Here is a 61,145-nt window from a genome sequence, read left to right on the forward strand (position 1 = left end):
CTTTGGCAATTTTAAAATCTTTAGGAACAGTACCAGTTTGCTGTGACCAGTTCTCTTTCAAGCACAGTAGAGGCGACGTAATGCAAGCTTTGCTTACCCACGATGGTGAAGATGGCAGCCTACAATAACTCTGCCTCAAACTTGAGAAAACATTGTAGAGGTAAGATAACTAGCTAGCTATGAATGACAAAAACTGTGTTTCATGGATGGCTTTGGCAGCTGGCTATCTAATAGTCTAACTTATGTAAGTTAGCGTTAGCCTAGTTGTCAAGAATACTAAAGTTAGCAAGCTATCCTTGCAGCCAGATGCGCAACTTTGGTTTTAGAAGTGGGGGGGGACATAATAGTTTTTTTATCCAGTCGGATAAACACTCGAAACAGCCTACCCGACCGCTCAGAGGTGTCCGTGTGGCCCTAAAGCAGACCGTTGCCTCGTTTTGTAACACATTACAATTACAAAACTAGGGGGGTGCAATTTCATAATGTGGGGGGACATGTCTCCCCCGTCCCCAGTGAAAGTTGCGCCCATGCTTGCAGCTAAGTTAGCTGGCTAGCTACATGGCTAACCAACACTTGATGATGATAGCCATTATGGCTAGCACTTCAATGTCCCTATGTGTGGCACCCATGGCTATCCAACTCAATGGATTCTCCATTCACTGAGCAGACAGGACATTGGATTCAGGGAAATTGAAAGGGGGAGGGGTTTGCCTCTTCCTCAACAGCACATGGTGTGCTGACACTGGCGCAGTGGAAGTTTCGACCCATTGTTCACCCATCTTGGAATACTTGATAGTCAAATGCAGACCCTTCTACCTCCCGAGAGTTTTCATCTTTTATCGTGACTGCTGTATATATTCCACCTCAGGACAATAAAAACAACAAGCTGGCACTTAACAAACTCTACGAGGCTATAAACAAGCAGCAAACCGTGCACCCGGAGGCTGCTTTGCCAGTGATTTCAATTCTGCGTCATTAAGACACATATTGCCCAACTTCAATCAACACTTCTCCTTCGCCACCAGGGGCAATAAAGTCCTAGACCACTGTTACTCTACCCAAAAGCAAGCATACAAGGCCCTCCCTCGTCCCCCCTTCGGGCAAATCAGATCATGACTCTAAATCAAATCAAATTTTATTTGTCACATACACATGGTTAGCAGATGTTAATGCGAGTGTAGCGAAATGCTTGTGCTTCTAGTTCCGACAATGCAGTAATAACCAACAAGTAATCTAACCTAACAATTCCACAACTACTACCTTATACACACAAGTGTAAAGGGATAAAGAATATGTACATAAAGATATATGAATGAGTGATGGTACAGAACGGCATAGGCAAGATGCAGTAGATGGTATAGTGTACAGTCTATACATATGAGATGAGTAATGTAGGGTATGTAAACATAAAGTGGCATAGTTTAAAGTGGCTAGTGATACATGTATTACATAAAGATGGCAAGATGCAGTGGATGATATACAGTACAGTATATACATATACATATGAGATGAGTAATGTAGGGTATGTAAACATTATATTAAGTGGCATTGTTTAAAGTGGCTAGTGATACATTTTTACATAATTTCCATCAATTCCCATTATTAAAGTGGCTGGAGTTGAGTCAGTATGTTGGCAGCGGCCACTAAATGTTAGTGGTGGCTGTTTAACAGTCTGATGGCCTTGAGATAGAAGCTGTTTTTCAGTCTCTCGGTCCCTGCTTTGATGCACCTGTACTGACCTCGCCTTCTGGATGATAGCGGGGTGAACAGGCAGTGGCTCTGGTGGTTGTTGTCCTTGATGATCTTTATGGCCTTCCTGTGACATCGGGTGGTGTAGGTGTCCTGGAGGGCAGGTAGTTTGCCCCCGGTGATGCGTTGTGCAGACCTCACTACCCTCTGGAGAGCCTTACGGTTGTGGGCGGAGCAGTTGCCGTACCAGGCGGTGATACAGCCCGACAGGATGCTCTCGATTGTGCATCTGTAGAAGTTTGTGAGTGCTTTTGGTGACAAGCCGAATTTCTTCAGCCTCCTGAGGTTGAAGAGGCGCTGCTGCGCCTTCTTCACAACGCTGTCTGTGTGGGTGGACCAATTCAGTTTGTCCGTGATGTGTACACCGAGGAACTTAAAACTTTCCACCTTCTCCACTACTGCCCCGTCGATGTGGATAGGGGGGTGCTCCCTCTGCTGTTTCCTGAAGTCCACAATCATCTCCTTTGTTTTGTTGACGTTGAGTGTGAGGTTATTTTCCTGACACCACACTCCGAGGGCCCTCACCTCCTCCCTGTAGGCCGTCTCGTCGTTGTTGGTAATCAAGCCTACCACTGTAGTGTCGTCCGCAAACTTGATGATTGAGTTGGAGGCGTGCATGGCCACGCAGTCGTGGGTGAACAGGGAGTACAGGAGAGGGCTCAGAACGCACCCTTGTGGGGCCCCAGTGTTGAGGATCAGCGGGGTGGAGATGTTGTTACCTACCCTCACCACCTGGGGGTGGCCCGTCAGGAAGTCCAGGACCCAGTTGCACAGGGCGGGGTCGAGACCCAGGGTCTCGAGCTTGATGACGAGTTTGGAGGGTACTATAGTGTTAAATGCTGAGCTGTAGTCGATGAACAGCATTCTCACATAGGTATTCCTCTTGTCCAGATGGGTTAGGGCAGTGTGCAGTGTGGTTGCGATTGCGTCGTCTGTGGACCTATTGGGTCGGTAAGCAAATTGGAGTGGGTCTAGGGTGTCAGATAGGGTGGAGGTGATATGGTCCTTGACTAGTCTCTCAAAGCACTTCATGATGACGGAAGTGAGTGCTACGGGGCGGTAGTCGTTTAGCTCAGTTACCTTAGCTTTCTTGGGAACAGGAACAATGGTGGCCCTCTTGAAGCATGTGAGAACAGCAGACTGGGATAAGGATTGATTGAATATGTCCTTAAACACACCAGCCAGCTGGTCTGCGCATGCTCTGAGGACGCGGCTGGGAATGCCGTCTGGGCCTGCAGCCTTGCGAGGGTTAACACGTTTAAATGTTTTACTCACCTCGGCTGCAGTGAAGGAGAGCCCGCAGGTTTTGGTAGCGGGCCGTGTCAGTGGCACTGTATTGTCCTCAAAGCGAGCAAAAAAGTTATTTAGTCTGTCTGGGAGCAAGACATCCTGGTCCGCGACGGGGCTGGTTTTCTTTTTGTAATCCGTGATTGACTGTAGACCCTGCCACATACCTCTTGTGTCTGAGCTGTTGAATTGCGACTCTACTTTGTCTCTCTACTGGGACTTAGCTTGTTTGATTGCCTTGCGGAGGGAATAGCTACACTGTTTGTATTCGGTCATGTTTCCGGTCACCTTGCCCTGGTTAAAAGCAGTGGTTCGCGCTTTCAGTTTCACGCGAATGCTGCCATCAATCCACGGTTTCTGGTTTGGGAATGTTTTAATCGTTGCTGTGGGTACGACATCGTCAATGCACTTTCTAATGAACTCGCTCACCGAATCAGCATATTCGTCAATGTTGTTGTTGGACGCAATGCCGAACATATCCCAATCCACGTGATCGAAGCAGTCTTGAAGCGTGGAATCAGATTGGTCGGACCAGCGTTGAACAGACCTGAGCGTGGGAGCTTGCTGTTTTAGTTTCTGTTTGTAGGCTGGAAGCAACAAAATGGAGTCGTGGTCAGCTTTTCCGAAAGGAGGGCGGGGGAAAGCCTTATATGCGTCGCGGAAGTTAGTATAACAATGATCCAAGGTTTCACCAGCCCTGGTAGCACAATCGATATGCTGATAGAATTTAGGGAGTTTTGTTTTCAGATTAGCCTTGTTAAAACCTTTTGTCAATAGGGGGGCGCTGTTTTCACTTTGTAAAAAATCGTTCCCAAATTAAACTGCCTCGTACTCAATTCTTGCTTGTACAATATGCATATTATTATTACTATTGGATAGAAAACACTCTCTAGTTTCTAAAACCGTTTGAATTATATCTGTGAGTAAAACAGAACTCATTTTGCAGCAAACTTCCTGTTAGGAAGTGAAAAATCTGAACTCGGGGGCTCTGTTCCAGGGCCATCCTAATAATTTGCCTGAAATCTATGGATCTACATGCACTGCATACGCCTTCCACTAGATGTCAATAGGCAGTGAGAGGTGGAATGGGGTGTATAGCTTGATCTGAGGCCGAACAAGACCTCTTGGAATGACGTGACCACTTTTTCCTTTGTTCAGCAAGGCGCGAGAAGGAACCCTGGATTGCGTTCTGAAAAGCTTTCGTTATAGACGTTAGATATCTCCGGCTCTGATTTTATTTGATATATGTGTTAAAAACATCATAAAGTAGTTATTTTAAACCGAGTTATATCAGTTTATATCAGTTTATTGCGATTTTCGGCATTTTCTTTTCTCTGCGTTATGGTGAAGTTGGACACTCCTGCGCCACATGGCTAGCTTTGGTTGCTAATTCGACAGATGAAGAGGACATTCTACAACCAAACAACGATTATTCTGGACAAAGGACCCCTTGTACAAGATTCTGATGGAAGCTCATCAAAAGTAGGAACCATTTATGATGTTATTTCGTATTTCTGTCGAAAATGTGTAGTCGTATTTTTCGCCCTGATTTTGGGCGCTGTCTCGCTATAACGTAAGCTGTATGTCGTACTAAAGTTATTTTTTTAAATCTAACACAGCGGTTGCATTAAGAACTAGTGTATCTTTCATTTGCTGTCCAACATGTATTTTTTAGTAAAGTTTATGATTAGTTATTTGATTAGATTAGGTGCCTCTCCAAGATTTCTCCGGACAATTTTTTTGCATTTTGACTACGTATTCACATTGTAAAACCACGATTTGTGCCGCTAAATATGCACATTTTCGAACAAACCATATATGTATTGTGTAATATGATGTTATAGGACTGTCATCTGATGAAGATTGTGAAGGTTAGTGAATAAATTTATATCTTTTGCTGTTTTTTTCGCTATCGCTACCGTTGCGTTGAATGAATGCTGTTGTGTGGTTGGCTATTGTAGTAAGCTAATATAATGCTATATTGTGTTTTCGCTGTAAAACACTTAAAAAATCTGAAATATTGGCTGGATTCGCAAGATGTTTGTCTTTCATTTGCTGTACACCATGTATTTTTCATAAATGTTTTATGATGAGTATTTGGGTATTTCACGTTGGTCTCTGTAGTTATTCTAGCTGCTTTGGTGAGATTTGTGATGGTGGCTGCAATGTAAAACTATGATTTATACCTGAAATATGCACATTTTTCGAACAAAACATATGCTATACAATAAATCTGTTATAAGACTGTCATCTGATGAAGTTGTTTCTTGGTTAGTGACTATTTATATCTTTATTTGGTCGAATTTGTGATAGCTACCTATGCGGTAAAAAAATTGTGAAAATATGCGGTCGAGTCTTTTGCTATCGTGGTTAGCTAATAGAAATACATATTGTGTTTTCGCTGTAAAACATTTTAAAAATCGGAAATGATGGCTGGATTCACAAGATGTGTATCTTTCATCTGGTGTCTTGGACTTGTGATTTCATGATATTTAGATGCTAGTATTCACTTGTGGCGCTATGCTAGGCTATGCTAGTCAGCTTTTTTACTGATGAGGGTGCTCCCGGATCCGGGATGGTGACTCGTGAGAAGTTAAAATCCCCAGCTACGATGAATGCAGCCTCAGGGTGTGTGGTTTCCAGTTTACAAAGAGTCAGATAAAGTTCGTTCAGGGCCATCGATGTGTCTGCTTGGGGGGGAATATATACGGCTGTGATTATAATCGAAGAGAATTCCCTTGGTAGATAATGCGGTCGACATTTGATTGTGAGGAATTCTAAATCTGGTGAACAGAATGACTTGAGTTCCTGTATGTTGTTATGATCACACCACGTCTCGTTGATCATAAGGCATACACCCCCGCCCCTCTTCTTACCAGAAAGATGTTTGTTTCTGTCGGCGCGATGCGTGAAGAAACCAGCTGGCTGCACCGACTCCGTTAGCGTCTCTCCAGTGAGCCATGTTTCCGTGAAGCAGAGAACGTTACAATCCCTGATGTCTCTCTGGAATGTTACCCGTGCTCGGATTTCATCAACCTTATTGTCAAGAGACTGGACATTGGCGAGTAGTATGCTAGGGAGTGGAGCGCGATGTGCCCGTCTCCGAAGCCTGACCAGGAGACCGCCTCGTTTGCCCCTTTTTCGGCGTCGTTGTTTAGGGTCACCGGCTGGGATCAGATCCATTGTATTGGGTGGAAGGCAAAACACCAGATCCGCTTCGGGAGAGTCATATTCCTGGTTGTAACGATGGTGAGTTGACGTTGCTCTTATATTCAGTAGTTCCTCCCGACTGTATGTAATGAAACCTAAGATTACCTGGGGTACCAATGTAAGGAATAACACATAAAACAACAAAATACTGCATAGTTTCCTAGGAACGCGAAGCGAGGCGGCCATCTCAGTCAGCGCCGGCATGTGTCTATACTCCTGCTTCCTGTTTACAAGTAGAAGCTCAAACAGTGATGCGCTCCATTGAGAAATGGTCCTCCGTTTTGGAGGCTATGCTACAAGACTGCTTTGCTGATTCTCTCCGAGGCCAAAGTAAGGTATACATTTTATTGTGTATTTTACCCCCTTTTTCGATCTTGTCTCAACCCTGAAACTCCCCAAAGGGCTCAGGAGGTGATGGTCGAGTCATGCGTCCTCAAAAACATGACCCGCAAAACCGCACTTCTTAACCTACTAGCGCTAGGGGTCAGAATTGTTTTCATCTTAAAATAACATTCCCAAGGTAAACGGACATTTTCTCTGGCCCAGATCGTAGAATATGCATATCATTTACAGATTAGGAAAGAAAACACTCCAAAGTTTCCAAAACTGTCAAAATAAATCACTAAATACTTAAAATGGTCCAAACACATGCAAAGAGTCGTGACGAAGGCACGACAGCGACCTCTTCCCCCTCAGGAGGTTGAAAAGATTTGGCATGGGCCCTCAAATCCTCAAAAACTTCTACAGCTGTACCATTGACAGCATCTTGACTGGCTGCATCACTGCTTGGTATGGCAACTGCACCACCCCGATGGCATGGAGCTACAGAGGGTGGTGCGGACAGCCCAGTACATCACTGGAGCTGAGCTCCCTGCCATCCAGCACCTCTACAGTGCATTTGGAAAGTATTCAGACAACTTCCCTTTTAAAAAATAATTGGGAAAGGCACACAATGAGAACTTGTTCTCAACTAGCCTACCTGGTTAAATAAAGGTGAAATATAAAATAAAACACACCTGTCTATACAGTGCACTCAGAAAGTATTCCAACTGGTGCGAAGGTTCACCTTCTAACAGAACAACGACCTTAAGCATACAGTCAAGACAACGCAGGAGTGGCTTCGTGATAAGTTTCTGAATGTCCTTGAGTAGCCCAGCCAGAGCCAGGACTTGAACCCGATTGAACATCTCTGGAGACCTGAAAATAGCTGTGCAGCAACGCTTCCCATCCACCCTGACAGAGCTTTAAAGGATATCCAGAGAAGAATTGGAGGGTTATACAATTGCACAAATTGCACAAATTTCTAAAAGCCTGTTTTTGATTTGTCATTATGGGGTATTGTGTGTAGATTGATGCGGATAAAATCTATTTAATCAATTTTAGAATAAAGCTGTAAAGTAACCAAATGTGGAAACAGTCAAGGGGTCTGAATACTTTCAGAATGCATTGTATATCAAGCGGTGTGAAAGGAAGACCCAGACAATTGTTAAAGACTCCAGCCACCCAAGCCATAGGCTGTTCTCTCTGCTTCCGCACAGAAAGCAGTACCGGAGCATCAAGTCTGACACCAACAGGTTCCTGAACAGCTTCTATACCGAAGCCATAAGACTGCTAAATAGATAACAAAATGGCTACACAGACTATCTGCATTGACCCTTCTATTTTATATTTGCAGTATCTCTATGCACACTCACTCTATGCACATTCTACACCCTCACTCACACTCCAACACAAACACACATTTCATTTGCTCACACACACACACACACACACACACACACACACACACACACACACACACACACACACACACACACACATGCAACTCTGTTTATCATATATCTTGATGCCTAGTCATCTTACTCTATACATATCTAACCCTACCACTCCAGTATCCCTACACATTGTAAAGATGGTACTGGAACTGACCCTGGACCCCCCCCCCCCCCATATAGCTCACTTAATTTGTGTTCTTCTTTTTTCTATTTCTTGTGTGTTTTGTTGTACTTGACTTTTTAATTACATTTTTTTATAGTACTACTGCATTGTTGGGAAAGAGTAAGCAAAAAGGCATTTCACTTTTTTAGTGCACGTGACAATAGAAACTTGAAACTTGTTGGACTGCTTTTCACTGCAAAGCAAGCCAGGATAAACTCGATTCACTTTGAAAATCAGCGCCTGCTGAAACTGAACAGCAAGTTCTGAGAAGTGAAGGCGTTTGAACAGAACTCCTTTGTTTTTGCTCAAGAAACACTACATAACCTAATGTACTCTGTACATGTTTATCAATCTAATGCATCATCTATAGCCCTTTTTCTATTTTAGGTGGGTTTGCACATTCATTTTGTGTTTCCATGATGTTCACAGTACTTCTACTTGAGTCGGATAGTAGTTTCCACCCCTGCCCATATGTATGAAGAGCCTCAGAGCGTTGATACACGATCATTTTCACCTTTCATAAAGAATAATAATATATGCACAGGGGGATCTGATCCTATATCTGCACTTCAACTCTGAGACGTTTCTTGAACACGGGCCCTGTTCTCAGATCAGAAAAGACAACAGCAGAACATCTCTCTTAACTTTCTATGACTAACCATCCTCTTATCACAATTCTGCTCTTTGGTTTTCTCAAGGTCATATCGTGTGTTCACTAGTATTCATAATAGGAATAGTAACCATTTCTGAGTGCTTGGGGAGACTAACACTTATGCATGTGTTATTGTGTTGAGTTATTAGTGTGACTGAGGGAGTCCATATACCATGTTAGAGAGATTATATGAGATACAGTGATAGTGAGGGGATTGGTACTGACTGAGGCATCTCGAGATAGACAATAATGAATGAGGACACAGGGAAATAACATTGCTTCACCGTATAATAACCCCTGGTCTGTTTCACACTTACCACATCAACTTTAATATCACATCTTTAATGGAGTGCTTACTTGCGAAGCTCTCAGTCAGACAGAATGTGGGGGAAAAACTTTGTGAACTTCATAACTCATAATCAATTGCTTGCAAATCCTTCTTTCCTGGAAGGTCCTCAGTGAAATTGGATCCAGTCTTAAAATTGGCTTTTTAACCAAAACATCTCAGATTGGCTGTCGCGCCTCGTTCACACCCACACCGAAGCTGAACGGGGAGAGGCTCCAAGTTCCACCGCCTGTGTGTGTGTGTGTGTCTGTGTGAAGACGCTTTTCAGCTGCGCTGCTGTACTTCCCATCTTATTCCTCCATGTTAAACCAATCTCCCACACAGCTCCCAGCACAGATAGGATACAAGTACCAGCCTATTTAAAAGTACCAACCTATTAAACTGTTTGGCAGGGAGAAACCTACATTGGCAATGGTAGTGAATGACATCACCTGGCAGGGTAAATGAGAGGGCTGGCCAATGCTTAGAAAGATTGACATCATAAAGACAAAGGCATTTTTATAAAGTTACAGGCAAAATATGATAATATTCTGTGTGTTGTTTATGCACCTTCAATATGAGTGGTGCAGCGGTCTAAGGCACTGCATCTCAGTGCTAGAGGCGTCACTACAGACCCTGGTTCAATTCCAGGCTGTATCACAACCGGCCGTGATTGGGAGTCTCATAGGGCGGCGAACAATTGGCCCAGCGTCATCAGGGTTAGGGTTTGGCCGGGGTAGGCCGTCATTGTAAATAATATTTTTTTCTTAACTGGCTTGCCTAGTTAAATAAAGGTTACATTTAAATACAAATAATAATATTAAGATGATAATTAGGGGCAATCTGATAACCCCCTACAACAAATCTTCAAGAAGGCAATTTGGCTCAAAAATGTACCATCCATCTTTATGTTAAAAGGCGATTTCTCCTTTTTACATTCTACAAGCATATGTAACCTTTATTTAACTAGGCAAGTCAGTTAAAAACAAATTCTTATTTACAATGACGGCCTACACCAACTAGACATAGCTAGCCTCTTTTTTTATTGTAAATTCTCCCTGTAACATTGTACCAATAAATAACACTTGAAAAGTATAGTATGTGATTCAAGAGTGAACAAAGAGGTTGGAGTTTCAATTTGGAGCACAAAAAGGACAGTTCATTCCTGTAAAAAGACTAACATTTCACTCTTTCAAAGTCTCTCTATTCAAGACCACTGAATAGGCAAACTAGATGACTGAGATAAATTACACCCATGCTTATTAAAACACGTTTTATACATCTTTTAAATCAACATTATATATGCACAATATCCTTTCAAATCTCATGGATATGGAACACAACATAGAATGGGACTAGTGGTCACGACTACCATAAATCTGAATAATAACCTTATACCACATACTGTAATTGCTATAGAGGTCACACTCTATATACTTAACATTTCCTAATATTCACCTGTCCACACAGATTTAGCAAATTTACATAACATTTAGATTTTGGTGTGGGCATGAGTACAATTTCTGTAATTACTACATTATTTAAACAGTAAACAATATTAAAGTAGCATTGTTTATGCAAATATGATAATAGAAATGTTTGAGTACTTAAAAGGTGACATTTTAAATATTTAATTGTTGTCCAACACCACTTCACAACTTCTCTAAAATGAAAGAGCAAAGTAAGCTGTTTTTCATTTCATATTTTCCTAATCACTCAAACAAAATATCAAAACTATTTCAAAAACAGGTGGGTTATAGTTAACCCTGAAAAATGAATGTTACAAAACATTTTACACATTCCCTGCCTAGAAAAACAGCACTCTTCAGGGAGCGGTCAAAATGTACACAATTGTTACTGTACCTAAAGGGTCATACTTAATCAATTTCACTCAGGGGGAGGGTTTAGTATTATTCTTTTTTTAGTCCAGGGCAGGGTCTTGTAATCTGTAACTGATTGTCATATTGCTCAGAATTGTCGTATTGCTGAGAATTAGTTGCTTATTATAGTATCTCGATGTGTGCCCCTCATCCCTGATTCTCTGCTGGGTGAGCAATATCAAGTGTGCCTAGTGTGGTCTCAATCAAATGATCCATAGCCTATACAACAGGCAATAGGCTATATGAAGAGCATGCTGGGAGAAGCAAATGGCAAAGTTATATTCCTAAGAAAATGTTCTTCCTTCCCAAATCTTTTGTGCTGCTGGGATGGTGTATATAAAACTAGGCTACACCCTGGCCTGCCCTGCTCTTGCTGATGTAAACCTTTTTGTGCTGCCTAACCAATGACTGTGCTGTGTACGGTGGCACTTCAGGAGGTGAGTCAAAGGCTTCTTCAAACAATACAAAAAATATTTGTCAAAAGAATGAAATATCTGTGAGCGCGGACTAGGCCTACTGATGTCCTGTCCAGTTGTTAAAGGGACAGCGTGAAAATGGGAAGGAGGACAGGAGGTAAGCTTGCTACTGCTATAATTGATTTTAATAAACAATATGTTTCGTTGCCCATAATGAAGCTACTTATCAGAGTTATTGACCTCACAATAAGCCACATTCTAGTCATTTACATAACTGACATTACTATGAAGCGACAACTGCAGAGATGGACAGCGTATGGGTCAACAGTCAACACAAATGTATTTTGTAACAACAATATCATGGAATAAAATACATTTGAAAATTATAGTTTCCCAAATTCAAAACAGTTACAAGTGTATGTAGACCTACCTGATGATATGCGGCTGCTGTGTTAAACAACAAATGGCTTTTTCTCGAATTCAATGATGATCAGATGCTTCAGTTGTAACTGGTTCTGTTGGGCTACATTTTTACAGTTGATAGACAACTTCAGCACTGTTCCAAACTTTGACTATCCTCTTTTTTAACAATAGCCTGTAAAAAAATCTAAACGTCTCCGGTGTTGCTCTGTTGTGGTATTAAAAAAGATTCTGTTGTCTACAGTCATGTGAAATTATGTAGAATTGCATGAAATGCAGTCAGAAAATGCTAGTTTTTCACAGACCGTAAATAAGATGATAGATTCATGCACTGCTTTTATTAAAATTGATATTTTTTCAACCCTACTCTCGCAGTAGTCTGCGAATCCACAACTTTCTGGCTACTTTGCCATGTAATGCTTACAAAATGAAGAACAGTTTCTAAAATTGCATATCTAAGGCTCTGGTCTGTCTTAGGAGTGAGGGTAAACATTAGGCATGTTCTCCACTCTCTACTTTATGTTTCAATTATTATTTTGGGTATAGGGGAGGGTCACGGTTTGTTTCAAGCGTTCATGGAGGGTAGGGTAAAAATATATTTCTCTGAAGCGAGGTCCGATTTTCTTCAGCTATTCCTCATTATAAATAATGTAGTCCCTTAAAAGGCAGAATACTTTACAAAACATGAACCATTTGACAGTCCTAAAAGCAGTCATTTATTTGGTATCTATACTAAGTGAGTTTTGCAACCCTTTAGTCCAACTAAAGAGAGCTGGACCCAGAAGAGACCGGTGAGAGAAAATCAGGCCAGAGCCAGGTCAGTTCTGCAGTACGTAGTGGAATATGGGTAAGAGCTCGTTAACAGATTTTTTTTGTAATCACACTCTCGCACTCTCTCTCTTATGCTCTGTTACTCACATTTTCAACAGAAAAACTAAAGTATGGCAGTGTATAGAACCAGGAACCAGGTCAATGGGGTTTGTTAGAGAGAGCAGAACACTCAGAGCAGGAGGGCAGGATGACCCCAATGATCAAGAACTGCCTGCCTCCTGGCTAGGTGACATCAGAGGAAATTAAAGGAAACTGAACAAATGGTGTGAAAGCTCCTTCATACAATGCCTTTGTAAATTTTTGAGTTTCAACTCTGACTGGCACAGGAGTCTATCTAGAAAACAAACTCTCAATAACCGGTGTTAGGCAGAAAGTAGACAGATACTTTTTTAAATTCCAATAGACATGGAATCTGATTTTCAGTGTTCCTGTACAACAAATATCTACAAAAGTTTTGACATTGGAGTCTGGCATGACAAACCTCCAGCCTGCACATCCTGAGACCAACTTCTGTCTACTTCCTGCCAACACATCACCGCTGTTCACACAATAAACCCGAGAGGTCGCCTTTTAGGAAAAATTCCCCCAAAACCACATTCTTATAATTTACAGTGTTACATAACACTAATATTTGAAAATAATATTTCTGTGAACAAATGTTATAATAAGGTTGGTAGCAACATGTGAAAATTGTTGTGGAAATCAGTTGCAGCTCAAGTCGACCACAAATCCACAATGCAATGCTCTCTCTATGGGCTGGCTGGTTGGCTGGCTCACTAGCTAGGTAGCTAACTAGCAAACAAGGCTACACACAATAATACCAAAGTCAATATCAGCATGTGAACTAGTTAGCTGTCAAATCGCCAATCCCACCATTTTCAACCTGCAGATCGATGTTCCTGGAGACTGACATTCGCAACACCACCACGCAATGCACCATGGACTGAAGAGGCAGACAAATAGGAATACGTTAGACCCTCTGTTAAATCACAAATTTCTCTAGGTAGGAATATCTCAAAAATATTATCAATGGCTGTCATTTGAGAGAAGACAACCTCCCGCGTTATGACATCAGCCAGTATTTAAATCTGACATGTATGATAGATGTTTTGGCGATCTAAATGGCGTATCCCTATTAACTTCCAGTGTAGTGAGAGCGGCTTTATCTTAATGCTACGTCATGCCAGACAAATTTCTGCCTGCTTCAACGGCATGAAAACATGAAAGGACCCAGGGAATTGATAGAACATTGCTCAGAGATGCACAAAAATAACATAACATTCAAAATTGGTGAATCTTTACTTTAAGACATCTGATCAATGTTTCCCCTTCCTTAACCTCTACCGCATGCGTCCCCAACAACCGGATATCCCAGTTTTCAGGGGAAATGTAAAGAGCCTATGGATGTTTTGGACGTTAACAAGGCGACACTCCATCTTAACTCCTCCTCCACATTTACTGGATTGGTTGAACAGTGTGGAAGAGGACCTCCCCTGACAGTTTTTTTTCTTCTCGTCAAGACCAGTATGTAGGGGATCTAGTTTCAGGCGATTCTTTGACTCCTGCTACGTTAGGTTACCCCTTCCTCAACATAAATCTACCATGACCATGGAACCATAAAAGACAAAGACTCTGCCTCCCTCGGCCCCTAGAAAACGGGGTCAGCAGTAGTCCAAAAAAATAGTCTCCGGACTATGTATGGCCCCAGTTGGTTGGAATTATGCAACTTTATAATCAGTAGCTCCCTCTATCCATCTATCCCCCTCCAACCCTTCATGCCTATCTAGGAGTAAACCAATTCTAAAGAGGGAGAATCAAACTTATTTCAGTGTTTATTAGTAAGAGAGTTTATTTAGTAGAAATCACTTTAGCATCATCAGTGGGTCAGATGGTCAGAGTCACAACAACATGGCTGAAAGTAACACAGTAACAGAGTATGGAAATGTATGCACTCACTACTGTAAGTCGCTCTGGATAAGAGTGTCTGCTAAATGACTAAAATGTAAATGTAACATTCAGTGGTCCATCCTGTCCTGTTTTAGATATTATGAAGCTGATATTATGAGAAAGTATCAATGTTTTTACACTTGTTCATGACACCAGGGAATATTCCACACCTGAGAGGCACTTCACTGTTTTATCCATTCATCTCTCATAAAGGCTGAATAGGGAGAAATTACTGTGTAGCACAGCTCTGAGACCATACAAGACATGATTCATCCTGTCCCAATTGTCAAGAGCAATTGTATTTCCATTACCAATACACACATGAAACTTAAGAGGAAAAAGGTCAGAAATCACCAGATGAGGGGCATGATTCAATTAATGACATCATACAAACAGATATTCTGTGAGTCATAATAAATCAGTCTGAATAAATATAAAATTACACAGTTGGAGAGAGAGTAGACTACACCCCTACGGTATATCTCTATTCTAATGTGTTCTGGTCCTTAATATATTAGAAAAAGACAGAGGGGGTCAGAGAAAGAGAGGTAGATGTTGAAAACAGTATTTCTCTCCATCCATCATTCCATCTCTACTCGCATCGTTTCCTCCTACAGTGCGTGCCCCCCTCCCTCCTCACACTACTAGTTGGATGGTGGTGGCTGCTGTTGAGCTACAGAAAATGTAGAAGTTACCCTTAGTGCAGGTCTTGGACCAGGTTTGTTGTTGTAACCCCTAGTGGTTAAGGTTAGGATTGTGATATGAAGCACTGATCCTAGACCAGCGCTAGGGCGGTAACCTCTGCCTCACCCCAGGTTCTACCTCACAGCTTGGCTTTGCCTGGCTGCAGCTGCAGACTCTGGAGCTTCATGGCCATTCCCATGTTCCCTGTGATCTTCAGCTTGCCCTGGAAGAACGCCTGAGGATCAGAAGAGAGAGTCAGTCATTAGAACCAGAACAGAGAGAGAGGGAGAAACTTGTCCTGACAGTAAATCTCTAAGACAAAAATAATGGTGTTCCAAAAAAGGTCCAGTTGTCAGGACCACAAATACAAATTCCATTTAGACACCGTTGCCCTCGAGCAGAGAAAAAAACTATACAGTGCATTCAGAAAGTATTCAGACCCCTTAACTTTTTCACATTTTGTAACGTTACATCCTTATTCTAAAACAGATCAAATAGTTTTTCCCCCCTCATCAATACACACACAATACTCATAATGACAAAGCAAAAACAGGTTGAGACATTTTTGCAAATGTATAAAAAAAAACTGAAATATGACATTTACATAAGGATTCAGACCCTTTTTTCAGTAATTTGTTGAAGCACCAGTATGATGGCGATTGCATCGTCTGTGGACCTGTTGGGGCGGTATGCAAACTGAAGTGGGTCTAGGGTGGTGGGTAAGGTCGGGGTGATATGATCCTTGGAGTCTCTCAAAGCACTTCATGATGATAGAAGTGAGTGCTACGGGGCGGTAGTCATTTAGTTCAGTTATCTTTGCCTTCTTGGGTACAGGAACAATGGTAGCCATCTTGAAGCATTGGGGACAACAGACTGGAATAGGGAGCGATTGAATATGTGTGTAAACACACCAGTCAGCTGGTCTGCGCATACTCTTAGGACACGGCTAGGGATGCTGTCTGGGCCAGCAGCCTTGCGTGGGTTAACGCATTTAAATGTCTTACGTCGGCCACGGAGAAGGAGAGGCCGCAGTCCTTGTTAGCGGACTGCGACGGTGGCACTGTATTATCCTCAAAGCGGGCAAAGAAGGTGTTTAGTTTGTCTGGAAGCATCGGTGACCGTGACGTGGCTGGTTATCTTTTTGTAGTCTGTGATTTCCTGTAGACCCTGACAAATGTATCAGAAATACAGCACATACATTGTTAATGTTGCAAATGACAATTGCAGCTGGAAACGGCTGATTTTTAATGGAATATCTACATAGGCGTACAGAGGCCCATTATTAGGAACCATCACTCCTGTGTTCCAATGGCATGTTGTGTTAGCTAATCCAATTTTATAATTTTAAAAGGCTAATTGATCATTAGAAAACCCTTTTGCAATGATGTTAGCACAGCTGAAAACTGTTGTTCTGATTTAAGAAGCAATAAAACTGTCCTTCTTTAGAGTAGTTGAGTATCTGGAGCATCAGCATTTGTGGGTTCGATTACAGGCTCAAAATGGCCAGAAACAAAGGACTTTCTTCTGAAACTCATCAGTCTATTCTTGTTCTGAGAAACTGAACAACGCTGTGTACTACTCCCTTCACAGAACAGCGCAAACTGGTTCTAACCAGAATAGAAACAGGAGTGGGAGGACCCGGTGCTCAACTAGTCTAAAGAAGGGCAGTTTTATTGCTTCTTTAATCAGAACTACAGTTTTCAGCTGTGTCGGCCTTCCGCATCTGCCCATGTCGGCCTTCCGCATCTGCCCATGTCGGCCTTCCGCATCTGCCCATGTCGGCCTTCCGCATCTGCCCATGTCGGCCTTCCGCATCTGCCCATGTCGGCCTTCCGCATCTGCCCATGTCGGCCTTCCGCATCTGCCCATGTCGGCCTTCCGCATCTGCCCATGTCGGCCTTCCGCATCTGCCCATGTCGGCCTTCCGCATCTGCCCATGTCGGCCTTCCGCATCTGCCCATGTCGGCCTTCCGCATCTGCCCATGTCGGCCTTCCGCATCTGCCCATGTCGGCCTTCTGCATCTGCGGTGGAAGGTGACTGAGCTACAGCGGTGTTTATCAGATCATGAGACATCCTGAAAATCGGTCTTCTCACAGAAATGTCTGTAGAGTCCGAACGGTTTGGCTTACAAACTAATATGAACACAATGGAAAGTTGACTCTCACAAGTGTCACGGGACTCGTCTGATGGTAACCCATACAAATTCATGGAAATACGGAGGTAGTTTTGTGGCAACAAAAATATGCGGTTAAATGTGTCCAAAAAAACACATATTTCCTGAGCTTTCTTAAATCTCCTACATATAGGACAGACACTTCAAAACATTAATGATTTATTTTAATACTGTCTTTTTTTGCCATTTATGAATGTGGTATTCAATGCATTTCTATGGGAACTTAAATACTTAAAAATATATATATATATATATATATATACACACACACAGTACCAGTCAAAATTTTAGACACACTTACTCATTCAAGGGTTTCTTTATTTTTACTATTTTCTACATTGTAGAATAATAGTGAGGACATAACTATCAAATAACATATATGTAATCATGTAGTAACCAAAAAAAAAGAGTTAAACAAATCAAAATATATTTTATATTTGAGATTCTTCAAAGTAGCCAACCTTTGCCTTGATAACAGCTTTGCATTCTCTCAACCCGCTTCATGAGGTAGTCACCTGGAATGCTTATCCAACAGTCTTGAAGGACTACCCACATATGCTGAGCACTTGTTGGCTGCTTTTCCTTCACTCTGCGGTCCAACTCATCCCAAACCATCTCAATTGGGTTGAGGTCGGGTGATTGTGGAGGCCAGGTCATCTGATGCAGCACCATCACCCTCCTTCTTGGTCAAATAGCCCTTACACAGGCTGGAGGTGTGTTTTGGGTCATTGTCCTGCTGAAAAACAAATGATAGTCCCACTAAGCGCAAACCAGATGGGGTGGCGTATCGCTGAAGAATGCTGTGGTAGGCATGCTGATTAAGTGTGCCTTGAATTCTAAATAAATCACAGTGTTACCAGCAAAGCGCCCCCACACCATCACACTTCCTCCTCCTCCATGCTTCACGGTGGGAACCACACATACGGAGATCATCCGTTCACCTACTCTGCGTCTCACAAAGACACAGCGGTTGGAACTAAAAATCTCAAATTTGGACTCATCAGACCAAAGGACAGATTTTCATCGGTCTAATGTCCATTGCTCGTGTTTCTTGGCCCAAGCCAGTCTCTTCTTCTTATTGATGTCCTTTAATAGTGGTTTCTTTGCAGCAATTCGACCATGAAGGCCTGATTCACGCAGTCTCTGAAAAGTTGTTGAGACATGTCTGTTACTTGAACTCTGTGAAGCATTTATTTGGGCTGGATTCTAGGGTAAAGTTAACTCTAATGAACAATTCCTCTGCAGCAGAGGTAACTCTGGGACTTCCATTCCTGTGGCGGTCCTCATGAGAGCCAGTTTCATCATAGCGCTTGATGGTTTTTGCGACTGCACTTGGAGAAACTTTCAAAGTTATTGAAATTTTCCAGATTGACTGACCTTCATGTCTTAAAGTAATGAGGGACTGTTGTTTCTCTGCTTATTTGAGCTGTTCTTGCCATAATATGGACTTGGTCTATTACCAAATAGGGCTATCTTCTGTATACCACCTCTACCTTGTCACAACACAACTGACTAGCTTAAACACATTAAGAAGGAAAGAGATTCCAGAAAATTAACTTTTAACAAGGCACACCTGTTAATTGAAATGCATTCCAGGTGACTACCTCATGAAGCTGGTTGAGAGAATGCCAAGAGAGTGCAACGGTGTCGTCAAGGCAAAAAGTGGCTATATTGAAGAATCTCAATTATAAAATATATTTTGGTTTGTTTAACACTTTTGGTTACTACAAGATTCCTATTGCATTATTTCATAGTTTTATGTCTTCACTATTATTCTACAATGTAGAAAACAGTCAAAAATAAAGAAAAACTCTGGAATGAATAGGTGTGTCCAAATGTTTGACTGGTACTGTATATGTTATACCTAAAGGGGTTATAATATTCTAAATCAATTAGCTAAATGATCCAGGGTATGAACATTTAAAACAATTCCATATGTTAGCTTAGTAGCACTCCCCCAACGACTTACACAGAAAAAAATATATATAGTTGAAGTCGGAAGTTTACATACACCTTAGCCAAATACATTTAAACGCAGTTTTTCACAATTCCTGACATTTAATCCTAGTAAAAATTCCGTTTTAGGTCAATTAGAATCACCACTAAATTTTAAGTATGTGAAATGTCAGAATAATAGTAGAGAGAATTATTTCAGCTTTTATTTCTTTCATCACATCCTCAGTGGGTCAGAAGTTTAAATACACTCAATTAGTAGTTGGTAGCATTGCCTTTAAATTGTTTAACTTGGGTCAAACATTTCAGGTAGCCTTCCACAAGCTTCCCACAATAAGTTGGGTGAAATTTGGCCCATCCCTCCTGACAGAGCTGGTGTAACTGAGTCAGGTTTGTAGGCCTCCTTGCTCGCACACGCTTTTTCAGTTCTGCCCACACATTTTCTATGTGTTTGAGATCAGGGCTTTGTGATGGCCACTCTAATACCTTGACTTTGTTGTCCTTAAGCCATTTTGCCACAACTTTGGAAGTATGCTTGGGGTCATTGTCCATTTGGAAGACCCATTTGCGACCAAGCTTTAACTTCCTGACTGATGTCTTTAGATGTTGCTTCAATATATCCACATAATTTTCCATCCTCATGATGCCATCTATTTTGTGAAGTGCACCAGTCCCTCCTGCAGCAAAGCACCCAAACAACATGATGCTGCCACCCCCATGCTTCACGGTTGGGATGGTGTTCTTCGGCTTGCAAGCCTCCCCCTTTTTCCTCCTAACATAATGACGGTAATTATGGCCAAACAGTTCTATTTTTGTTTCATCAAACCAGAGGACATTTCTCAAAAAACTACGATCTTTGTCTTCTGTGCAGTTGCAAACCGCAGTCTGGCTTTTTTATGGCGTTTTGGAGCAGTAGCTTCTTCCTTGCTGAGCGGCCTTTCAGGTTATGTCGATATAGGACTCGTTTTACTGTGGATATAGATACCTTTGTACCTGTTTCCTCCAGCATCTTCACAAGGTCCTTTGCTGTTGTTCTGGGATTTATTTGCACTTTCCGCACCAAAGTACCTTCATCTCTAGTAGACAGAACACGTCTCTTTCCTGAGAGGTATGACGGCTACAAGGTCCCATGTTTATACTTGCGTACTATTGTTTGTACAGATGAACGTGGTACCTTCAGGCGTTTGGAAATTGCTCCCAAGGATGAACCAGACTTGTGGAGGTCTACAATTATTTTTCTGAGGTCTTTGCTGATTTATTTTGATTTTCCCATGATGTCAAGCAAAGAGGCACTGAGTTTGAAAGTAGGCCTTGAAATACATCTACAGGTACACCTCCAATTGACTCAAATGATGTCAATTAGCCTATCAGAAGCTTCTAAAGCCATGACATCATTTTCTGGAATTTTCCAAGCTGTTTAAAGGCACAGTCAATTTAGTGTTTGTAAACTTCTGACACAGTGAGTTAAGTGAAATAATCTGTCTGTAAACAATTGTTTGAAAAATTACTTGTGTAATGCACAAAGTAGATATCCTAACCGACTTGACAAAACTATAGTTTGTTAACAAGAAATGTGTGGAGTGGTTGAAAAACAAGTTTTAATGACTCCAACCTAAGTGTATGTAAACTTACGACTTCAACTGTATCTTGCACACACAATTAATCTCTCCAAACTATTCTTTGTCAAAGTGCAGCCCCTCCATTTTGTGGAAAGTAAATCCCCCTGCAGTCAACAAAGCAGGGAAATATTATTCTTGAGCTGGTTGGAAAACAACACGAATGGAAATGATTCCTGACCTGCTCTTCACTCCAGTAGTGTGTGCTCCTGCCTGGTTTAAATAGTTAAAGTGGAGAGATTAATGTCAGAGTGGAAAGTGGGACAGCAGGAGGAGGAGCAGGAAGAGGAGGCTCTGCAGACCAGAGGGGCTTAAAGGAGGGCTGGGGACTGACTGTGTCATGTGTGGCAGGCAGCAGTGGCACAGAGACTCTGTCCCCTGCATTCCGCTTGTAGGATGGAAATCATGACTGAGTCTTTAAATTTGTATGAAAAGAAACTAAAGCGAGTACAGAACTCAACGGACACATGATAACAGAAGCCTTGGAGGTGTCCTTAGTTCCAAAGACACCTATCCTCTGTTATAAAAGAGGCTTTGTATAAACCGAGCGTAGAAGAAGAAGAAATAGACTCATGGTCAAAACAACCTTCTGGAAAAGAATAATAGAGAATAGTACTTCTAGTTATAAGGTCAACAAGTATGACATCATTGTACAATGAAAGTCACTATGAACTACTATACAGCGCAAGGCAACACAAAATAAGAGCCGAGTTTGAATACTACAACATGGTAAAAGAAATTCCACTCAATAACACATACCTACACGCCGAGCAAATTAAAAGTAAAATAACACGGACATTAACCAGACGTTGACCGCAGCCTTACTCATATTGAACCCATTATTTTTTATTACAGAACATGTCCCAATTACAGAAACAATAAGGGTAATAGGCTCTTTTAAGTTGAGCACTTGTCAGGAGGCTAATGCCCTGTCTGTTCCTCTGGGAACCCAGTAGAACAGAGGGTGTTCTTTTGTGTCTTCGTATGCAGATGACTCAACACTATTCATGTCAGCTACTACAACGAGTGAAATTACTGCAACACTTAAAGAGTTGCAGTTAGTTTCAGAGTGGACTGCAAGGAATAAGTTAGTCCTAAATATTTCTAAAACTAAAAGCATTGAATTTGGGACAAAACATTCACTAAACCATAAACCTCAACTAAATCTTCTAATAAATAATGTGGAAATTGAGCAAGTTGAGATGACTAAACAGCTTGGAGTAACCCTGGATTGTAAACGGTCGTGGTCAAAACATATTGATTTAACAGTAGCTAAGATGTGGAGAAGTGTGTCCATAATAAAGCGATGCTCTTAACAACACTATCAACAAGGCAGGTCCTACAGGCCCTAGTTTTGTCGCACCTGGACTACTGTTCAGTCATGTGGTCAGGTGCCACAAAAAGGGACTTAGGAAAATTGCAATTGACTCAAAACATGGCAGCGTGGCTGGCCCTTGGATGTACACAGAGAGCTAATATTAATAATATGCATGTCAATCTCTCCTGGCTGAAAGTGGAGGAGATTGACTTCATCCCTGCTTGTATTTATGAGAGGTATTGACATGTTGAATGTACCGAGCTGTCTGTTTGAACTACTGGCGCACAGCTCGGACACCCATGCATACCCCACAAGACATGCCACAAGAGGTCTCTTCACAGTCCCCAAGTCCAGAACAGACTATGGGAGGCACACAGTACTACATAGAGCCATGACTACATGGAACTCTATTCCACATCAAGTAATCGATGCAATCAGTAAAATTAGATTTTTTAAAAACAGATAAAAATACACCTTATGGAACAGCGGGGACTGTGAAGCAACACAAACATAGGCACAGGCATATACAGACATATGCATACACATACGATAACATACGCACACGTACACATGGATTTTGTACTGTAGATATGTGGTGGTGGTGGAGTAGGGGCCTGAGGGCACACAGGGTGTTGTGAAATCTGTGAATGTAATGATTTAAAAATTGTATAAACTGCCTTAGATTTGGCTGGACCCCAGGAAGAGTAGCTGCTGCCTTGGCAGGAACTAATGGGGATCCATAATAAACCCCAGGAAGAGTAGCTGCTGCCTTGGCAGGAACTAATGGGGATCCATAATAAACCCCAGGAAGAATAGCTGCTAACTTGGCAGGAACTAATGGGGATCCATAATAAATACAAATAACTTTGCGTTTCCCCCCCAGGTCCCTTTAATGGACGGACAAACAGGTGTGCATGGGGGCCAAGGAAGAAGGAAGCCACTTCTAAAGGAGCCATGAAGACTTAACCTGTTCCCAGATCTGTTTGTGCTGTCCGGCCAAGTCCTATATATGGTGGTTGTCATGACAAAAAGCACAAGCAGGTCTGGGACCAGGATAATAAAGATCTGCTGGGCCCCATAGCAAGAGTCTAGACTGTGTCGATGAAGTCAGTCAATCAGTGAAGCTTGTTACCTAGCATACCCTATTTCACAATTAACCATTGACTGACCTATGGTGGACTCCGAGTACACGAGAGAGAAAAAGCAACATTTCAGCACAATCATCCTAAATTGTCATAAGAAATGACGTGGTGTTTTTAGTCTAACAGTAGACTAACATTATCTATGCTATTATATTCGGTTTGCTGTGTAGAATACTAATAAATCATTAAGTGATCTTATGAGACACCACACCATTCTGAGAAGTGGCAGAGCGTCCCTCTGCTGCTCACCGGCAGCACTACACCCTTGTTTATAATGGTTGAATGACTTCGGGAGTTTCACATTACCACAGCTCTACAAACTAAATGGTGCATTCAGTTGACAACCAATTTAGTTTTTTTTACACCATCGCAGCAGAGCAAAAGTTTCAGGGCTGACCCAAAATCATTTGGGCTAAAGCCCCAAAAGTCAGGTCCTGGTGATGTCCATGTGCAAGCTTATAACCATGAGACTGACTGAAATACAGAGTATTAACTCCCTCAAATCAAGGCCAATACTTACTGTCTGTGGGTTCATTTTCCCCGTCATCAAGGCCAGCAGGTCTGCATCTGACATGGAAATGGTGCAGTCTGCTTTCTTTGCTAGAAAGGGGTCGAAGGAGAGGAAGGGTAGATGAAGGAAGAGAGAATTACAGCAAGAGAGAGAAAAAAACACTTGTTTATTGATCATAAAATACTGTAAATTGAAAACCACAAATCATGATACAGCCTGTGAAAATACAACTAGATATTTTTCCCTCCACACTCCACAGCTAATTTACATTCTCACTCTCAATGTGGACCAAACCGCTAATTCTGACCTGTCGTTGTGGATGCAGCCCTTGCTGTTCTTACCTGTGTCATTGTGAATGCAACCCTTGCCATTCTTCACGTCCACTATCCAGGTCGCTTCCTGACCATCCGGACCATCCTTCACCTTAAAGGAAAACACCCCTCCAATCTTCTTCACAAATGACTCCCCATCCTACAGAGAAATACAAGGTAGTACAAGGTAGTCATAACAATTAGGATAATAAGTACTGTGTTCATCAATAACAAAAGCTGTTTATATCGTCATGTCTAAAGACAAAGGACACAAAATATTTTTCTTATTCACCTAAACAAAACATTTCACATCCAGTTAAACAATCTTTTTTATCCATGTGCCTTATAAAATCAATAAAATAACAAAGCATTCACTGAAACCACAGACATGCTACTCTTACATTAACGATCAATTAGGCTATTGGACAACTATTTTCTGAACATGTCTAACAAGGAATTGTTTTTTTTGTTTTTTTCCTGTAATATTGTATTATTCTGTGGATAATCAGATACATAGCAGTGGAATAACATAATACCAAAACAGAGAGAGATCCTAATGGGAACCAGAGAGCACTCGTGCCAGACATACTTACACAAGGATGGAAAATCTAAAAGTTGGACAACAGAGGAAAACCTCCTTGAGTGGAGATGATGTCACACATCCAGAGTCAAAAGAGTTGCAGACTAGTTTAGTTACATTGAATTCTGTCTATATACAGTACCAGTCAAAAGTTGACACACCTACTCATTCAAGGGTTTTTCTTTATTTTTTACTATTTTCTACATTGTATAATAATAGTAAAGACATCAAAACTATTAAATAACACATATGGAATCATGTAGTAACCAAAAAAGTGTTAAACAAATCTAAATATATTTGATATTCTTCAAAGTAGCCAACATTTCCTTGATGACAGCTTTGCACACTCTCGGCATTCTCTCAACCAGCTTCATGAGGTAGTCACCTGGAATGCATTTCAATTAACAGGTGTGCCTTGTTAAAAGTTATTTTGTGGAATTTCTTTCCTTCTTAATGCGTTTGAGCCAATCAGTTGTGTTGTGACAAGGTAGGGGTGGTACACAGAAGATAGCCCTATTTGGTAATAGACCAAGTCCATATTATAGCAAGAACAGCTCAAATAAGCAAACAAAAACAACAGTCCATCATTACTTTAAGACATGAAGGTCAGTCAATCTGGAAAATTTCAAGAACTTTAAAAGTTTCTTCAAGTGCATTTGCAAAAACCAGCAAGCACTATGATGAAACTGGCTCTCATGAGGACCGCCATAGGAAAGGAAGACCCAGAGTTACCTCTGCTGCAGAGGAATTGTTCATTAGAGTTACCAGCCTCAGAAATTGCAAGCCAAATAAATGCTTCAGAGTTCAATTAACAGACATGTCTCAACATCAACTGTTCAGAGGAGACTGCGTGAATCAGGCCTTCACGGTTGAACTGCTGCAAAGAACCACTGTTAAAGGACACCAATAAGAAGAAGAGACTGGCTTGGGCCAAGAAACACGAGCAATGGACATTAGACCGGTGAAAATCAGTCCTTTGGTCTGATGAGTCGAAATGTGAGATTTTTGGATCCAACACCCGTGTCTTTGTGAGACGCAGAGTAGGTGAACGGATGATCTCCGCATGTATGGTTCCCACCATGAAGCATGAAGGAGGAGGTGTGATGGTGCTGGTGACACTGTCAGTGATTTATTTAGAATTCAAGGCAATCTTAATCAGCATGGCTTCCACAGCATTCTGTAGTGATATGCCATCCCATCTGGTTTGCGCTTAGCGGGACACTCATTTGTTTTTCAACAGGACAATGACCCAAAACACACCTCCAGGCTGTGTAAGGGCTATTTGACCAAGAAGGAGGGTGATGGAGTGCTGCATCAGATGACTTGGCCTCCACAATCACCTGACCTCAACCCAATTGAGATGGTTTGAGATGAGTTGGACCGCAGTGAAGGAAAAGCAGCCAACAAGTGCTCAGCATATGTGGGAACTCCTTCAAGACTGTTGGAAAAGCATTCCAGATGACTACCTCATGAAGCTGGTTGAGAGAATGCAAAGCCGTTATCAAGGCAAAGGGGTGGCTACTTTGAAGAATCTCAAATATAAAATATATTTTGATTTGTTTAACACTTTTTTGGTTACTACATGATTCCATGTGTATAAGTAGGTGTGTTCAAACCTTTGACTGGTACTCTATGTATAATAGACATCTAGTCGTGTATTTTGGACCTAACAGACTGCTGTTCACTGCTGGCTAGGCTGAGTTAAGGCGAGAGAGAGAGAGAGAAGAGAAAAAGAGAAAAGTGAAAGAGTGACAGAGGGAGAGAGAGTTCTGTCATCATCCAGCTTGTGATGTTTATAGTAGTGAGGTCAGAAGCAGAGCAGCTGCAAATGAACACACAACTTTAGAGTGCAGAACCATTTATCTGATTGATTCAAACAGCATAACAACTTATATCATGAGCTAGGTTTCCATCCAATTGGTGACAGATTGAGAGTATTCTAAAATCCGCAAAAAAAACAATATGTGCATTTTCCCACCAGAGATTTGTTTCCATCAAATGTACTTGTTGCAGATGAGACTGTGCTTGATGTAGTGCACATAAAAATACCTTTTGAGTAAATTCCCATGTACCGAATAAAAAAATACTAGTTAAATGGGTTTCCATCACATTTTCAACTCTATGTTGCGTTTTATAGCAAGTGTGCCCACTCCGGTATTGGCACGTGCTTTCTAGCCAAGAGCGCTGTTGGCTAGAACGCAAGTATAACATCCATGATGAGATTATTATGGACAAAAGAGCAATATTATTTTGTCATATGGCAGCCAAGCATCGAAGATCATGTCACCAGAATAAGACCCTCGATATTTATTGGAAAGGAGCATCAAGCTCATCGCCTTGCACTTTCACCACCCTGTGAAGTTCATCGTAACTTATTTCATATGTAGCCTAATAAACTGCATGCTTTCCCGATGAGTGGTAGTGGGAGGACCACACAACATGTCATCACGTGACTCCAAGTTTACTTCGGTAGGGTTTTTATATGAATATTTGCGCATAAAAGCATTTCTCGCATAATTAATTTCACCGACACAAAAATATCCCACCTTGTCTAGCGTATTTTGTTTTGTCAACATCAGGCCTGTCATTACATTTTTTTATCCGACATGGATGGAAACCTGGTTATTGTATTACAAGGGAAAACGCCTGTTTCCGGGAATGGATCCAAGTGTGCTACAGTCAAAGTCGAAAGAGTCTATAGGAACAGAAATTTTTTATCTTCTTCATGTAGAATCAATAGGTCGTTTTCAATGTAACGTCACAATAAGGTGTAGCGTGTTCGATTTGCTTGCTTGGGAGCAAAGAGACCCACAGCTCTGCTTAAACCATTGACAACTGAGTGCCGTTTTCAAGGGACTTAAATAAATGTTAACCATTTGGTTGTAATATCATCACCTCTTAAAGAGCATGGCCAGACCTACACATTTCTGATTATTCTATGCAAATCAATGGCGCACATTTAGATCATCAGTTATACAGCAAGTAACTGCATGCCTTTCATGATCAGATATGTGAGGGTAGCCTCATGATATCTCTCAATATTGGCCACCATTATTTGTATATTTTTGTATACATGTATATATTTATTTTTTTACTTTATTTAAATATTGAGTCACCATTGAGACCAGGGTCTCTTTCTGCTGCAATCTGGTAAATTGTGTCACCATAATCAAGAACTGGCAGGAATGCTGGCTGCACAATCTGCTTCCTGCTATTTAGGGAGTCAAGATCCATTTCTAAAAAAAAGAAGCCCCCTTTAAATCTTATCTTGTTAACTAGCTCATCCATATGTTTTTAAACATTATCTTTGTCAATCCAAATGCCCAGATATTGGTAGGTGGGAACCTGATCAATGGGAGAACCATCCAATGAATAAATATGAAGTCCATCTGAAACAATTAGCGATAGAAAATAAAAGTGAACTACACCTGACAACTATGAGTGGTTTAGGTTAATTTCTCATCTTTTGTGGGCTCTGCCTGTCTAACAGCAGAAGGGCGCATTTGCCGTGGTACTGTTAGCTGATAATGTTTTCCTTTGCAATCTTCCGTAATCTCTGATGAAGCAAGCTAAATGATGTTTGCTTAACTAGCTACATGTCAAACAGATAGGTACCTTCACATATCTGAAATGACATGATTATTGATGTTCACTGATCATGAAAAGCATGTATATTGAACAAAAACATAAAAGCAACATCCAACAATTTCAAAATTTTACTAAGTTACGGTTCATAGAAGGAATTCATTCAATTTAAATTAATTAATTTGGCCCTAATCTTTGGATTTCACATGACTGGGATGGGGCGCAGCCATGGGTGGGCCTGGGAGAGCATAGGCCAACCCACTTGGGACCAGGTCCACTCAGGCCCAGCCAATCAGAATTATATATATATATATATATATATATATAATTTTTTTACAGACAGAAATACTCCTCAGCACTGCTCCTTCTCAGACGATCCCACAGATGAAAAAGACGGATGTGGAGGTCCTGGGCTAGAGTGGTTACACGTGGTCTGCGGTTGTGAGGCCGGTTGGATGTACTGCCAAATTCTCGAAAATGACTTGAAAATGACATGTAGCTGGGGGTCTACTTGCCCCCCAGCAGCCAAATCGAACGTATTGTGATGTTTTATTGAAAACCACCTAAAAAATGAACCCTCATTCTATGGCTGTACTGTGGGGGAAATGGTCAGATGTCACAATATGCACATTTTCTGTGAAAAGGATCAAAAAAGAGGTCAAAGCTTTTTGATGTGAAAACAGGATGTGGGTTTGTAGTGTAAACTGCAATACATGACACCTGAAACAGATAACACACAGTAATGAATGCAGATACCTCCTCCAGCTTCTTGTTGATCTCCTGGAAGACTGCATGGGCCTTGAACCCCTCCAGGCTGCGCCCTGCATTGGTGTTAACTGACTGGATCCTCTGAGAGCTGAGAGACACACATAGAGAAACCACACACAATTGACAGCATAACAGGGGGCATGCCATACATAGCCTGTGAGGCACAACTATAACAAAACAATTAGGATTATTCAGCAGGAGAAAAGAGAAATAACATGATAGTCTTAAACACGACGCTAGGCAACAGACTAATAGGATGGGGGTAGATTACACAGGCTTACTAAGAGTCCTCATAAGGCTCTTGCCTCAGTCACAACATGATGGTGTTGTCTTTCAACTAGTCTAATTATCAGTGAGCGCAGTTCAAATGCAGAGAGCAGAAAACATTTGATGTAAATTGTAGAAAAGGGTTGGCTCTAATTTGATTACATAATTAGACTTATCTGAAGCTTTAGACATCTAAATGCAATTTGATGAACGTAAAGCCAGTGCGTTAAAATTAATAACCTGCAAGCAAATGGATGAATTAAGATGTATTGTATTCTTATTGAATCCATGTCAGGTTGGCAAGAATTTGTATCTCGGGTGGTGTCATTTTTCGGTAAGTATTGCACAAGTCAGGTGTTAGCTGCTAACAGTTATGTCATTGTTTTGAATAAGCTAGCTATCAAGCCACCCTTGCATTTCACAAGGGTGACCCGACCCAGATGGATAATTCGAGGTAACGAGTACCAATTAAAGGGCTGTGATAATTTTACTAACCCCAAGTATCTCACCTTACAACCTGCGATTCGCGCATTTTGTTTTGTGAAACAACCATTTTTCAGAGGCCGACACAGCTGGTGTGCAACTATGCGTGCTGTTGTGAACATAGAGATAGATAGAGGACTCATTTTTGTATCTGTGACATTATAGCGTCTGTGAAATCATTGCCTCAATGGCGCTGGCAATCTCCATTTTAAAGTAGTACATTTTCTTCTTCACGATTAGCTGATCCCTCCTGTGACCCGGTTGGACATGACCCCACCAAGAGGGGTCAGCCAATGAAGTTGGAAGTCTCACCCGGTTAACTACATTAAAATGGTGGAAGCCCTCAATGGCGCTGCCCGTGCTAAAACGCCTTTTGGCCACTAGAGGCCTCTAACATTCTCTATGGTTGTGAAACCACTTTATAGCTAGCTACCCGAAATTCCTTCTTTATGCTACTCCGTAAGACCCTACATGACGATAGAAGAGAGGGTGATGGTTTGATCTTTAGTGCAGCACAAAGATTTTTTATCCACAATTTCAAAAGTTGGGCTATTCAAATCACACATGTTCAATATTATTCTGGCGTAAACCCCTAATTTAACCAATGATAAGCCTTGCTATGTTTAAGATATATGCATTATTTATTTCACTGTTGTGATGTGTCTGAAGAACGAATGTATATTGTATCTGAATGTGTGCTTATTACAAAAGGCACCGATTTTATTTTATTTAACCTTTATTTAATCGAGTCACATTGAGATTAAAACTCTATTTCACAAGAGAGCCCTGTACACATTACCAAAAAAAACGGAATATTAAAACAACATACACATGTGTATAAAACAATAATTCAGCACAATAAACAAAAATTTAATAAAAGCAATCACATTCAACTACATAGAAGTCCTCAATCAATCATTTTAACTGCCTGAGTGGCACCAGCACATCTAACTGCAGTGAACTCTTGCAGATTGTTCCACAAATTAGGGTAAAAAAACAAAACGCAGATTTTCCCAAATCTCTAGTGTTATCCATTCCTGTGAACGGGTTTTGTAACTTATGATTCTTATCTTAATTAATGATGTTACATATAGAGGGAATTTCTGTAAGATTGCTTTGTAAATAAATAAGAGAGAATGCAGCTCTCTTCTTACAGACAGTGAGGTCCATCCCACATTTTTATACAGACTGCTATGATGAGTCATAAAATTGTCCCCTGTGATAAAGCGTATTGCTGGATGGTAGACTGCATCCAAGGGTTTTAAAGCGGAGGTTGCCGCATGCATGTAAACAATATCACCAAAATCCAATACAGGGAGAAGTTTTGTAGCCGGGCAGGGGAAAAAGAGATCGGAGCATCGGGGTTAGTCACATTAGAAGGGGTGGGAGGTTAGGAAATGTTGGAAGGGCAATGAAGCATGGCTGAATCTAATAGGAATCCTATGGGAATAAACTAAAGAACCCTATATAGTTCTCCAGGGCACCTTTTTTCTAAGAGTGTTGGGATCGAGGGGCTATGTGAGAGGACGTGGGGGCGGGGGGTGTTAGCAAATGACACTGCTGTTTATGCACAGGCCAGGCCGGGTCAACCCGTTTGCAATCTGCAGAATGGAGGCAAACATAACAGCAGAAAATCGCATCAGTCTAATGGGGGCTATGAACAGTCACACTCTTAGGGCAGGGAGCTAGGTTGAGGGATGGATCCAAGGAGGGGAAATTGATGGATGCTGTGGCTGCTGCTGGTGGCAGGTGGGGGAGGATAAGGCAGCGCGTCAAACTCAAGTTGGCTTGATTACTCTCTCGCCCAACAGAAATAATAGGCTAACAGTTTTCCAAGCCGAGGTAAGCCAGACAATGTTTTGCTACTGCCGACTGCTGCGAGTGACAGTCTGTTGTTTTAGATAGGGGGAGCACAGCATTGAGCGAACGCTTGCCGTGGCCAGACCAAACCATTCACTGATCAATTATATGCTGCCCTCTGCTGGTATAGTATAAGTATTGTACTAAAACTGAACGTTGTCTCTTTTCGTTCCAGAAAATAGTAACAAAAAACATTTGTTTGAACCCTTTCTATTTGTCACATTGTGGTCAGGCAGAGATCTACAATACCCCCTGAATTTTAAAAAGAAAAACATATTATTATGAGGAAAACATCACCTTGAGTAGCAAACATGTACACTATTTATCATTATGTTGTGTGTGAGATTAATCATGTATACGAAACTTACTTTGTCAAAGTACAGTAAATGTAAACAGAGGTCTGCAGTGCGCCATAGGAAACAAACTTTAGTGGGTAATGTTCCCCCGCTGACGTACCACAAGGTGTCAATATCCTGTAAAACACTTCCTCCTTCCGCTGTTACAAATTCTTGTCAATGTATTTCTGTCTGTCTCTATTGTCATCCTATTAGGCAGTAAGACTGGAAGCTTTAGAAGAAAGACGTATCTACTGGGCAGTCGGGAGAGCTAACTAACTCATTCATTGATTGAATACGCTTGTAATCAAGGAAATTCTATAGCACTTAGCTGATAACAATTCCAATTTAATTGCCATACACAGCTAAGCAAGTAGCTCGGTCACTGCACGTTTTCCCTATCCGAGCCTTCCCTTTCTGTGAGAATAGGAAATAAGATTACTAGTAGACATGGCGAATTTGCTCACCATGCAGTTTTGTGCCACACTCAGAAAACCTGGGAATCTGAATCCTCTGAGAAGCACTTCTACAGCACTGACAAACAAACGAAGCTACAGCAGCGAAGATGGAGAGTACCTGCATAAAAGCATCGTGCCTACAATGCACTACCAGAAGAGTTTACCCAGGTATGTAAAGAAATGTGAATTTCATTTATAGCATGTTTTGGTTATTTAGTTACTTCTTACCTCCTCCTAATGCATTGTCAATCGTTGTTAGTATCATGCCTTAGACAATATATTTTCCCTGAAATATACCAAGTGTGCTAAAACCAGTTCTAATTCTGTAAGTAGGTGACTGTTCATGGCACGAAAGGGAATGTAGGTGAAAGTGCACATGGATCTGAATGAGATACAGGATAGCCACTGGAGGGAGCTGTTTGTAAATATATACCATGCACTGCCGTAGTTAGCATTTATTTCGGATACAATAACAATCCAAAATTCTACAGGCTACCAGTTCCAAAACTGGAGGATACAATCAAAAGGTATCTGGCTGCTCAGCGGCCTCTTCTAGATGACGACCAGTTCAGGTAAGCACCAGTCACCTTCCAGTTACTCACACTTAACACTTGAGGTGGTGCCTTGTAAATTATTTGTCACCCACACATTCAATACGTTTTCAGTACCACAGAGAAACTGGCCCGTGACTTTGAGAATGGAGTGGGGGAACAAATGCATGAGGAGCTGGTAGCGCAAGACAAGCAGAACAAGCACACCAGCTACATATCGGGTATGATTTTCCCATTTTAACAGAAACCTCACAATATTAACCTATGTAACTTTGAAATAACCATTGTTAGGACATAGAACCCTGTATTTTCTAATCAAATTGTATTTGTCACATGCACCAAATACCAGTTGTGTAAACTACTTAAGTAAAAATACTTTTAAGTACTACTTAAGTCGTTTTTTGGGGGTATCTGCTATTTATATTTTTGATAACTTTTACTTCACACCATTCCTAAAGAAAAGAATGTACTTTTTACTCCATACATTTTCCCTGACACCCTAAAGTACTCGACAGGAAAATTGTCAAATTCACGCCCTTATCAAGAGAACATCCCTGGTCTACCCTACTGCCTCTGATCTGGAAGACTCACTAAACATAAATGCTTTGTTTGTAAATTGTGTGTTTGTGTGCCCCTAGATATCCATAAAAAATATATATTAAACTGTGCTGTCTGGTTTGCTTAATATAAGCAATTTGAAATTATTTATACTTTTACTTTGATACATAAGTATATTTTTGCAATTACATTTACATTTGAGATTTAAGTATATTTAGACTTACTCAAGTAGTATTTTACTAGGTGACTTTCACTTTATTTGAGTAATTTTCTATTAAGATATCTTTACTTTGACTCAAGTATGACAATTGGGTACTTTTTTTCACCACTGCCGAACACAACAGGTGAATTGCTTACTTACAAGCCCTTAACAAACAATGCAGTTAAGAAAAATGAGAGTTAAGAAAAATATTTACTAAATAAAGTTGGGGGGAAAATTACGCTAAATAATAACAACAAGGCTATATAAACAGAGGTTACCGGTACCGAGTCAATGTGTGGGGGTACAGGTTAATCGAGGTAATATGAGCATGTAGGTAGGGGTAAAGTGACTTGTGGCTTGGGGGTAGATGCTGTTAAGGAGCCTTTTGGACCTAGACTTGGCGCTCCAGTACCAATTGCCGTGCAGTATGACTAGGGTGGCTGGAGTCTTTGGCAATTTTTAGGGCCTTCCTATTTTAACTAGTCATCGCATCCTCCTCCTAGCCCCATGGTTCGACATGTACCTGTCAGCGCGAGACTCCGTAGTGCTGAACTTCAACCCCTTCATGTCCTTCAACCCGGACCCCAAGACGGAGTACAACAACCAGCTAGTGCGAGCAACCAACATGGTGGCTTCCGCTGTGCGCTTCATGAAGACTCTGCGCGCTGGACTCCTGGAACCCGAGGTGTTCCACTTGAACCCAGCTAAGAGCGACACGGACAGCTTCAAGAAACTCATCCGCTGGGTCCCCTCCTCCCTGTCCTGGTAATGAAATGTACAGATAAAATTAAAACATTGTTCACATTGAATCATCAACAGCAAGATGCACCATCATGCTTTAGCTTGCACTAATATACAGCATCAGTTCCTAGATGGGCTTTACAATAAGTGAAAAAGGAGACCAAGAAAATACAGTACATAAATAATCCAAACAAACATTACGAAATGGTTCACAAATGGTTACATTCTTGATGTTATTTGATTTACAGGTATGGAGCCTTCATGGTGAACGCCTACCCTCTGGACATGTCTCAGTACTTCCGCCTCTTCAATGCGACACGCATCCCCAAGCAAGGGAAAGACGAGCTCTTCACCGACCCAAAAGGACGCCACCTACTAGTTATGAGGGGAGGCAACATGTACGTGTTTGATGTGATGGACCGCGATGGGAACCTGGTTAAGCCAGCGGAGATCCAGGCCCACCTGAAACACATCCTGTCAGACCCGACCCCGGCCGCGGCCCACCCCCTGGGGCTGCTGACCAGCGAGAACAGGAACACATGGGCCCGGCTGAGGGAGAAGCTCCTGGCCACTGGGAACGGAGAGGTGAATATTTTGATATCCTTCAAACGTTTGTCTTTTACCATTAAGGACTACTTTGGAAATATATATTTTTTAAATGATGTCTTCTGGGATCTAATGCTTGTTGTTAATGTAATATTTTTTTTCAATATATATATTCAATTCAGGTGCTAGGTCTGGTGGACAGTGCCCTCTTCTGTCTGTGTCTGGACGACGAGAGCATGAACGACCACATCCACATCTCCCACAACATGCTGCACGGGGACGGCACCAACCGCTGGTATGACAAGTCCTTCAGCATCATCATGGCCAAATGCGGAAACGCCGCCATCAACTTCGAGCACTCGTGGGGCGACGGCGTGGCTGTTCTCCGCTTCCAGAACGAGGTGTTCAAGGACTCTACGGAGAAACCACTGGTGAACCCTGGCTCTCAGCCTGCAGCCGTGGACTCAGCCTCAGCCGTGAGGAGACTCCAGTTCAACCTAGACGCAGAGCTGGAGAATGGGGTCATCAAGGCCAAAGAGAACTTCCACGCAGCCGTATCCAAGCTCACCATAGACGCCATGCAGTTCATGAAGGTGAATGGATCGTTTGCACTGAACCTGACCATTGTTGCAACCATTTTGCACTGATATTTATTGTTGCTGTCACCCCCTGTCCTTTGTATGTTTTGGATATATTGCTGCTGCTGACAAATACATTTTCCCTTGGATTAAAAATTATCATCCATCTATCTAAGGGCGGGAAGGAGCAGTTGAAGAAGAAGAAGCTGAGTCCGGATGCCATTGCTCAGCTAGCGTTCCAGATGGGATTCCTGAGGCAGTATGGGCAGACGGTGGCCACATACGAGTCCTGCAGCACCGCAGCATTCAGACATGGTCGTACAGAGACCATCCGGCCTGCTACAATACACACACAGCGTTGTGCTCAGGCCTTCGTGCAACAGCCAGGAAAACACAGCGTTGAGCAACTGATAGGCATGCTCAGCGAATGCTCCAAATATCACGGGCAGCTCACCAAAGAGGCAGCTATGGGTCAGTCCACTTTATTTCTAGATTATACGATATTTGATCATTGAGTTGAATAGAATGTACTTGAGTGAAATGTTTTTGTTATGGTCTCAAATTTGATCAGTCATTTCAGATATTACATTCTTGTGTTTTTCTGAATGTTTCCCCCACAAGCCCAAGGCTTTGACCGGCATCTGTTTGCCATGAAGTACTTGGCCAACTCAAAGGGCCAAGCCCTACACAGCCTGTACCAGGACCCAGCCTACGCCGCCATCAACCACAACATCCTCTCCACCAGCACCCTCACCAGCCCTGCCGTTAACCTGGGAGGCTTTGCCCCTGTGGTGCCCGATGGATTCGGGGTGGGCTACGGTGTCCATGATGAGTGGATCGGCTGCAATGTGTCTAGTTACCCAGAGCGTAATGTTCATGAGTTCCTGCAGTGTGTTCATAAGTCTCTGGAGGACATTTTCTCTGTTCTGGAAGGAAAGCCTCTCAGCTAAAGAAAAGTTTTTCTGCAAATCCCAACTTCCACTTCAGTTGAATTTTCACCGTCAGGCATTGACATGAAGTGAAAATTCTAAATTAGTTGTAGTTCGGATGATTTCGACTGCAGTTGTATAGTACAGTGAGATGAATGTCGGATTTAAAAGGCACATTTCCTGAGGCGTAGTGTGGGTTGGAAGTACTGGTATAGGTTAATAAAGAGGGAATATCAAACAAGCTCTGCATGGTTCAGTAGAGGTCATATTCCTATACTGTCAAGTAGCTAACTGACTAAACAAATTCATAATGCCCAAGGAAATACCAAATACACTAGTGTAATGAAGGCAAAAACAATGAAAGCTTCAGGTGTTTGTTTGATCCAATGTTGATTCCTTTTCTAACTAGCATCGCAATCTATTGAGAGCCTAGTAAATTAAGTCTCACATTTTATAGTACTAACCTTTACTGATAAAGGCCAGTGCTTTTGAATGAATGTCCTCATGTAAAGGGCAGTTTGATAGGGAAATTAAATCTAGTAATATTGATATTCAGAGTAGCACTTCATTTTTCGTTGCTGTAGCAAGCCTTGTCAAAGGATTGTATTACAATTTACAGATATCCGTGATGTAAAATGTTTTAAAGCAATACCTAAGATCTTTGCTATTAAAGGTCCAACGCAGCTGTTATTTCAATATCAAATCCTTTCTAGGTAACAAGTACCTGTGATCGTTTTAATAAAGAAATGGTCAAAAAGAACAGCTTAAGCAAAAAATTTACTAGGACTGTCTTTGCGGGGTGGGGAAAATGGAAAATTTGCGGTCTATTAATCAAATTACCGCATTGGGGATGTCACCATGGAAGGTCAAAACTCCATCCCACCAACAGGCTGAAATCCAGTCTTTTCAAACAGCGCTTACACTAAAAGGGCATTATCATTTTCACAGTATTATTCCAACTTTGATGTGGAAATATAAAATGCAAGAAAATCCCATTTGACTGCACTGGGCCATTAAGGTGCAGATGGTTTTCCTTTTGTGCCTTATGGAATGTTCACTGGATGTTTCTCACACAGCTTTACTGAAGTAGTGTAAACAACTCAAACTAAATGTGACCTGGAATGACGAATTAATATATTTTGCTCGATTGTAATTAACAACTTTCTGTTGATCTGTGTACGGAGTTGGGTGCTGGAATAAAAAAGGCTGACCTCTACAGAGAGACTCATTTCTTTGTCTCAAAACCGACATGACTGAGCAGCAGGTAGTGTAGTGTGCAATTCTCCAACCTTTTTCATACTATCAAAATGGACTAAACCACAGCTATGGCTTCCAGTAAGTAACACTTAAATGTATAGAAAAGCAAGGCTATTACATTTGGAATTTTTCCAATGATTTATTTAAAATAAAAAAGACTGATCGATCAAAAGCAAATGTACAAATGTAATCATACATGAATCAAAAAATGAAATTAAAACATTTCTCAACAGAAAAACAACCTCCACCCTTAGATGGGCTTGATCTTGAAGTGTAGTCCAATGAGACTGAAGACGAGACATTTCAAATCCTGAACCAGGTAGTAGAACACGCGGAGACCTTCTGGGTCCCTGGAAAACACAATGGCATTTACTTTAGAAGCTGGCACCTAATTCCACATCAACCCCACTATGCACTTGTGGAGATCTGAGTTCCATTGGGATCTTTGAGGGATATATAATTTGAGTATTATTGTACTTACTTTGACTGGTTGACGTCAATCAAGGAACCGATCTTGGAAGTTGTGAAGGAAATGTGCTCGTCGCCAATGACGATCTCCAGCTCCTAAAAGAGTTAAGAAGTTAAGACACTCAGATACTATTAGTAATTCAAGCCATAAAAATATTGTTTACTAAATCATCGTAACTTTATGGGGTTGTGCCCGGAGTCCCATCTTGTGCTGAAAGGGTCAGACTTGAACACTGGTTCAAAGTCTTTCATTGGACAGATGTCTGTGGTGGAGAGCAGAGGTCACAACCCCTAGAAGACTACCATCACTAAGTAAACAATGACGGACTTGACTTTCATGGCTAGCCCTTCCCAAGAGCACAATAAGTAAGAGACTCGTTGCCTCAGTCAACCTCCATGCTTTGTAAGTTTCCGTATTTAGAAGTGGTGGGCACCAATATAGATAATTGGATAGGATATCATTTGATATCGATATGAGCAAGACATATCTTGATATGTTAATTTTTTCTGTTAACCTTAGTCCTGGCAATTAACTGAATGTTTATTTTCATTTTTTAAATAACTAATTGACCGACGTCAGTTCAATTATAAAAATTCCACTGTGTTCAGTTTTTTTTCTGTCGCTCAACACAGAAGCTCTTTAGAGAGATCTCTCTCCGGGACATGTTGTCCAACTCATCATAGAAAAAGTGCAAAAACATAATTAACTACAATGACCAGAATCCATTGCCTGTTCTCATTGGTTCCTTCCATCAGACAAACACAGAGGAAGAGCAGTTGCTACGGTCTCTACATCTAATTGATTGCTAGTTAATATTTAGCAATGTTAAAAGTATGCCTTATCTACTTTGAAGAACTACTGAAATAGTGATTGTCAGGCAGCTAGATTGACTCTTTGGGGAGAACAGAGATAGGCATTAGGAGCCAGCTGTCTGAGTAAAGATGAGATGACTTGGAATGAAATAAGTAACACACTATAGAAATATTTTATTAAAGTAAAGTGAATAAAGGATGGTTTATTAATAAGTGATACGCAGTTATAGGCAGTCACCAGTGTTGTCACAAAGAAAAAGGCATATTATCCGGTCACAGAATGGCACTTGATCCTGACAGAAACTCAGCTACTGCTCTGTTCAATCGTTGGGCATCTTTTGAGTCCAAATCATTACATTTGATATAGTCATGTATGCATTAATTAATTATACAACCAATTTGACTTTGTTTTTACCAATCTAAGTACAAAACATTATGGTAATAATTTATTTGAATGATAAATCTACTGAAACTGGGTAAATCAAGATGTAGCCTAGGTCTATTCACAATACAAGTGAATGCATATTATTCAATAAGAGTGTGTGCATGTTATTGAACTTGTTTTAGCTGATTTCATGGGGCTACAGATGACAAACAATCCCTTCCATTCAATAATTATTTTTATTGGCAACTGCTAGGAGAACATTTTATATTAATGGATCAACATTTGCATAGAAGCAATCTCTTTTATAAAAGTGTGCACTGCCTCTAAGAAACGAATGACATTCACAAAGCAGAACGTAGCTGTGGAATCTGACTGTGGCTATGCAATCTAGAAACCAGACAGGAGGCAAGGGAGACGAAAAATGTATTCAGTTCTTGGTGGCGAGGGAGACAGTTAATTAATTAATAATGTTGTTGGTCACAAACAGTTTTGAAATCAGCATTTTTGAGTTACGGTTTTCTTATTATCACACAATGTACTAAGGTAGTGAATTATGCTGTAAGCTAGCTGGAAAGTTAGCCTACAATTAAAGCTGGAAACTTCTGTGCAGCATGAGTGGGTAGCTAACAATGAACCCCAAACAGCTCTAGCAATGAATGAGTATGTGACACTTTGCTGTTCGCGCTATCAAGGGGCTACGCTGATACAGACTTGATCCTCTCATTCACGTGACACACATTTGACAGAAGTACCTAACATAACACAAAATTGTAGTAACAAAGTTTTTTTTAGCATCAAACAAGTACACAAGTTTCAGTAATCAGTATACCGTGCAGCACTAGCAGTCACCACCATCATTGTGGTTTAATTAAATAATAAAGTCATCATCATACTAAAAACAAATATGTAAGATACAAACAAAATATTGTATTTATGTGATGTGAATAAATGGTTAAAGCCTAATAAGTGATAGTAGTGGACTGTCCCGCCATCTGTTTTATTATGTGTTGTTACCGTATTGAACACAAAGCATTTATTGTTAAAATACATAAAAACTTAAATTGAAAACAGCAAATAGTATTTATTTTTTTATGAACCAGACCTCAAAAAGCAATAATCGCTCAGCACTAGTTAACCTATAATATTCTGGAGGAGAAAAAAAAGAAAGCATACATGGCTGTTCCTGCATGCACAAAACTTGAGTTAGCCTATTTAAATGCCTCCTGATGGACCATCAACTGGATGGGCTTCCCATTGTATTCGACCTGGTTAGGTAGCTTTATGCTACAAGAACATTCACACCTTGCCAAATGTGCAATCTGCAAGCAGTTGTCTAGACTTCACAGAAAAGTGAACATTCACACAGTTGCAACTCATACACAGGTAGTACTAAAACTAACAGACCATCAGGCTGCTCAATAGGCACCACTAGTCAGCTACCTGAAATCAAATCCAATGTATTTTCTACAAACCAATATGATATCAAATAGATTTTCCATATCGGTGTCAATCACTAGTATTTAGGTAGGTGTGAGTGGGTGAACCGACCTGTCTGCCCACTCTGTCTGGGGGCGGCCACAATGCATCATCTTCCTTGGTGATCTCACTGTCATCTATGATCCTCTTCAGTTCCTCCATCACACTCTTGTGTACATAGGCCTGTATTGGAGAACAATCACAATAAGGTTTCTATGGCATATTAAATTGCTGCTGCAGCAGTATCTCACACAGAAATTCGATTGATGGGCAGTACACAGTTTAATGTAACGAAGTAGTCCTTTCTAAATTTGATAAGTTACCTCTTTTCTGATCATGACGTCATTCTTGTAGTTGCTGTTGTTCGCGTACCTCAGTTTACCTGAAAATACAATCAATACATTCGTGTTATCTTCACGTTCGTTATGAATGTTGTTACATTATTGACACACTGCACTGTTACACAGTAGTCTTTTCTTGTAGCTAGTTCACATTTAACCATTTTTAAACCTGCTGTAAAACCTTCTAGGCTATTTGTCAAAATGTGTTGGCTAACTAGAAATAGCTCCATAGCCAAGTTAGCTAACGTTAGTTGTATAGCTATCTAGCGCCTAACTAAGTTGGTACTGTAATTAGCTAACGTTAAGTTAGTTAGCTGGCCAGAATAGATGAATGAGGTTATGGTACAGAAATAAGCACTGACTAAGACGTAACGACGCAATTATAGTATTTCTGAAGCCATGATTTTAGAACAGAAAACAATACTAGCTATAAATGCTAATTCCGCTAAAAGCAATGAGGAAATGCTGCTAGCAAGCCGTCGTTTGCGTACTTTGCTAGCTAGCTAATGCTAATTGGCAGGCTAAAATTGCTGCATAACTTACCGTCCGGTCTAAACTCAAATTCCAAGAACTCGTGTCCAAACTTGCCCTTGTGCCCGACATAATATCTCAAATAAAAGTCAGTTGTTGACATTATAAACCGCAAATGCAGTGTTTACAGAGTCTGTGAGAATCGGAATCAACGAAAGCACACCTCCAACTAAATGGTCTTTCGCAGAACGGCGCTTTTTTTGTTATAGCATATGAATGGTCGCATTGCAATGATGTCAGAACAAACCGGCTGTGCTTTAGCGTGTATTTTAACCAGTAGATGTCAATAAAACACCATATTATTTAATGATTGGGTCCCAAAGAATGTGCCTCACTGATCTGTTCATATTACTGGCAATCCATTTATATGGTTTTCTCCATCTGTGAATCTTGTAAAGGAAACATTCACACAGCATACATAATACAAAAACTTTATTTCCTTGTTTGATTGCAGATTGTTTGCATTATATTTACATTATAATACAATTATGAAGGCTCTTGTAGTCATATCCTGGTGTGTGTCAACCAGAAAATGAATCCCTACATGAAAGAATAATATTACTATTTCATATACAACTTTGAGGCAAAGCAGTTAGGTCATGGTTATCACAATTTGATGGGTAACTTGGCTTTCTGTTTTACTTATGGTCTGGTAACAGTTTTGGTTAATCATACTATTTCTTTCTCTCGTATCACAGGTCTCTTGTGTGCTAAAGTCATGTACAACAATGCCTGAGCTGTGTCAAAGGACTCATTCTTCACACATACTGTACAGAACATTACTACTTTCAAAGTTAGTGTTCACACTGAGACCGTTGACATTACTTACTCATGGGTCCACTGTTACACCCTGATCATGGAACAAATGTAGTTCAGTAGCTAGCTAGCTCTTGCAAGTAAGTAACTCATATCAGGTCATTGAGTTGAATTGCCAGACAAAATGTGTTTTATGTACAGCAGATTTCATCACCAACATTGAAGCTACATTCATACAACTATACACAAAGCAACATTTTAATTATTGAAATAAATACAGATAATTCACATCAACAGCCTTTGGACCATAAAACATTTTTTTGCAAAGGAATGCATTTGTTACTGAATGTTTGCAAGATGGCTGCCTAGGATAGACCTTTTGAAGGCCTTTGAAATGAAAGGTCATGTACATTGAATTCAAGTTAGGGCATTTCCTCTACATTTTAGACAGACATGGTATTGCTAGTGTTCATGGTTATATTCATATTCAAAATCTCTCAAGATCCGGAGCTGACATTTTAATGATCAATTAACTTTCTCTAGTTCTACATCTCACAAAGTAGATAGCCTAATCATGGAGTCAACATTCATGCCTTTATGTACGGCAATTGCAGAAGTCCGATTGTATGCTCATACAGTACTTTAGAAACCATTTCTCATTTCAATAATCGATCAATCCGAAGCCAATAAACAAAGGGTATGATGATGCACGGATGGACTGCGGACGACACTCATGTGGCTGGCTGTCTCAACATTGTGACATGCCCATCATTGGCCCTCGAAATGTAAACAAAACTACAGTATACACTTTGCATACAGGTACCATAAAGAGGTAGGAAACATAGCACAGCAGTCAGGAGGTTTTTAGTACCTATATATTTCTGAAAGCAAAACAATCTATTGTGATTTTAGGCTACCCTATGCAATGCAGTACAACCTTGAGTATAACACTAATAGCATGCCATTCAGTGAGTGTTAATAAGACCCTAATCTCACCATTCTAATCAGTCTGGAAATATTGCAGTATATTTTTTATTTATGTGAATAAACAAGCACATGATGGAGCAATTGAATGAGAATAAAACTATATTAATGACCGGAGAGCTTAATACCAAAGGAAAATGTTCTGGGTACATGTTCAATTCATGCAAAATTGTAGAAAATAAGAATAGGAAAAAAATAACAGGAGTTTTACATTGATGAACTACACTGTTTAATAGCAGCAGTAAAGAGCAATGAAAGATACTAATGCTTGAAGGGTGAATTGTTACTAACATAGAAAATAAGATGGAGATCATGTCCTATTTAAGTGAAAATGTATCTCAAATTAACCTGCAATTCAGAACAACCTACAGTATATATAGCCTTGGCCTAAACATTGCTATCAAATGTTAGCTGTTCAAAAAGAGGCAGTTGCAGTGATCTCATCCTTCAAGAGCATTAGCTTTTATTAATGAAAAAAAGTTGAGTTGGAACCACAAAGAAATCAATAGACATGGGGGCTTTACAAACTCCCCTGTCTAGGGCTTTAAAAGAGGTGCCATGGGCACAAGTACAGAACACTTGATTTTTTTGGTGGGGTTGTCAGTCCCCATACACAAAACTGGCCGAGGTAAAGATTGATTGACGAAAAAGACAGTCTCAGTTTTGATGTTCTCAAATTCAGGTTGTTTGTTCAAGATGAATGGTAACAAGCAAATACTGGTTCTCTAGTAGATTGGTACGAATGTCTCATCCTATGTTCAAGAAGGGCCTTTTTCCCTTTATTCAGATTACACCTGCTCACTTTCGGTTGCTTGAAAAGGAAATAATCTCCAAAATATCTTTATTTTTTAAGCAAGCCTTAGAAAGTTGGTTGCAATTTCAGTTTAATCCACCTGAAAGGACGGAACAAATAGTACAACAAATCTTGTGGTTAAATTCAAATATAGTAATTGATAAAAAAACTGTATTTATCGAAGAAATGTTTAAAAAAGGTATAATTTTTGTGAATGATATCATAAATAGGACTGGTGGAGTAATGTCACACATGCAGCTAACACAGACATATGGAAATGTCTGCTCTACCCAAAATTACAACCAATTAATTGCAGCATTACCACAAAAATGGAAGAGGCAGGTGGAAGGGGATAAAAGTAAGGAACTTGTATGTCGGCCTTATATTAAAGAACATAAATGGTTAAAGAAAAGTGTGATAAATAAAAACATATACCAATTTCATTTAAGGACCAAAAAACTTACAGCTGTGCCATATAAATTGCAAAATAGTTGGGAAGAGATTTTCGATGTACCCATTCCATGGCACATGGTGTATGAATTGATACGCAAAACAACGCCGGATTCAAAACTTCGAATTTTTCAATTTAAATTATTGTACAAAATTCTTGCAACTAATAGAATGTTATATATATGGGGGATACAATCTTCCCAGCTCTGTAGATTCTGCTGTGAGGAGGCAGAGTCATTAGACCATTTATTTTGGTATTGTCCGCATGTAGCTCGTTTTTGGTCACAGGTCCAGGAATGGTTGAAGAATTGCAACATTTGCGTAGAACTAACGCTACAGATAGCAATACTGGGGGATTTGAAAAGCCATAGTCAATCAATCAATAATATAATAATTATTTTAGCAAAAATGTTTATTTTTAATTTACAATCCGTGGAAGCTATGAGAATAGGAAGATTCAAATCTTTTGTGAAGCATCACAGCACAGTTGAAAAATATATGGCAAATAAAAATCCGAAATGGATGATGTTGGAAGATAGATGGGAAAGGTTGAGTGGAGCTGAAGGGTGGGACTAATAACAAGATAAACAATGTAGGACATACAGGATCTGTGAAATGTGTATAGGTGCGGAGCTATTGTGAAATAGCACAGTTACAAGTGGAAATCAAACTGGATGGACAACAGAAATAGAGGAAGGACTAAGAACAAACAAGAGAGAACTATTATAAAGTAGACTGTGTCTGTAAAATGTGTATAAGATGTATAAATTGAAGGTAAAAACAGAAATGTTTATCAGTTTACTCCAATTGGGGGATCGGTGGTAGGGTTTGCGGGGAATAATAATAAAGGTATACTCTTTAAAAAAGTATGTATGTCTATGTAGGTATGTGTATGTATATATGTGTATATGTATGCATACGTGAATGGATATATATATTTACCCAAAAAAATATGGGGGATTGGAAATGATGCAGACAATTACATTGGAAGCAACATTCTTTCCGCAATATTAAGCTGATCCACCCCCCCAAAAAAAAAAAATAATAATAAAATAAAAATAAAAACAAGCAAATACTGTGAAACTCAAATGACTGAAAAAGAGCAACATCAATAGAGTAAATAATACTAAATACATTATGTACAAACTCTAAGAACACCATTTTGATTTGTAAAGTCAAGTAGTTCAGTATTCTTTTTAGATTGAGACAACGAAGTTGCATTGACCCACTGGATTGGTCAGCAAAGGCAGATAATCTGTGTAGGGCCTGAGAAAATGTTCCCTTTCACTAACTCAATAAGAGCATGCTTGTAGCAAATAGCAGTTACTAACACTTCACCTCATACGGAGTCTCTCGATGGTGCGTCAGAATGTGTATCGAGGGACTACAGTACCTTGACAAGTGATAAGATCTCTATCTATACATAGAGCAGGCTCAGTACTAGGTATGGCAGGCACCTGTCCTGTATTTAGTTTTGCATCTTGGTTCTTGGATAGTTTCCAAAATAATGGTGTGTGTGTGTGTGAGAGATAGTTCCCTCTGTAACATATCAAATCTGTCACGCATCCTCCCTTCCATTCCAATACAACAACAGTAAAGAGAGACATGACCAATCAAAAATCCACTGACCACTGAACGCACACCAACGGCTCAAGCTCAACCCAGATGAACCATCTTCCTCCTTATTTATTCACATCTGTAAACTCAAATTTAATCCAGAAGATAAAATAAAAATAGATAAATAAAATAACTGCTGCACCTTTGACTTGAAACAGTTCCAAAACAAACAGCTAATCCTCTTCCTCCCTTTTCAAAAATGTCATCTTCCAGTACAAAAAAAACTATATCAAATGAAGGCCTTGCAGCTTCTTGCTAGAGAAATAAATCATTCTGGTTTTTAAATACAGTGTTGCGGACAGGCAGTAGGTAGGTATGTACAGGTGAGCCCTCCTCTCCTCTACCATCAATCCCTCGCTCCCTGGCGCTGAGAGAGGGATGGTGCGGTCAGTGGGGCCGACTGCTGGACTCAGACACCTGCCGTTTACGGGAAGTACCGTAACCGTTAAGGCTGCTGTTCAGGCGTTTGGTCAGACCACCGTTCAGAATGTCCTGGATGTGCTGAACTATAAGGTTTATGGCAACTGTAAGGAGAGGGAAGAAAGCATTCAGAGGGCATTGAAAGATAATCGCACAAGGTTTTTCATTCCTCTCTTATCCAGATAAAATGAAAGCAAAACAAGTTCCAGAATTTAAAAGCATCACAATTTCACTAATAAGAACTGCAAATTAGTGAGAAATCTACAATTGACCTTGCCATTCCAAAACAGAGACAGTCAAACATTCCCAGGACAAAACGGTTAATCTAGTCTGATTTCCATAGCATGTCACACCATCTATCTCAGAACAGAAGAGCCATCCCTTACAGTCACATCAGCCTTAAGTAATTGTACTATCGCAGGGTAAGAGACTGCACTGATTACCAATGTAAATGACGGACTATGGGGAGCCGTGTTCCAATAATGAGTCAGTAGTGTTTGTCACATACCAGCATACTTGCTTGCTTACATAAGGCAGCCATCTTGAGAAACAAAGTAAAAAACTCACCAAGATTATCTGCTCCTCTGGGAATGATCACGTCAGCGCACTTCTTGGTCTACAGATGGTGAAGAAATAAATATGATTAGCAATACGATCTGAACCAGGGCCAGGGGGTTCAATACCTTTCAAGAGGAGGTCCATCCGTGCAACAACTAACAATGACACAAATAGATTGATCCAAGGTTGTTAAAATATTTGTTGTGGCAGTATCATAGCTAGGTACTCACTGGCAGACAGAACTCCTCAAAGGCAGGCTTAACAAAGGTGATGTATTGCGTTAGCACCTGCTCCAGATCCCTACCTCGCTCGCCGATGTCTCTGAGCACTGAGGAGGGAACACAGAACAGGAGTGGAGCTGTCAGTGTGATTTTTCCGGGATTCTTACGAAGCTAGTAGGCGTCTACATCTTTTGTCTGTAATGTCTTTTCAATATATGTCGGACCCCAGTAAGACTAGCTGTCGCCATTGACGTCAGCTAATGGAGATTGTAAGAAATTAAAATCATTCATGTCCTCCAGGCCCTATATTGGAAGCCCACTGCTGTCTTTTTACAATTCACAAGTGTCATGTTTGATGCATTTCACCCAATGAAATGGGAAATATATATGTCTATCGTTTCACCTCTGCGTGAGAGCCGTGTGTCTGCGTCTGTGTCCACAAACAGCTTCATCTGGAATAGGTCCCTGATCTCCTGAGAGTAGAACATCAAGATGCCCTCGAACAGCACCACGTCTGCTGGATACACCATCACCACCTCCTCCTTCCTGATACACACACACACCGGGTAGAGGGCAATGTGTATGAGGTATGTGTGTGTGGTGTGTGTGTCCGGACCACTAACCTGGAATGGGTGACAAAGTCATACACTGGGATTTGCACTGTTTTGCCCTCCAAGATGTCCCACAACGTTTTCACGATGAGCTCGTTGTCAAATGCATCTGAGAAGAGGAAGAGAGGACAAAGGAACTCAGAACCATGGTGTGTCTGTGTCTCCATGTCTGCTGGTGCCACCGTGCCAGACCATAGGATCTAGATCTAATCCCCACAAAGAGATGACATGTGGGATAGAATATATGCTGATATGGCTGGCAGATGCATGCTGGCCAGCCAACCCTTACAATATATGCCAGAATCAGAGCTAGCCAGCCAGCCCAGACTGGCTAAGATATATCACACACAGCCAGTCAGTCAGTCAGCCAACCAGTCAGTCAGTCCAGACTGACTAAGATATCACAGCCAGCCAAACACAAAGCCAGACTGAAATGACTAAGACATAGGTTGTGTCCGAAATAGCAAACTATTCCCCATTTAGTGCACTACTTCTGATCAGGGCCAGGGCCCATACAGTATCTACTAGCGGTCGACCGATTAATTGGAACGGCCGATTAATTAGGGCCGATTTCAAGTTTTCATAACAATCGGAAATCGGTATTTTTGGACGCCGATTTTGCCGATATTTTTTTAATACCTCTATTTAACTAGGCAAGTCAGTTAATAACACATTCTTATTTTCAATGACCGCCTAGGAACGGTGGGTTAACTGCCTTGTTCAGGGGCAGAACGACAGATATTTACCTTGTCAGCTCAGGGATTCAATCTTGCAACCTTACGGTTAACTAGTCCAACGCTCTAACCACCTGCCTCACGAGGAGCCTGCCTGTTACGCGAATGCAGTAAGAAGCCAAGGTAAGTTGCTAGCTAGCATTAAACTTATCTTATAAAAAACAATCAATCAATCATAATCACTAGTTATAACTACACATGGTTGATGATATTACTAGTTTATCTAGCGTGTCCTGCGTTGCATATAATCGATGTGGTGCGCATTCGCGAAAAAGGACTGTCGTTGCTCCAACGTGTACCTAACCATAAACATCAATGCCTTTCTTAAAATCAATACACAGAAGTATATATTTTTAAACCTGCATATTTAGCTAAAAGAAATCTAGGTTATCAGGCAATATTAACCAGGTGAAATTGTGTCACTTCTCTTGCGTTCATTGCACGCAGTCAGGGTATATGCAACAGTTTGGGCCACCTGGCTCAATGCGAACTAATTTGCCAGAATTTTACGTAATTATGACATAACATTGAAGGTTGTGCAATGTAACAGGAATATTTAGACTTATGGATGGTTCCGTATTTCACTGAAAGAATAAACGTTTTGTTTTCGAGATGATAGTTTACAGATTCGACCATATTAATGACCTAAGGCTCGTATTTCTGTGTGTTATTATGTTATAATTAAGTCTATGATTTGATAGAGCAGTCTGACTGAGCGATGATAGGCACCAGCAGGCTCGTAAGCATTCATTCAAACAGCACTTTCCTGCGTTTTGCCAGCAGCTCTTCGCTGTGCTTCAAGCATTGCGCTGTTTATGACTTCAAGCCTATCAACTCCCGAGATTAGGCTGGTGTAACCGATGTGAAATGGCAAGCTAGTTAGCGGGGTGCGCGCTAATAGCGTTTCAAATGTCACTCGCTCTGAGACTTGGAGTAGTTGTTCCCCTTGCTCTGCATGGGTAACGCTGCTTCGAGGGTGGCTGTTGTTGATGTGTTCCTGGTTCGAGCCCAGGTAGCGGCGAGGAGAAGGATGGAAGCTATACTGTTACACTGGCAATACTAAAGTGCCTATAAGAACATCCAATAGTCAAAGGTATATGAAATACAAATCGTATAGAGAGAAATAGTCCTATAATTCCTATAATAACTACAACCTAAAACTTCTTACCTGGGAATATTGAAGACTCATGTTAAAAGGAACCACCAGCTTTCATATGTTCTCATGTTCTGAGCAAGGAACTTAAACATTAGCTTTCTTACATGGCACATATTGCACTTTTACTTTCTTCTCCAACACTTAGTTTTTGCATTATTTAAACCAAATTGAACATGTTTCATTATTTATTTGAGGCTAAATTGATATATTATATTAAGTTAAAATAAGTGTTCATTCAGTATTGTTGTAATTGTCATTATTACAAATACATTTTTAAAAATCGGCATCGGCTTTTTTTAGTCCTCCAATAATCGGTATCGGCGTTGAAAAATCATAATCGGTCGACCTCTAGTATCTACCACACTGTCTGAGACAGACTGCTGAGTATCTACTCTGAGAGACTTTCAACACAGCAGTCTATCGCTGACCATCAGGCCATTCTGATCATTCTACTTCTAAGAACTGGAGGGGAAAGCCAAACAGAAGTTTTCCACATTATGAAACTCCATTTGAGTAGAAACAAAATCATGCAACCATTTGTTTTCAATGAGAGAAGAGCAAGCGGAAGTGAGAGTGGAGTCATCTTTTACACTGGAAACCAAGAGATACAGTACCAGTCAAAAGTTTGGACACACCTACTTATTCAAGGGTTTTGTGCTTAGCTGTCATCAAGGCAAAGGGTGGCTACTTTGAAGAATCTAAATATCAAATAGATTTAGATTTGTTTAACACTTTTTTGGTTACTACATGATTCCATATGTGTTATTTCATAGTTTTGATGTCTTCACTATTATTCTACAACGTAGAAAATAGTAAAAATAAAGAAAAACCCTGGAATGAGCAGGTGTGTCTAAACTTTTGACTGATGCTGTAGCTACATTTGATAGTTGGTAAAATATTCCATACATAAAAAATAAAAAAAGAGTAACTATTTAGCAACTGACACACTGTAATGTATCCAGATGTATAGATAAATAAATAGATGAGCTAAATACCTGGGTGGTCGAAGTTGAACTGTCCCTTCAGTGCCTTGGCCTTCTGGTCCGGAGTAAGGACCCTGTAGAAGCTGTCTTGGCTGAGAATGGCCACCTGGCGCTGGTGATGGTCAATCTTGTTCTGGCCAAGCAGCTCCATGATCTTACCGCAGACAGAACTCTGGCCGGGGGAGGAGGAAGATGAGGGGGAGGAGAAGAAACAGAGAGGATATCAAGTTATTAACAGTCTTTCTGGTTGTGATCTGAAGTAAGTTGTGATGTGGTTTTGATGTGTTCATTGAGATTTGCAGATAAAAGCATGTCAAAAATATGAATGGGTCATAAAACATACATTGATATACCAGATTATGACAGAGATGGATGCAGTATATTAGAAGACACATTTGCAGCTATGCACAATAGCTCAACGTGTGGTCACCTTGCCTGGTTTACAGCTGACTACAATATGCACGGTTAAGACCGTAACTTAAATTTTAACACATGAAGTCCAAACCAGACATTAACATGTGTTTGCTTTGTAGTAGTTTCTTGTAGATAAATGTAGAAAATTTGTGCAGATAATGCAGATAAGAAATGATTTAACCCTTTCACATGTAGAGCCTCTAGCCCTGCTCAATATGCCTTAACCAACCATGTAGTTTCACATCCCACATATGCGGTGACATCACCTGGTTTAAACATCTCTAGAGACAATCTCTCTCTCATCATTACTCAATGCCTAGGTTTACCTCCAATGTACTCACATCCTACCATACCTTTGTCTGTACATTATGCCTTGAACCTATTCTATCGCGCCCAGAAACCTGCTCCTTTTACTCTCTGTTCCGAACGTACTAGACGACCAGTTCTGCTAGCCTTTAGCCGTACCCTTATCCTACTCCTCCTCTGTTCCTCTGGTGATGTAGAGGTTAATCCAGGCCCTGCAGTGCCTAGCTCCACTCCTACTCCCCAGGTGCTCTCATTTGCTGACTTCTGTAACTGTAAAAGCCTTGGTTTCATGCATGTTAAAATTAGAAGCCTCCTCCCGAAGTGTGTTTTATTCACTGCTTTAGCACACTCTGCCAACCTGGATGTCCTAGCCGTGTCTGAATCCTGGCTTAGGAAGACCACCAAAAACCCTGAAATTTCCAACCCTAACTACAACATCTTCCGACAAGATAGAAATGCCAAAGGGGGCGGTGTTGCAATCTACTGCAGAGATAGCCTGCAGAGTTCTGTCTTACTATCCAGGTCTGTACCCAAACAATTTGAGCTTCTACTTTTAAAAATGCACCTTTCCAGAAACAAGTCTCTCACCGTTGCCGCTTGCTATAGACCACCCTCTGCCCCCAGGTGTGCCCTGGACACCATATGTGAATTGATTGCCCCCCATCTATCTTCAGAGCTCGTGCTGCTAGGTGACCTAAACTGGGACATGCTTAAAACCCCGGCCATCCTACAATCTAAGCTTGATGCCCTCAATCTCACACAAACTATCAATGAACCCACCTGGTACAATCCCAAATCCGTAAACACAGGCACCCTCATAGATATCATCCTAACCAACTTGCCCTCCAAATACACCTCTGCTGTCTTCAACCAGGATCTCAGAGATCACCGCCTCATTGCCTGCATTCGTAATTGATCTGTGATCAAACGACCACCCCCTCATCGCTGTCAAACGCTCCCTAAAACACTTCAGCGAGCAGGCCTTTCTAATCAACCTGGCCTGGGTATCCTGGAAGGATATTGACCTCATCCCATCAGTAGAGGATGCCTGATTATTCTTTAAAAGTGCCTTCCTCACCATCTTAAATAAGCATGCCCCATTCAATTTTTTTTTTACCAGAAACAGATATTGCCCTTGGTTCTCTCCAGATCTGACTGCCCTTGACCAGCACAAAAACATCCTGTGGCGTTCTGCATTAGCATCGAATAGCCAACGCGATATGCAACTTTTCAGGGATGTTTGGAACCAATATACACAGGCAGTTTGAAAAAGCTAGCCTTAGTTTTCCTAACAGAAATGTTCATCCTGTAGCACAAACTCAAAAAAGTTCTGGGACGCTGTAAAGTCCATGGAGAATAAGAGCACCTCCTCCCAGCTGCCTACTGCACTGAGGCTAGGAAACACTGTCACCACCGATAAATCCACTATAATTGACAATTTAAATAAGCATTTTTCTACGGCTGGCCATGCTTTCCACTTGGCAACCCCTACCCCGATCAATAGCCCTGTACCCCCCACAGCAACTTGCCCAAGCCTCCCCCATTTCTCCTTTACCCAAAACCAGATAGCTGATGTTCTGAAAGAGCTGCAAAATCTGGACCCCTACAAATCAGCCGGGCTAGACAATCTGGACCCTCTCTTTCTAAAATTATCTGCCGAAATTGGTGCAACCCCTATTACTAGCCTGTTCAACCTCTCTTTCGTATCGTCTGAGATTCCCAAAGATTGGAAAGCTGCCGCGGTCATCCCCCTCTTCGAAGGGGGAGACACTCTAGACCCAAACTGCTACAGACCTATATCTATTCTACCCTGCCTTTCTAAGGTCTTAGAAAGCCAAGTTAACAAAACAGATTACCGACCATTTCGAATCCCACCGTACCTTCTCCGCTATGCAATCTGGTTTCAGAGCTGGTCATGGGGGCACCTCAGCCACGCTCGAGGTCCTAACGATTATCATAACCGCCATGGATAAGAGACATTACTATGCAGCAGTATTCATCAACCTGGCCAAGGCTTTCGACTCTGCCAATCACCACATTCTTATCGGCAGACTCAACAGCCTTGGTTTCTCAAATGATTGCCTCGCCTGGTTCACTAAATACTTCTCTGACAGAGTTCAGTGTGTCAAATCGGAGGGCCTGTTGTCCGGACCTCTGGCAGTCTCTATGGGGGTGCCACAGGGTTCAATTCTCGGGCCGACTCTCTTCTCTGGATACATCAATGATGTCGCTCTTGCTGCGGGTGACTCTCTGATCCACCTCTACGCAGACGACACCATTCTGTATACCTCTGGCCCTTCTTTGGACACTGTGTTAACTAACCTCCAGACGAGCTTCAATGCCATACAACTCTCCTTCCTTGGCCTCCAACTGTTCTTAAATGCAAGTAAAACTAAATGCATGCTATTCAACCGAACGGTGCCCGCACCTGCCCGCCCGTCCAGCTTCACTACTCTGGACGGTTCTGACTTAGAATATGTGGACAACTACAAATACCTAGGTGTCTGGTTAGACTGTAAACTCTCCTTCCAGACTCACACTAAGCATCTCCAATCCAAAGTTAAATCTAGAATCGGCTTCCTATTTCACAACAAAGCATCCTTCACTCATGCTGCCAAACATACCCTCGTAAAACTGACCATCCTACCAATCCTCGACATTGGTGATGTCATTTACAAAATAGCCTCCAACACTCTACTCAACAAATTGGATGCAGTCTCTCACAGTGCCATCCGTTTTGTCACCAAAGCCCCATATACCACCCATCACTGCGACCTGTACGCTCTCGTTGGCTGGCCCTCCCTTCATACTCGCCGCCAAACCCACTGGCTCCAGGTCATCTACAAGTCTCTGCTAGGTAAAGCCCCGCCTTATCTCAGCTCACTGGTCACCATAGCAGCACCCACTCGTAGCACGCTCTCCAGCAGGTATATCTCACTGGTCACCCCCAAAGCCAATTCTTCCTTTAACCACCTTTCCTTCCAGTTCTCTGCTGCCACTGACTGGAACGAACTGCAAAAATCGCTGAAGCTGGAGACACATCTCCCTCACTAGCTTTAAGCACCAGCTGTCACAGCAGCTCACAGACCACTGCACCTGTACATAGCCCATCTGTAAATAGCCCATCCAACTACCTCATCCCCATACTGTATTTATTTATCTTGCTCCTTTGCACCCCAGTATCTCTACTTGCACATTCATCTTCTGCACATCTATCACTCCGGTGTTTAATTGCTATTGTATTATTTATTGCCTTACCTCCCTTATCCTACCTCATTTGCACACACTGTATAGACTTTTTATACTGTATTATTTTTATATTATTATAGACTGTGTTTGTTTATTCCATGTGTAACTCTGTGTTGTGGTATGTGTCGAACTGCTTTGCTTTATCTTGGCCAGGTCACAGTTGTAAATGAGAACTTGTTCTCAACTAGCCTACCTGGTTAAATAAAGGTGAAATAAAATAAACATCCTCTATGAAATACTGTTCTGGAACATGAATTGTGGTCCACCTGACATTCCTTTGCATGTAATATTTCTTGGTATCATACCCCACAACAAACGGAAGAGACTAAACTAACAGTAGGGCCACCTGTTCATCAGACAGTGTTTTTTCTTATTCTGACAAACTTTACAGTTGCAGTTTAGGAATTGTGTATATGTGTATTGCTGTGTGCGTGCCAGCGTGCGTGTGTGTGTCCATGAAGTCTGTAGGGCCCAGGCTGTGGATTATTAGTTAAATGGATGAGAGTGTGACCAGGACTGGTGACAAGCATTTCAGCTGGCAGCCAGGGAGTAAAGCTCAGAGATGAGAGGAATGCTCAGTGTGGATTAAACATACAAAGAAGGCCAAGTTCAGTCCCATCAAAGAAGGTATTGTTGCACGGCCATCTTGTGATACCCCTTCTTCTTTGACATCCTTGAACTATTCCCTCTGAATGTATAATCATTTATAAACTTGTATTGACTCTACAGACACATTTATTCTGCTTTATCTTCTTGAAAATATCTTTGCCCTGTCAGAGCTCTTTCCAAGGCGACACTTTTATATTCTTCACTGATGGCTAGCATGCATTTTCCCCTTTTCTGCAATACATGCATTTTCCCTTATGCAGGTTCACCTAGGCCTATTGTCTGTTGCCAGTTATCTCTGTTTTTCTGATCTCTGGTAGGCCTGAAGTAAGCAGTTAGATTATCATAGCAGTTGCCTAGTGGCACGTGTAGGTTCAGTGGTCTACGAATAGTGCCTTGCTATTGACTGACTGCCATCCTGTTGTCTTCTCTAGTGTGTCTCAGGGCCGCCTTAAAGGGACATTTCAAAAATGTTCTACTTCATATTAATCATCTCCAGCACCACCCCAATGTAACAGTATAACTTTAGTACGTCCCCTCGCCCCGACACGGGCGCGAACCAGGGACCCTCTGCACACATCAACAACAGTCACCCACGAAGCGTCGTTACCCATCGCTCCACAAAAGCCGCGGCTCTTGCAGAGCAAGGGGCAACACTACTTCTAGGTTTCAGAGCAAGTGACGTAACTGATTGAAACGCTACTAGCGCGTACCCGCTAGCTAGCTAGCCATTTCACATCCGTTACACTCACCCCCCTTTCAACCTCCTCCTTTTCCGCAGCAACCAGTGATCCGGGTCAACAGCATCAATGTAACAGTATAACTTTAGTACGTCCCCTCGCCCCGACCTCGGGCGCCAGTATAACTTTAGTACGTCCCCTCGCCCCGACACGGGCGCGAACCTGGGACCCTCTGCACACATCAACAACAGTCACCCACGAAGCGTCGTTACCCATCGCTCCACAAAAGCCGCGGCTCTTGCAGAGCAAGGGGCAACACTACTTCTAGGTCTCAGAGCAAGTGACGTAACTGATTGAAACGCTACTAGCGCGTACCCGCTAACTAGCTAGCCATTTCACATCCGTTACACCAACATCAACATATGTGAAAATGGCACATTTCTGTTTTGTAGTAAAAATATGGAGGAAGATAAGTGTTTCCAAAGACATCAACCAATTAGTGGGCAATTAGTAGTCAATGGCTCCTCATAATTGGTTAAAATCACGACGCACACTGATGATGTCATTGGAAATGCTTATCTTCCGCTTTTTTTCTCTCTAAAAATGGGGCAATGTTTGCATGACCCCCTTACAAACAGGCCCATTTTAAACACATTCTTGCCTGATATGCCTTTTATACCTCCCGTGGACATGCCAGCATGCTGGTGACGAGTGGTAGTAGTGGTGTGCAGATGTGGTTGGGCGTTTATTTGAATAAATCCATTGAATATACACCATCAAAATTAATCCATTATTAATTTGTTTAAGCAGGTCCTAAGAAACATTACAAGACTAATAAAATATTTTCAAAAGAATAGAAAAGTATATTTTGAGTATAATTAGGCATTACAGGTCTGTGCAGCCATGGCTGCCCCTTCCAAATAAAAATCATTAGTTTGTTATTTTTTTCATTAAAACAGACAAGAAACACCTATTCAAATACAGTCAACACATTTTATATTAAGAATATTATGGAATATAATATTATGGAATATATTTTCCTGACACAACTTGTGTCACGTGAACATGTGGAACCGCTGTCATATAAAAAAAGTGATCTTTTGAAACAGTGCCCAAGTCCATGCTTTTTTAATCCATGTTTCATCGCCTTCCTACCCCCACTCCACTTTGTTCGGGAGCAGGCATAGGGTTTTATCTTCTCTCAGGGAGACAGTGGAAAAACAAAACAGAACACGAGACGTAACAGTAACTTCCTTCAGAGGGGCCGGGGGGTTAACAACATTTCTGAACACCTGCCAAATGCCACCTGTCAAATGACTATGTTGTTTCAGTCAAATTAAGGTTACCTAAAAAATATGTACTAAAAATTAGTTAATGTAAACAAGCCTCGATGCATCTGAAAGGTCATAACAGTTTACCTAACCAGACAGACAGTTGTGAATATTTTCTAGACTAAGACAAAACACAGTGGGCTAGATAATACAGATATCACTTTATAATTCATAGTATGACTTTGGCATGGTTCAATTCAGCCTACTGTGTCTTGGAAAAAAATAACATTTATTTATTGTACCATGACTAACAGTAGCCTACATTGGGAAAAAAGCAGCTGGCTGATGTAGGCCAAGCCTTTATTATATATAGAATATACTAGATGACTGACAGGGGGCGCTGTTTTGAAGTCACTGCATCCCCATTTTACTATTCCCCCACCATTGTAAAAAAGATTTTGAAAGCTATAAAATGCATTTATTAATGTCTACATTAGTTTTGCCACATTTATTCAATTGCAGTCACCTTAATGTATATACTTTAAATTATGTCAGCTAAACATAGGAATAAAATATAAGAATATAGAAAATACATTTTCCTTAAAGTAGATTTTTTTTAGAGAGAGTAGGCCTGCTAATGTAACTGTCCCCACTATAACAAAACCATTTCCCTTTTTCACCTTTAGGTTTTATGGGAATTATGACACCTCCACTGTGGGGCTCTATAGGAATTGAATGGTATTCTACAGTATTTCAATTAGAGGTCAAACAGGGAAATGGTTCTAATCGTTTTTCCACCGTTCATTTTCCCCATAGGGGATTTTAGAAACACTTAACATAAGGGATGTGTTCTTTGTAGGCTTACCCTGGAGTGACATTTTGATAACCATGTAAATCTCTCTCGGACAAGGTGACTTTTATCAATATATTCAGCTCTATTTACTCTGATTCGAAAATGATAAATAGCATTAAAGTAGACATTATGCAAGACTACAAATCCCTGCAAGCTCCTGCACCTCATCTCTAGCTGACAACTTTGCTAACAAGTAGTGTCAATTTAAAACTTACACAAGACAGTTCACAGAATTTTCAATTTAAATGTAGCCAATTTATTCATTAGTACATTTAGCTAACATTAGATAGTTAATCCAGAGATTCTTACCTTTGCCTCGATTCGGCACGCTCGTTCAGATCATCATGACATTTGTAGTTCTTTATGATAGCCACATTAGCAGGTAATTAGCATTTAATTTGTTGGGGATTATTATTTATTTACCCCGGACGACGCCGGGCCAATTGTGCTCCCAATCACAGCCGGTTGTAATACAGCTTGGATTCGAACCTGGGTGTCTGTAGTGACACATCTAGCACTGAGATGCAGTGCATTAGACTGCTGCGCCACTCGGGAGCCCATTGATAATATATTGATAAAATTCACCTTGTCTGTAAGAGATTTACATGTTTATCAAAATGTCATGCCAGGGTAAGTCTACACGAAACATAACCCTTATTTTAAGTGTTTCTAAAATCCCCTAAAAGAAAAATGAATGGTGGAAAAACAATTGGAACCATTTCCCTGTTTGACCGCTATGTTATGGTTATTATGACTACTGTGGTAATCAATGGAGGACTAAGTCTTCTGAGGAATACCAATATGGCAGACCGGAGGCTTCAAAAACTCTCATTGGCCAATACATAGCAACTGCAATCTAGTGTTCATATACATTATTGGCTGTTACACATTACTGTGCCACTGACCCCATTCTAGTGTATTATGGCGAATATGCAGTGTTTTCACTGATCGCCAGGCACAATCAGTTGGTCTTGTTGACGCAGTCAATAAACAATAACAATTGGTTGGATAACTGTATGGCTCTTATGAATAACAAACAATTAGTTCGGAACGGATTGTATGTGAATGTCACCGCCAAGATATTTGTCGGGAGAAGACACCGGCTTTGTCCTTCGATCGCTCACATAAACTGTTAAGATTTCCGTTAGAGTTCCCCACCCCCACGATGGTCACTGTCTCCGAGCGAGCGAAGAGTTCTTAGAAACATTGCAGATAAATTGTTGGTACTTGGATTTATTTCTTGCTACATTATAGAGCGAGAATGACAGCCATTCAAGATTCCATCGGATGGAATGACCAGCAGCATTAGCCAGACAGCTGTGAAATGCCTCCTAACAAAAGGTGTTGTAAGGCTGGGCTATATTTTAGATATGCCGATTAGTTATAGAATATTGTACAGCCTACATTTACATAATATGTAAAGAGAAAATATCCGAAAAGACAGGATAAAAGGGGCCATCTTTGTTTAGCAAAGTATTGATTTTCTGTCTGGGTTGTCATAAATACCCTTTCTGAATTTAAATATTACTAGTCAGAATAGATTAATCGTGAAATCCATGTTTCAAGCAGGTTTGTGGAAATGTTGAATTACTTGTACACTATTTGATAGGGCTATTAGGACAGTTCTCTACAGTCACATAAGTGGGCTAAATTCTTGCCAAACAGTGGCCTATAGCTATCATCTTAAACAATTAATGTTTTTCCTGAAATTATTAAAGAACAAACTAGCTTTGATGGAACAAATGTGACATTCATTCATTGGTCTATCATGAACCACGCGGTCAGTGCGTTCTCATATTTCAACCACGTTGACAATTCCATGTCACTGTTTACAGGCTAGAAAAACAGCACATTTCTAATTCATAGAAAATCTTAATGCCAACCTTGCCGCTGGCAGTCCCTCCGGCTACCCCGATGAGGAAAGGTTGCCGTGTAACATTCTCGTTTTCGACTTGACTGTCCAGTCTTGTCTCGCTGTCGCCTGCCATGCTTGCTATAAACGCATACTGACGCACGGAGGTGGTTTTGCTCCGACTGCGCTCCTCCCTTTTTTCAGTTGTGCATTTGCTTTGATGCTCTGAGTGTGCGTGGATATCAAGCCAGCTTTTTGTAGCCTGCTTGAAATGCAGAGCGTTTACATAAGGTTTTACATGTTTTTGAAATTATCAGAACTCTATGTATCAGATAGGCCTATCGCTACATTTGATTGTCAGCTCAGACAAATTTACAATAGTTGTTGTGTGTGTGTGTGTGTGTGTGTGAGAGAGAGAGAGAGATTCCCTCCCACATATGCCCCCCTAGACACAACTGCGACAACTCCTGCAGCTCTCTCACGCTGGGTATGTACATAGTCAATCATAGGCTTCGAGGGGACTCCTACCATAGGTACACCTATAAGGTCATCCCT

At 41.1% G+C, this 61,145-nt stretch overlaps 4 protein-coding genes across 4 annotated transcripts; 1 reads left to right on the forward strand and 3 right to left on the reverse strand.

Moving 5' to 3' along the window:
• Window positions 1-14,537: 14,537 nt before the first annotated feature.
• scp2b (sterol carrier protein 2b) lies at window positions 14,538-30,196 on the reverse strand. The gene is made up of 5 exons (XM_039001995.1): window positions 30,074-30,196; window positions 29,286-29,385; window positions 24,395-24,524; window positions 24,063-24,142; window positions 14,538-15,574 (listed from the first exon to the last, which is right to left on the reverse strand). The coding sequence occupies exons 1-5, from the start codon at window positions 30,115-30,117 to the stop codon at window positions 15,479-15,481; spliced, it is 450 nt and encodes a 149-aa protein (XP_038857923.1). The 5' UTR covers window positions 30,118-30,196; the 3' UTR covers window positions 14,538-15,478.
• Window positions 30,197-32,394: 2,198 nt separating this feature from the next.
• On the forward strand, window positions 32,395-38,021 carry cpt2 (carnitine palmitoyltransferase 2). The gene is made up of 8 exons (XM_039002784.1): window positions 32,395-32,868; window positions 33,192-33,272; window positions 33,366-33,472; window positions 34,515-34,776; window positions 35,001-35,337; window positions 35,481-35,891; window positions 36,053-36,347; window positions 36,498-38,021. Exons 1-8 carry the CDS (start codon window positions 32,693-32,695, stop codon window positions 36,824-36,826), a joined length of 1,998 nt encoding a protein of 665 aa, XP_038858712.1. The 5' UTR covers window positions 32,395-32,692; the 3' UTR covers window positions 36,827-38,021.
• A 160-nt stretch (window positions 38,022-38,181) lies between these two features.
• On the reverse strand, window positions 38,182-42,281 carry magoh (mago homolog, exon junction complex subunit). The gene is made up of 5 exons (XM_039002785.1): window positions 42,089-42,281; window positions 41,528-41,586; window positions 41,277-41,387; window positions 38,544-38,626; window positions 38,182-38,412 (listed from the first exon to the last, which is right to left on the reverse strand). The coding sequence occupies exons 1-5, from the start codon at window positions 42,177-42,179 to the stop codon at window positions 38,313-38,315; spliced, it is 444 nt and encodes a 147-aa protein (XP_038858713.1). The 5' UTR covers window positions 42,180-42,281; the 3' UTR covers window positions 38,182-38,312.
• A 3,837-nt stretch (window positions 42,282-46,118) lies between these two features.
• On the reverse strand, window positions 46,119-60,735 carry LOC120054552 (uridine-cytidine kinase 2-A-like). Its single transcript, XM_039001996.1, has 7 exons — window positions 60,622-60,735; window positions 51,372-51,531; window positions 48,499-48,595; window positions 48,279-48,421; window positions 47,885-47,982; window positions 47,664-47,712; window positions 46,119-47,200 (listed from the first exon to the last, which is right to left on the reverse strand). The coding sequence occupies exons 1-7, from the start codon at window positions 60,724-60,726 to the stop codon at window positions 47,064-47,066; spliced, it is 789 nt and encodes a 262-aa protein (XP_038857924.1). The 5' UTR covers window positions 60,727-60,735; the 3' UTR covers window positions 46,119-47,063.
• Window positions 60,736-61,145: the final 410 nt, after the last annotated feature.

Source organism: Salvelinus namaycush, chromosome 10, assembly GCF_016432855.1.
Source record: "Salvelinus namaycush isolate Seneca chromosome 10, SaNama_1.0, whole genome shotgun sequence".
NCBI lineage: Eukaryota > Metazoa > Chordata > Actinopteri > Salmoniformes > Salmonidae > Salvelinus > Salvelinus namaycush.

Coding starts and splice junctions, on each gene's coding strand:
- cpt2 (XM_039002784.1), top strand. CDS start 32,693: ATGGCGAATTTGCTCACCATGCAGTTTTGTGCCACACTCAGAAAACCT. Junction 32,869..33,191: donor TACCAGAAGAGTTTACCCAG/GTATGTAAAGAA, acceptor AAAATTCTACAG/GCTACCAGTTCCAAAACTGG. Junction 33,273..33,365: donor CTAGATGACGACCAGTTCAG/GTAAGCACCAGT, acceptor ATACGTTTTCAG/TACCACAGAGAAACTGGCCC.
- magoh (XM_039002785.1), bottom strand. CDS start 42,179: ATGTCAACAACTGACTTTTATTTGAGATATTATGTCGGGCACAAGGGC. Junction 41,388..41,527: donor ACGTCATGATCAGAAAAGAG/GTAACTTATCAA, acceptor TCTCCAATACAG/GCCTATGTACACAAGAGTGT. Junction 38,627..41,276: donor CAGACAGAGTGGGCAGACAG/GTCGGTTCACCC, acceptor TAACTCTTTTAG/GAGCTGGAGATCGTCATTGG.
- LOC120054552 (XM_039001996.1), bottom strand. CDS start 60,726: ATGGCAGGCGACAGCGAGACAAGACTGGACAGTCAAGTCGAAAACGAG. Junction 51,532..60,621: donor GAGGGACTGCCAGCGGCAAG/GTTGGCATTAAG, acceptor TCCCCCGGCCAG/AGTTCTGTCTGCGGTAAGAT. Junction 47,201..47,663: donor CAGAGGAGCAGATAATCTTG/GTGAGTTTTTTA, acceptor CTCTCCTTACAG/TTGCCATAAACCTTATAGTT.
- scp2b (XM_039001995.1), bottom strand. CDS start 30,117: ATGGTTGTTTCACAAAACAAAATGCGCGAATCGCAGGTTGTAAG. Junction 24,525..29,285: donor TCAACAAGAAGCTGGAGGAG/GTATCTGCATTC, acceptor ATTTCTCTGTAG/GATGGGGAGTCATTTGTGAA. Junction 15,575..24,062: donor GGAAAATGAACCCACAGACA/GTAAGTATTGGC, acceptor TCTGATCCTCAG/GCGTTCTTCCAGGGCAAGCT.